General features: G+C 33.8%; 4 protein-coding genes, 2 long non-coding RNA genes and 1 pseudogene across 8 annotated transcripts in view; 3 read left to right on the forward strand and 4 right to left on the reverse strand.

Annotated features, from left to right (window-relative positions):
- The window catches only part of LOC107914311 (uncharacterized), a 4,126-nt gene extending 3,602 nt beyond the window's left edge, over nucleotides 1–524 (forward strand). For all 3 annotated transcript variants that reach the window (XR_001688780.2, XR_001688778.2, XR_005919688.1), the window contains one exon: nucleotides 184–524. This is a non-coding gene — a long non-coding RNA (uncharacterized lncRNA). The remainder of the gene's footprint in view (nucleotides 1–183) is intronic.
- An 11,699-nt stretch (nucleotides 525–12,223) lies between these two features.
- LOC107914312 (peptidyl-prolyl cis-trans isomerase CYP40) lies at nucleotides 12,224–15,512 on the forward strand. Its single transcript, XM_016843182.2, has 9 exons — nucleotides 12,224–12,756; nucleotides 13,195–13,698; nucleotides 13,811–13,898; nucleotides 14,013–14,065; nucleotides 14,327–14,431; nucleotides 14,601–14,676; nucleotides 15,008–15,045; nucleotides 15,161–15,283; nucleotides 15,369–15,512. Exons 1-8 carry the CDS (start codon nucleotides 12,586–12,588, stop codon nucleotides 15,212–15,214), a joined length of 1,089 nt encoding a protein of 362 aa, XP_016698671.1. The 5' UTR covers nucleotides 12,224–12,585; the 3' UTR covers nucleotides 15,215–15,283; nucleotides 15,369–15,512.
- An 11,288-nt stretch (nucleotides 15,513–26,800) lies between these two features.
- Nucleotides 26,801–28,814, reverse strand: LOC107915057 (patatin-like protein 1). The gene is made up of 6 exons (XM_016844165.2): nucleotides 28,576–28,814; nucleotides 28,280–28,461; nucleotides 27,999–28,194; nucleotides 27,744–27,905; nucleotides 27,331–27,633; nucleotides 26,801–27,178 (listed from the first exon to the last, which is right to left on the reverse strand). Exons 1-6 carry the CDS (start codon nucleotides 28,687–28,689, stop codon nucleotides 26,951–26,953), a joined length of 1,185 nt encoding a protein of 394 aa, XP_016699654.2. The 5' UTR covers nucleotides 28,690–28,814; the 3' UTR covers nucleotides 26,801–26,950.
- Nucleotides 28,815–48,944: 20,130 nt separating this feature from the next.
- LOC121222408 (very-long-chain 3-oxoacyl-CoA reductase) lies at nucleotides 48,945–50,822 on the reverse strand. Its single transcript, XM_041103141.1, has 5 exons — nucleotides 50,540–50,822; nucleotides 50,183–50,445; nucleotides 50,001–50,094; nucleotides 49,795–49,906; nucleotides 48,945–49,371 (listed from the first exon to the last, which is right to left on the reverse strand). Exons 1-5 carry the CDS (start codon nucleotides 50,742–50,744, stop codon nucleotides 49,185–49,187), a joined length of 861 nt encoding a protein of 286 aa, XP_040959075.1. The 5' UTR covers nucleotides 50,745–50,822; the 3' UTR covers nucleotides 48,945–49,184.
- A 1,708-nt stretch (nucleotides 50,823–52,530) lies between these two features.
- LOC107914314 (putative potassium transporter 12) lies at nucleotides 52,531–54,803 on the reverse strand (annotated as a pseudogene).
- A 5,241-nt stretch (nucleotides 54,804–60,044) lies between these two features.
- LOC121222409 (nodulation protein H) lies at nucleotides 60,045–63,255 on the reverse strand. Its single transcript, XM_041103142.1, has 6 exons — nucleotides 62,832–63,255; nucleotides 62,313–62,533; nucleotides 61,964–62,222; nucleotides 61,133–61,312; nucleotides 60,854–61,009; nucleotides 60,045–60,558 (listed from the first exon to the last, which is right to left on the reverse strand). Exons 1-6 carry the CDS (start codon nucleotides 62,859–62,861, stop codon nucleotides 60,391–60,393), a joined length of 1,014 nt encoding a protein of 337 aa, XP_040959076.1. The 5' UTR covers nucleotides 62,862–63,255; the 3' UTR covers nucleotides 60,045–60,390.
- Nucleotides 63,256–63,824: 569 nt separating this feature from the next.
- LOC121222410 (uncharacterized) lies at nucleotides 63,825–66,109 on the forward strand. The gene is made up of 4 exons (XR_005919689.1): nucleotides 63,825–64,231; nucleotides 64,358–64,441; nucleotides 65,275–65,456; nucleotides 65,570–66,109. It is a non-coding gene; the product is annotated as an uncharacterized lncRNA (long non-coding RNA).
- The last annotated feature ends 5,980 nt before the right edge of the window (nucleotides 66,110–72,089 follow it).

Here is a 72,089-nt window from a genome sequence, read left to right on the forward strand (position 1 = left end):
TTAAACTTTAGTACTCAGGGCAGTAGTTGTTGGGATGTAAAATCTATTGTCTATCTGCCTAAATATATGACAAAAGGCAGAAGTACATATTGGAGATACTCTCACATGCATATTCATTCGTTTGAAACACGATATCTAGTTATTTGTCTTTGAACTGAGTTGGATTTTTCCATGCTTATGAAGGAACACATGCCCTATGCCCTATTTTCGTTTAAGGACCGCCAAGGAAATTCTGAAACTGAAAGCTGATTGATCGGATGTATATGTCGGCTTTCATCAACTACTTTCGAAGGCCTTACTAGGAATTGAAATGGTGTGCAAAGAGATTGCTTCTTCTGATCTGATTTTTCGATATAAACACTGGACAAAGTATGAATATTTTACTGCTGTTAGTAAAATAGGATTCTCTTCTTAGGATCTTAGTTTGTTCACTTGTATTAGACTCAACAATGGCTTGCATTGCATTGGTGTTGATTTTACTTAAATTTCGAGGTTTACAATTTTTAATTTTTATTAATTATTTATGTTTTCTCACTTTTATTAATTTTTATTATTATTTAAGCTTCCTTTATTTGCCTTCTTTTATCATTTTCATAGAAAATTTAATTTAAATAATATTTTTTTATTTATCCTTAAAATTATATTTAAAGTTCAAATTTTAAAAATAAAACATAATATAATATTTATCATAAAAATAAATATTATTTGATTAAAATAATTTTTTTGCATGATATGTTTTTAGCGGCGTTTTTGCAAGAAGCGTCGCTAAAGGTTTGTTCTTTAGCGGCGTTTGTGACAAAAGCATCGCTAAAGGTCATGGTCTATAGCAGCATTTGTGGGAAAAGCGTTGCTAAAGGTCATGGTCTTTAGCGGCGTTTGTGGAAAAAGTGCCGCTAAAGGTCGTGGTCTATAGCGGCGTTTTTTGCGGCGCTTTCCCACAAACGCCGCAAATACTTTTAGCGGCGCTAAAAAGCACCGCTAAAGGCCTAGAAAAGCGCCGCTAAAAGCTTGTTTTGGTGTAGTGAAATAACTAATTTCAGATAAATAATTACTTATAAAATAAATTAGTTTAATAATCGAATCATGCGATATATAAAATAAGCAGAAGAAATTATTCATTTCTCATACAAATGCAAATTGATCAGAGAAATGAAAGTATAGATAAAAGAATAAGATATAGGAGAAAGCTCATGAATATATATTGAAGCACGATTGTAACGATTCGATAGTCAAGGGTGTCGAAAAGTTCATTCTTGGGACTCTATTCTTGTAAATCGGACTCGTAAATATTTATAATAAATATTTACGAAGTTAGTTGTATAGTTAGTTAGGTTTCGGTTAAGTGAATTTGCATGAATTAAAAGTTATTAAGTATAATGACTAAATCGCGTATAGGGTAAAAGTTGAATTATAAATTGAAATAAATTAAAGGGGTTAAAATAGAAATTAAATCATTTAATAAATGGTTGTGTATATGTGTCCGAATGTGGCTAAGTAAAAATGCATGTATATATTATATATCATATATATGTATTAACATTAATGTATATATATTTATTATAATAATAATTAAAATTAAAGTTATAATAAAAGTAAGTAATGTAAAATATAGTGTGAAAATTGAAGAATAAGTAAAATATAGTGTGAAAATTGAAATGTAATGTAAAACTGTAATGTGTAATATTAATGTGATTTAATTGTTTTATTCCGTAGCTAACGTCGTACCGGAGTCCTCGAGTAAAAAGGGGAAAGATAAAATCAACGTCAAATAGCTCGAAAATCACGATTAGTGTTTCTATAATTCGAACTAAATAGTAGTTTATTGCATATATATTTATTTGCATATGGTAAGCAATTAAGGTGAGTACTTTGGTACTTAGGAATTGAATTAAATTCATAATTGAAATGAAATGGATTGATTTTGTATATTAAAAATATATTGATTACGAATGTATGTATATTGAGAAAAATATGATGATTATCAAATTGAATTTATGCTTATATGTGATGATATATATATTCATGAAACTGAGACATTGGTTGTATTGAAAAGTGAAACGAATCCCCATTAACTGTATCAGGCTGAGTCGGATATAGATGGCATGTCATAGGATAGGAAGAGTTCAGGGATTACTTCGACCTCAATTCGATGAGGCACAGGGTGCCAATTTGGTTCAGTTTAACTGATGAGACACTGGGTGTCAATTTATATAGCGCTCGGCGCAGTTAGTACTTTGGATTTATCCGATGAGGCATTGGGTGCCAAACTAGTGTGTTGGTTAGATCCATGTAGCCGTCCGAGTTTGTGTCATGTTAATAGGGGAAAGTAAAATAATAATTTATGAGATGAGAAAATATTGAAATGGAAAATATGGGAAATGATTATGATATGAGAAATGAAATATGAAATGATGAATCCAGATGTGAAACTTGAATGAAATCAAGTATTGATCAAAGGTATGAATCATGCCATTGCATGAGATGATGTGTTCAAATGTTAAATGAAATGCCATTGATATATATACTTAAATATTTGAACATGTGAAAATCTTAGTAGATGTGAATAAGGATTGAGCAAAAATTATACTATTAAATTGAAACACATGAACATAGCTTACTTGTTGCATTTTGCATTTTAAATATTTATATCAAGTTTATGTTATTCGGATTATAGAAATACCACTGAGTTTTACTCAATGTGTGGTTTTGTTTTCCGTGCACAGGCTAGGTACTGTTCGAATTATTACCGACTCAGCATCAAATCACAAATCCCGAGCTCAAGTGTGGTGATATTTCATTTTGTAATGGCATGTACCTAGGGAGTTTTTTGTTGATATCGTTTATAAAATGTTGTTGACTTAGTTGCTAGTGAAATGATGGTTAAATGTGTATATGGTTGAGGTTGAGACTATGTTGGTATGCTAGTCTAGTTTATATTTTGGTATATGATAATTTAAGTTTGGTAGCTTAGCATAAAGTTTGGTATGTGCTTAGCTTCATATTTGGCAACTTTAGAAGTTTGGAAGTTAGTTCAAATATGGAAAGTGTGATATGAATGAAAGACTTGAATGTTTGATGTGTTGTTTGTGTATTTGAACATATAAAATGTGGTACCAATGAGGGTACATTGGTTAGGCATATTAGGTGATGAATTTGGTGTATTTTGGGTATGTTTAATCATGTTTACAATAGGTTAAATGATTAGAAATTGAGTTGTTTAGTGTCCAAGTAAATAGGAAATGGTAAACTTGTGATTTAAGGCACATTTTAGGTCCACACGGCTAGACACACGGGTGTGTGACTTGGCCATGTGAAACACACGGCTAGCACACGGGTGTGCGAGGCCATTTCAAAAAGGTACACGGTTTGGCACTCGGACGTGTGGCTTGACCGTGTGACCCAAGTCAGTGAGTTACACGGGCATGACACAGGCTGGGACACAACCATGTGTCCCTACTTCGAATGCCTACACGGCCTGGCCATACGGGCGTGTGACCCCTGCAGTTAAAATTTTTGTAATTATTTCCTAAACTTATAGAATTGTTTCAAATTAGTCCCTGCCTATTTTTGAACTATTTTTAGGGTCTCCTAGACTCGTAATAGAGGCTATAAGATTAACTTTTACTTGGAATTGGGGTGGTTTAGCAAACCTAAATTAAGTGCATTCCACTAACATCATCGAAGATAGATTAAAAAAATAATCGTAGACTGAGTATGGACTAATACCCTGATGCTAATAATTAGAATATTCTTATATGTATCCGAATTCAGACATTCTAGAAGGGATAAATAGTGATAAGACTGTAGACAGTGGAAGACCAAGTTTAGAAATGCATAGCATAATTTATTATTCAAATGTAAAAGAATCTAGCATGAAAGTATCAGATTATCGTGATCTACCCCTGCATATTATAATGTTATTAGTTAGTTTATATGTTGATTATGATTGAATTAATTGTTTGATTAGTTAGTAATGCTTGTGACCCTAATCCGACAACGGAGATGGGTTAGGGGTGTTACAGCGATGTAGGAGCAATCTCTGCTTGCGATTGTCTTCACATCGAAATAAAAAAGTTTCGACTGCACGAACCATGAAAAGAAAGTTGAAAACTGAATAGAAAAATTATTTGTCTAAAACTGCTTACAATTCTGGTGACCCTAAGGTTGCTTATATAGGCAATGACATACTTGGCGACCACTCAGTCCCGAGATACACTTAGATACTAGTGAATAAAATATTATGCTAAAATCTAGGGTCCAATTATAGGAATTTCCCAAATATATCATCCAAGGAAATCAACTCTTTTCTTCCACGTCAAGTCGCGTTGTCGAGATGTGGGAATGCTTCTCGTCCCGACATCGCCATCATGCAATGTCTTCCCATTTTTGTCGCGTCGTTGGGATGAGAGGTAGTTCCTCGTCACGACATTGGTTGTGTTCCAGGCCTTTGGCAGTGTCGTTAGCTTATTGGGCTCATTGTCTCACAACTCAATCATTATTCCTTGTATTCTTGGACTTCAAATGGTATCCTACACACATAATTAGCTCATTAGTCACTCACGAGGCCCGAGTTGGCCTTACAAGTCATTGAAATAGCTGAAACTGTGTAAAAACATCTATTTTTATTAATATTTTATTCCTAACCTATTAATACCAAAAACATAATATTTAATTATAAAAGTACTAGAAAACAGACTCGTTAAGTGCAGAAATGTCCTAAAATAACTACTACAAGTGACATTAGGTCATTTATCCTTTAGGATTTACAACAATTACCCTAGTAAAATACAATGTTTACAATTTAACCAGGATTCAAGAAGATGGGCCTTGAGTCTCTTCCAAGCAATGGGCTAGTCTTGTCGGGAAAAATGACCCCCAATGAACAAGAGGGAACACCCGTTTCTAAGACTAGGGTTTGTTGCCCCTTCCCTTAACTCAAGCTTATTTGGACCTTGTCACTTATAGAGTCAATTATACATGTTATCTTGTATTTAAACTGAATCATAAAATTTATCCCTCCCAATAAATATATTTTCTATACCCAAAATATTATTTATTCATTTAATTAATAAAATAAAATAATTAAATTATTTTCTCAACCTAATTCTAATTTCATTAAAGTCATATTGATTTTATTGTATTAGAATCTACGAGTAAATCAATTTAATTAACTTATTCTTATGAAAGTATGATAGCTTCATTAATTTAATTTCCACTTTGAACTTTAATTATTTAATTAAAAACAATTAAATAATAATTCGAAAAATTAATTTAATTATTGAGTCATCTCTTGTTCACGAGAAAACGCATTCACTGCGAATAATGATACATGTGATCTATTTATCTAGTTATTTGTTTCACATATTTCATATAATCGATTAATGCAAACCATCAAGATTATTTCGAGCTAGCGGAGGAATCAATTAGACATATATAATTCAGGCTTAAATAATATGTAATTAAGTTCAGACTCTTAGTTTATTAATTAGAACATTATTTAGTCATGGAGTCATTTCACTAAAGTACTATGATTGAGCTCTGCCCATTATATTACTATTATGAAAGCTATTGCACCAAGTGTTCATCTAATGACTTTTCCATATGTGTTACTCTTATAAGATATCCTCAATCTCTTTGAGATAAAAATTGTTATCCCAATATGATCCTATTTTATCTCATGGTAACCATTACATATCTCTTAATGAAAAACTAATTATTAACAAATAGTAATTAAATCATTTGTCTTAGGACAAATAACCTGTGGTCACGTTACTTTTCATCATCATGTAATGTCAATGAGAGAACATCATTTACCCCTTTTTGGGTTATGGATTCCACTATTGTAAGTGAAGCTATGTAATGTAAAAGTCGTATACGCAACGTACCAACTTTCCACTCTATTACTAATTGAAATTAAGACTATCAATATATCAAAGTATACGAGTCATATACACATAGTTTGTCACTAGCTCAAGATTGAGGTAAGTCACACTATGAATGCTATAAGCAAATAAATCCATAAATGGATCTAGGGTTTATTCTATTTGTGTCCTATCAGATATACTGTCAGTTCAGACAATCATATATATGTCTCTATCTTTTGGGAGTCATCCACTCCGATACCCAAGACAAAATATCTCGCTAATTGGACTTGATAGACGTCATAATAATCTTTTAATTCTGACTTGCTCAATTTTAATTAAACTATGGACTTAATTAGATTATCTATTAATATAAGTTTTTTTCTCACATTATAATCCGACCACATAATACAACTTAGTATTAGTTAAATGTCAGATAATCAATGAGCTAAAATTTGATTTGATTTTATTTTGCATGCAAAAATCATTGAGGATATTATACAAAAAATATTAATGATAGTGATGGAATTTATTAAATCGGTTTGTTCGAAAAATTATAAGTATATAAATGTAATCACTATTGTAATGCCCCAGAAATTCAAGTATTTTATTTGTTGGATTTAGTCAATATATAATTAATTAAGTCTCTGTATCTGTGGTTAGTGCCTTGATTTTACGTTTGAGGTTTTGGGTTTGAATCTGGTTTTGGGAAAATTCAATTATTTTTGTTCCTAGCCTTATCCTTAATTGTATGGCTTCAGTAATATTTTCGATCAACTCATGTCAGAATGAGCCTACTAGTTCAAGTGGTAAGGTGTTAGCTTTCCCTAAGATCTTGTATTCAAATTCACGTGTGAGCGAATGACAATAGTTTTTGCTTGTGTGTGCGTGCCATTTATGTAGTAGAGGTTTGGTGGAATTGAAATTCTGTAGTAGTTGAATGGGGATTAGTGTTTAGGATTTTGTGGGATTTGGTTGGTAGTGGGGAGTTGAGATTATTATCTTTATCTTTATTTTTATTTTTATTTTGTTCCCAAAAATTCCCTCTTCCCCACATTTTTGTTTCTCTGTAATTTCCTTCTGACATTTTTTGGTCCCTTCCCATTTTACTTCTTTCTTTAATTTTGACCTCTAATTGTTTGATTGAATCGTTGTGATTTGGATTTCCTTTTATTTCTTCTTTCGGCTTGGTAAATAGGGCTTTATTCTTCTTTAAGTTCTTGATTTTTGTATGTTCGTTTGGTTTAGGGATTTTGGAGTGGCAAAGTTGTGGGGATGGTTTTTGTAACAAGGATTAATGGTTGTGAATTTGTTGATTTAGGTGAGAATCTTGATTTTAACACTCCTCCGGCGAATTAATCCTCGTAGGAAAGTGCTGTTCGTTCAAGGGTAAGTGATTTTGTCAATTTAGTATAGTTGTGGTTGTTGAAGTTTTGACTCATTAGGAAGTCGACGGACTTTAGTTTCGTAATTAGAGTGTTCGTAAGGAATAATTTGTTAAGTTTGTGATGTTTTTAGGTACTGGTTATCTTAGGGGTGCGCTCCTATCGGAACTAGACAAGGTGTATAACAAGAAACCCAAAAATCAGCGAATGACAAAAGCTGAAAAACAACATTGTCGACGCCACACGGCCACGACCATATGACAGGCCGTGTATGAGATTGTGTGTGACACACGGTCTAGGCTATTTGGGTTGTGGGCTACACCAGTGTGTGGGCCCAAAAATTCAGAGTTTTTCTCTAGGGTCGTACACATCGTCCTAATCGACTGTGGGCCTTCCATGGGGTCGGTATGTGATTAAATATATTATAAAACATAAAATTTAGTCATTTGTTAGTATAATTTCTGCTATCTGCAAGTGTATTTGAGATGTCATATGATAAATGAATCCAAGAATAATGTTATATATGTGGTTTGTATCTGATATGTTATGCATGATTTCTGCTCTGATTATATTTGATTCTGGGATGGGATGTATATTATGTGGATGAAGTGCTTCTGTGAGAGACAACATCTCGCCCACTATACTGGCAGCACAACTGCAGATATTTTGTATGTGTCTTAACGGCACTAAGTGGTGTGTAAGGTTGGATGGGTGTTTCAAATGCATATGGTGTGTTGGGATGATCGAATATGGTGTCTATCAGTTGAGGGTAGGAAACATATATATATCTGAATCTGAATTGCTCTATTAAGATTCTGTACTGTTAAATTTGTCTATAAATAATTATCTATTTGAGTTTTTGTTACACACTGAGTTTCGAAAACTCATATTATGTTTGACTGTTATTTTCAGGTAAACCTTGAACTTAGACGGATCGATGCAAATGAGAGCTCGGTTAATAACATAATTTTTCCTAAATTTGACTTATTTAGTTTTGGTTTGAGAATTTTGTAAATTTTGGACACTTTGAACATTCGGGATTGTTTTGGGTTTTGGACTTTATTTTTCGTTTTCGTATAATATGGTTTAAACGTTTTATCGACAATGGTTATTTTCTGTAAAAACAACAGGTTTCAATTAGCAAACTTTGTTTTCAAAAGTACATCTTTCTAAGTGATGCCGCTGCAAAGTAATTGATTTTTTTAGAAAACGTAATTGAAACATGCTTTCAACTAAAAAGATAATTAAGAATAATTTCTATTAAATTGGAGTTTTCTTTAGCAACAGAAATTGTGTTGTTTTTCAACGTTTCTAGGAAGCTAAATTTTCAACCATTTTACATAATCACTCTAGATTCGGCCAAAACGTTTAGACCAGGTTTGGGGTGTTACAACTATACTAAAGACTCTAGATCTCAACATACTTATAGAGTTTTGAAGGCAAATCTTTTTTTTTTTAAATGAAGGCCGTAATTGGTTGTGGAACCATGAGAACTTTAAATAGATGACGCATGAACTTGAGTTGATGATTGGCATAACAGAGCATAGTGGTCATAATCACTATCGGAGACAATTTTTGCATTTTCCCTAGAACCATGAGAGCTTTAAATGGACGAAGCTTGAACTTGAGTTGATGATTGGCATGACAAAGCACGGTGGTCATACTCACTACCGGAGACAATTTTTGCATTTTCCCTGGAACCATGAGAACTTTAAATAGACGAAACTTGAACTTGAATTGATGATTGGCATGATAGAGCTTGGTGGTCATAATCACTACTGGAGACAATTTTTGCATTTTTTAAAAAGTACTAACCAAGAGCGGAGAAAAATATGGGTTTGAAAAGAAAATGAAATAATGAAAATTTTTGTATTTAAAGAAAGATGAAAAAAGAAGTTAATTCAATGTTTTATAAATATTTATTTTGGTCATCAAAAAATAAAATTTGTCAAAAAATAAAATTTGAAACTAGGGCATTATCATTACAAAATATTTTCATTTTAGTCACTCGTCATTAATTTAATGTTATTGTACATTTATTTTAGTTACTCAATTTTAATAAGTTTTCATTTTGGTCACTTATTTTATTTTTTAAAATTAAAATTATTTTTTTCAAAAAAGAAAATAAACTTGAGATTGTACTGGGAATTGAGTTATTGAGTTGCAGAAATAAAACTCAAGTTTTTACCGGTAAATCAATTCCCCATAAAAATTCAAAATTTTCCTTGTAAAACCTATGTAATTCACGGGAGAAACCTATGTGTTTCTCTTTTTACTAAAAAAATTAAATTAGTTTTAAAAGAGAAAAAAACAAAGAAAATTAGAAAGATAAAATGTTTTTCCTATAAAAATGTAAGATTTCTTTATAAAATCTCAAGTTTTTCCTTTTTATTGAAAAATAAAATAAAATAAATCCTAATAAAAACATAAAAAAGATTTTTCCTATAAAAAATCAAATTTTTATTATAAAACTAAGTAATTCCTTCTAAAATCCACAGGTTTTCTCCTTCTATTAGAAAAAAAATAATTTTAAAAAGGAAAAAATAAATAAAATGAGTTTTTATGTAAAAATTTAGGTTTTCCTGTAAAACTCAATTTTTTTTCTTTTTTTCTGAAAAAAAGATTAAATTCCACTATTAGCCCCTATACATTGTGAAAGTTGTGCATTTAGTCCCTGCACTTTAATTTGATCAATTTTAGTCTCTATATATTTTTTAATTTTAACATTTCTGACTCAAATAATAACAGTTAAATCCATTTGGTTTAATTTGATTACTAGCCTTGTACAATGCATACACTTCTAGAGTTAGTCTATATTCTTCAATTGGATCATTCTAAGTCCGCCTATTTTTTGAATTTTAAAATTTAAATCTTGATGCAAACGACAATAGCTAATCCATTAACTGAGTAATATGCGGAAATAACAAGTTGACATGACATTACACATGATAATATATTTGCCATATCATATTTTGAAAATAATAGAACTTAATCAAATTAATAGTTATTATTTGGCGAGTACTAAAATTTAAAATTCGAAAAGTATAAGGTCTAAAAATGACTAAATTAAAGTACACAGACTACATCTACAACATTCGTAAAGTACAAAGACTAATAGCAGAGTTTAGCCTTGATTTATAAAGCTTTTGATATAACAATATTAAAGATTAATTTTTCATGGTACTCCTTAAGTCATTTGTGTTGGAAAACAAAATATATCTTTAAAATATTTTCAAGTGATACAAATACCTAAAAACATATTTTCAATATTATTTGACTCAAACAAAATGCTTTTGATTTGATCCAAGTCATTTTAAAGAGTTCAAAAATAATTTTAAAGCGTTTTAATAGTTAAATATCGATACATGTTCTTGAGGTATCACTAAGCGATACATGTTTTAAAGGGTTAAAGTATCAATACCTAACTTAAAAATCATATTAATAATTATTTTTTTTTCATTTTTACCATTTAACCAAACAAAAAATATGCTTAAGTCTTTATATTCTTCGTATATTTGAAATTTAGTTCATTTTATTTTCACGAATGTAGTCCTTCACTTTTTGGATTTCAAATTCATGTTCAATTGTTAACATAGTTAAAAAAATTGTATGATTTTTTTTTAACAGAAGAGAATTAGCACTAATTAGCTAATAAACTAACAAAACTCAGCAGCATAATGCATTTCCTTCCTTAACAGCTCACGAATCTCATCCATAGTAAAGGATACTCCTTCAAGCCAGGTTCGATTTTCCTTGCTGCTTTGCCCAAGTAGTCTGCTAATAAATTTGATTCCCAATAAACATGCTTGATCCTGATGTAGTCTATGGTAGCCAGAAGGTTCTGTATTCGACGTGATAACGCAACCCTCCCGATTCCATTCTTCTTCTTCAACAACATATTAACCACTTGGAGACTATCACACTCAGTTACCAGCTGATTGAGTCCATACATTTTAGCTCAGCTTGAACAGCAGTGCAACATCCTATATTCCTCCCCAAGCCTAGTACCCATTGCCCATTTGCATCTCTAAAAACACCAGCAGCAAAACCATGAGCAGAACTAGGCAGCATGGCGCCATCCACATCCAACTTTATCCATCCTACAACCGGCTTCTTCCAAGGATTAGCTCTGCCATCTCTTGACTACAAATTATTCGAAACAACAAGCGTGGAAAAACAATATGAGGCCCACTTACACGCCGATTCGATGACCTGTCGGGAATTAAAGGAGTCTTCGCCAAAAACCACCAAATCCCTTGTTCTCCAAAGGAACCAACAAAGATAGCCAAAAACATAAGACCAGCTAATACTCGAAAGAGAAGCTCCTCACTTGTTCTCCAAATTTAATATAATCCATTCCCAAAGCAGCAAATTGAAGAAAGCTTCCTATGAAATTTATCATAAGTCTTTTTCAAGTCAACCTTAATTATCATCCACCCTTTCTTAGATTTTTGCAAGTACGCATCGAGTGAAGAGCTTCTTGTGCAACTAGAATGTTGTCTATGATACTCCTCCCCACTATGAAGCTAACTTGACTTGGAGCAATAATAAGCGGCATAATATCTCGGAGCCGGTTCACAATAACTTTCGTAACTACCTTGTAAAGATATATACAGAGACTGACTGGCCATACTCTGGGCTAGACATTTTCGGAATAAGGACCAACAAAGTCTTATTAAGGTTCTGTTCAACAGGATGTCCACAAAACACCAATCGAACCATCTCGGTGACAGATCATTTTTATTGGAAAAATTGGACATTCAACCCATCAATTCTTGGTCATTTGTAACTTTCTCCATCGTTACCGGCATCGAAAGAGTATCAAGTTGATGTGATATTTTCAAATTAAAAAAAGAAGTTGGATAGCGATGTAACAAAAAGAAAATGTTTAATTGACCAGAATTTAATTATTAAAATTACTTGTATTTCCTTTTTGGTCTTCTTTTACTGCCCATTCTTATCGCGAGTCCATAGGCATGCATAATCTTTGCGAATTTCAATCGTTTCTTTGCTTCTCAACTCTCAATAAATTAAATAATAATATCCGGAAAATCAGCGGACAGGCGGGGGCTCTGTTAAGGTACAACAGACACTATTGTACGGTACGAAAAGCCAACTTTGTGACGGCCCCAACATCCGTATCCTCTCCCTTAACCTACACTAAAAGGACTAAGCTTGAAAACCAATGTTACTGTCCCACCCTAAATAATCCTCAAACCCTCTAACCATAACATCAACCAACCCACAACAGCCCTCTTCTTTCTTTCATTCCTTTTTTTTTCTGAGTTCAAAAGGAGAAGCGGGTTTCGGCTTGTTTTGGGTTTTCTTTTTGGGCGAAAATGGTGAACCCCAGATGTTATTTGGACATAAGTATAGGAGGAGAAGTAGAGGGGAGGTTGATAGTGGAGTTATACAGGGATGTTGTCCCTAAAACTGCTGAAAATTTCAGGGCTTTGTGTACTGGTGAGAAAGGCATTGGACCTAATACTTCTGTTCCCCTGCATTACAAGGTTCTTTTCTTTCCCTTTCTTATAAGCACACACACACACACACACACACACACAAATATACGTGTAAATGCATGGAAGTATGCCTTGATTGGTATTTACTCTTTTAATTCTTCTTCTTCTTCTTCATGGAATGTTAAAGTGTTAACGATCTTTAGTTTGAATGTACTAAAACCCTTTTTCTTTTTGTGTTTATACAAAGAAATTTAAAGTGCCTGCAGTGTTTGATCTTAATGAATGGTTATTTGGTATAGCTTACATGTTGTTGTGTTTGCATATTGTGTATTATGTGATGTAATACTGCATATTCAAAAACAATATATGTGTAGCTGCAATGGGAATGTTAAGATGAATGTTTATACTGGGAAGGCTGTAAATTATACTGCTATTCTTTCTTTGTTTCCTAATTACTCCTAATTATAGTGCAATATTAATATACAGGGTGTCCGATTTCATCGAATTATCAGGGGTTTTATGATAGAAGGTGGGGATATATCAGCTGGTGATGGAACTGGGGGAGAATCCATTTATGGCTTGAAATTTGAAGATGAAAACTTTGACTTAAAACATGAACGAAAAGGAATGTTATCAATGTCTAATATGGGGCCTAACACCAATGGATCTCAATTCTTTATTACCACTAATAGAACCTCTCATCTCGATGGAAAACATGTGGTTTTTGGGAAGGTTATAAAAGGAATGGGTGTTGTTCGTTCCATTGAACATATTGCCGGTGAGGATGGTACTAATTACCCCACTCAAGAGGTTGTAATTGCAGATTGTGGAGAAATTCCTGAGGGGGCGGATGATGGAATATCCAACTTTTTCAAGGATGGTGATATTTATCCTGATTGGCCAGCTGATGTCGACAACAAACCGGATGAAATATCTTGGTGGATGAAGGCAGTAGACTCTATCAAAGCTCTTGGGAATGAGCAATTCAAGGTATTAAATATGATTATATGGTTATCTGTGGTATAATTCTCTTTTTTTAACCTTTTTCCTAGACTAAACATGGTACAATATTCAGTATAAGGAATGGTTTTGCCTCTTATAGAAACAGGATTATAAGATTGCTCTTAGAAAATATTGCAAGGCTTTGCGCTACTTGGATGTTTGCTGGGAGCTGAAGGGCATTGATGCAGGTGCATAATTTAGTTTCTTTGTTTGACGATCGTGATTTATATTGTGATTGCCATGAATCCTTGGGTTGTTTTTTTTAAAGAAAAATTCTTCATTTCCTATTTGTCTTTGTACAGGGAAGAGCTCGACTTTGCGGAAGACCAGGTCACAGATATTTACAAATTGTTCTGTAAGATCTCTGAAATCCTTGAAAATGTTAGCTCATAGATAATTCATAGGTCTTGGCATCTAAAATGAAAATTTTAGATCATTTCAATATTCTTTGTCATGTTTCAGATTCTCATTTGTTGAATCTGCTCTGTAATGTTGGACCGAAAGTATGTGGCAGTGTGGAGTTCCTCAAATATTGGATGACAATCATGCATATAGTTTCCACTTTATTGATGTTTGTTTTCTTTAATAAAAGCGCAGTCTGTGTTGTTTGCCTCAGGCCTGCAAGTTGAAACTCGGAGACTTAAAAGGAGCATTGTTGGATGCGGACTTTGCAATTCGTGATGGTGAAGATAATGTGAAAGCTTTTTTTCGACAAGGCCAGGTCTCAGTGCTTACTATCTGAATGACATTCAAAGCCTTGTTCATTCATTCTTTGGCATTGCATGCTATTGCAGTTACACACAATTGTCCAAACTATTGAATGGTTAAACTCCACTTTTCCTGAGATGCTTTGTCTCTCAAAATGCTTTTCAATTTTTCGTTGATGTCAGGCACATATGGCACTTAATGACATAGATGCCGCAGTTGAGAGCTTTAAAAAGGCATTGGACTTGGAGCCAAATGATGGTCAGTGCAATCTTGTTTCTTGCAATAGCAGTCTTCATTTAACACATTTGTCCAGCATAATTCACTTTTAAGCCCCTCGACTGCTAGCTCCCTTTTTACTGTTTTGAGGCTTGGAAGGAGGTAATATTTGGTTTATGTAATTGGTATCATTGCCATGGTAAAATTGCTTATGGACCATTACTCCAGTATGGATCTACAGGCTAGAGTATCTCATCCCTTAATAAATTGTTGCTATTACCCTTGGTATTAGTTTGTCAAAACCATACAATTATATACTTCTAGTAGAACTCCGCGATGATTTTCATCTCATACCGTGTTTTCCACCCTTCAGGTGGAATAAAAAAAGAGCTTGCAGCTGCAAAGAAGAAGGTAAATTATCATCACTGTTTCCTTTGTCAAGCTTGTCAAATATTTTATACTTTCATCCCTGCACGTACCTTTGATTTCATCTCATGAGGTGATTGAATTTGTAAACCTACCGCAGATTGCTGATCGAAGAGACCGAGAGAAACAAGCATACTCTAGAATGTTTCAGTAGATTCTTAGCCAAAACCATGTAAATCCTTACTAGTTCTGCTGATTACTGTTTGGTTGGGAGGAAAATCAGGTATGAATTTTTGTTCCAACTTTTCCCATGGACTGGAGCATGCTTTTAGATCCTAATGTCTTACTGGTTTTATTCCAATGGGCAGGCTTCAGCATCAGCAAAAAGTTGCAGGATATCTGTTTAGGACATACTCAAATTTGGATGAATGTTAATTGGGAATGTTACTTTCTTTCATACCTAATCAAGCGGATTGGCATTTTATTCCTAGTAGAAACTGGATTGTTCTTTACATGTTTTGAGCTGGTTTGAACTTTCTTCCTATAGGCACAGGACAACCTTATATTTGATTGACGTAAACCATACTGAACCTCACAATCGAGCAAAGCTTGAAATCGATTTTACATTTATTTGACGCATAAACTTACTAGTAAGAAAAGGCCTCTAAAGGTCCCAATTTATGAAGCAAGCCTAAGCGTTCCTTAGCCGGAACTCTCAGTGATATTAAAGTCAACCATTCCCAACAGCATCAAGCAATGGAGAATTTCCATTGTAAATGAGGCAGTTGATGGAGCCCTATTTGGAGGGCGATATCTGCATTATATTTCTCTTCAAACATGGCTCCTAGTGACAGCACTAGCATCCTCCTGCAATCCACATCTCTTTTGAAACGCTGTTTATGGCTATCAGTGGCTGCAAGTCCAGATTTTATGGTTGAAGAATTTGTCTCATATGTCATTGTAATCTCAAGGAATAAAAAAAATTCGGACTCAACTTCCCAGTCGAGCCGGTAGGCAGTCTTTCGGTGTAGTTAATCAGATTTACAGTTCTAATCTATTTACATTTTCTGTTACTAATTATTTTTATATTTTATCTATGATCTAGACCTGTTCATGGGTTGGGCCGGGTAAAAATACAGGCTTGAAAAATAGGCTTGGACAAAAAAATAAGGCCCGTTTAAAAAACAGGCCAAGCCTCGGGTAAAGTATTTTTAGTCTGAGCCTAGCCTGGCCTAGCCTGAATTCACTAAAGGATAAAAGAATTTTTTTTGTTTTTTAATATTATTTTCTTATTGTTTTTTCCTATTTTGCTATCACTTTACTATTATGTTGTTATTATTTTGTTGTTATTGTTTGAATATTATATAAAACTTATTTTATTGTTAATTTTGTTATTATTTTAAAGACATTTGTTAATTTTTGTTATTATTTTAGAGGCATTTGCTTGTTAAGTTGCATCTATCTTAGTGTTATTTATGTATACATATTTTTTAAAATTTATTTTCAATTTGTTGGGAAATATTTTTTTTGATGTCTTTAGTATTTTTGATGTATTATATATATTTTAAAATTATATAAAATAATATAAAAATTAATATGGGCAGGCCGGGTCGGGCCTGAGTTTTAACATTTTTATTCTAATTAGGCTTAGACAATATTTTAGACCTATTTTTTGGGCCGAGCTTGAGCCTAGCAAGTGGACCTAAATTTTTAGTTGAGTCCAGCCTGGCCATGCATACCTCTAACCTATTCTATGTAATATTCTATGTAATTTTAGATTTATGGCATACCAAAAAAATATATTTTTTAAAATTTTAAATAAAAATTAATTGATTTTTTAATTAGAAATGGTAAAGTTACAGTTTTAGGTTAAAACCTCATAATTAATTTTTATTGATTTAGTATATAAAAAAGTAAAAACATTCTTATAAAAATATAATTTAATTTGTATATGAGAGGATTTTTTAGTAATTTCATAATTGAATATAGATAGATAGATTGGTAAAGAACATAATAATGATACAAGCACAAATTTGGAGAAACTTTTGAACCGACTAATATAGTCTTTCCTCTTCATTATATTATTGAATTATCAGTTTAAATATTTGCTATTATTTATAAAGTTTATTATATTTATAAATAAGAAATTTAATTTTATTAAAAGAATTTAAATAATAAATAAAAAAAACTAAATTTTATATTGAATTATTTTATATTTAAATTAGTCTGTTTCCGTTAATAAAAAAAAGGTAAAAATAAAAACCTTCAATGAAAATAAGTAAGAAAAGCTTCAAAAGCCATTGATTCATCAATGAAAAAAACAATAGTACAGCACAAAAATTTAAAGGAGGTGAAAATCTAGAGATGCTAATACTAAGAAGCAGTTTGCAAAATCAACTCCAGTAAAGCTTACACAAGACAAGAAGAAAATTATTATTCATAGGTGTTGATTTGTTTTCATGTTGCTATTAGTCAAAATACGGTTTTTAAAATGAGTAAACTATAAAAATGGTCACTTTTGTTTGCCTCATATTACTTTTTAGTCACTTATGTTATTGTTTTGTTACGAAGTGGTTATTCTATTGTAAACTCTGTTACCTCCCTAACAGCGGTTCTACCTGGCAGTCCAAATGGGTTTTAAATGCCAACTGGATGTCCTACATGGTCGTCCAAATTAAATTTGTTTGATTAAAAACCTATTTTCATCCTAGCAACTGGACATCCAAGTCGGCATTTAAAACTCATTTGGATTGCCACGTAGGACTTCCGTTAGGGAGGTAATGGAGTTTAACGGTAGAGTGATCACTTCGTAACAAAACGATAACGTGACTAAAATGTAACATTTCAAACATAAGTGACTAAAATGTAATCTAAGGCAAACAAAAGTGACTACTTTGTAGTTTACCCTTTTAAAATTTATATACATATTTAATATTTTTCGGTATTTTTATCGAACTTTTTTTAGATAATTTTCTATTTTTAAAAGTATTTTGATTTTTTTAAATAAGGACTAAAGTGATAGAATGTGTAAAGTTGAGAGTCAATTTTGTTGAATTTTTTAAAATTAGGACCAAATTGATAGAATTTATAAATATTAGAGGACTAAATTTATTATTATGTCAATAAAAAGATCATGTTAATATTTCTTTTATGATTTTATGGAGGAGTGACTAATATATCAAATGTCAATACTTGATAACGTTATTAACTAAAATAGAATTTTTACACCCGGTTGACCAAAATAGAAACACACTAATAATTAAGTGACAACTAGTATAGTTTACCCATTATTATTACAAATATGTTAAAATAATAATATTTCCTAAAAAAGTGTCATAATCGACAATTACGAAATGGGTGAAAAACAAAATTATATAACAAATATATTTATAAAATTTGATATAAAAAAACAAATGAGACTTTGGTTGGAATGATAAAGTTTTTTAAAGTTTTAAGTTCAAATCATATTATGTGCGTTCTTCTATTTTTTATATGAAATGTAAAAGGACAAAATACCCTCAAAATAATATAATTTATTTTATAAAATAATTATATTTTAATCATTACCTAACTGAGTGCTTAATTGATTTGTGACAACACCTTCGCCAAAAGCTTAATGTATAGTATGAATAATAAACTAAAATAATCCCAAAGGCTCAATTGAAATTTGATTGAGTTTTAACAAAAATATTAAATTCGAAAAATAAATTTGTACAAATAAATTGAATCCGCTAAAACACAACCTCAAAATTTTAAAACTAAAATCCCATCTATTGATGAGTTTTAAATATGAGAAGGCTGCATGTATTTTTTTTTAAAAAACTAAATTTTGCATGCTTCTACTTTTATTTGTTAGGTTATACATTTATGGTTTTTTTTTTCAAAACTGTTATATAGAATATTAGGGGATTTTTACTAAAATAATACTAAAAAAATAAAAAAATATCAAAATAGTATAACTTTTTTATTTACGAAAATGGTACAAAAAAACAGTTAAAATCTGAATGGTGGGCCTGCCACAGGCGGCGCCAATAGTGCCTATGGCAGAGGCGGCACCACTTCAATTATTTAACCCGATTCAACCTAGCTGAAGGAGAAGAAGAAGAAGAGAGATGAAGGAGAAGAAGAAGAAGAAGAAGAAGGTGGTGCGGAAAAAGAGAGAGAGAAGAAAAAAATAGAAAAAATAAGGTATTTTAAAAAAAATGGATTATCTTGTTATTATGTTTTTTTGTATAATTTTTATTATTTTTTTGCTGTTAGTTTAGTTATTATTGTTAGTTATTAAGATTAATAAAAACTCAAATTGATGGTTTTAGTTAGTATTATTATTGTTAGTTTTTAGGGTTTAGTTATTAATAATTATTGTTACTTAGTATTATTATTAGTAAAAAATTAATATTATTATTATGGTTAGTTATTAGGATTAGTAAAACCCTAATTATTATTGTTAGTTAGTATTATTTTGAGTAAAAAACTATTATTATTGTTATTGTGTTAGTTATTAGGATTAGTGGTTAAACGTTGTTCATGTACAAAATGATAACTAAAATAGTATGAGCTTAAGAATGAAAAAATTGCATATTGAAACATTAATTTTTTTATTTAAGTAATTTTTTTACTGTTCGAGATTGTTTTTTGAAATTTTGTTTATTTTTTGACAGATTGAATATTGAATATGGATGATAAGTTTTTTGTATATTTGAATGTCGGCAACAAATAGCAATGCGATTTAATAGAAATGTCTCGTTGGATGATATGAAGGGAATGATTAATGCAAAAATTGTTAAACATTGTGGGAGAAGGATATCAAAAATTTTCTACAAGTTTCCAGTTTCAACAAATCCGATCAAATTCACCGAAATGGAACTTGTAGACGACGAAAAAGTGGAGACAATGGTCGCTCTTTACTGTGGGAATGTGAGTGACAAGAATGCATCGATTCACTTATTTGCTAAATTAGCCGGTATGGAGCAAAATGAAGATGTCAATGCATATGGTGAAGAACACGGAGCTCAAGAATCATGGATAGTGGCTCCAATATCATACGTTGATAGTGAATCGACTATAGGTGGGATCGTTATCGATCTGAATATTACACCTGATATTGATGTGGTTGGTGATGATAGATACGATGGTAGCGATTATTGTGGTGAAGAGGTCGATAGTGACAGTGATCCTGATGTGGACGATGTACCTGATGATATTGACGATGAAGATGTGAATAACGATGGAAACATTAACGCTTCTTCGGTCGGGAACCAGATGCAACGTATTTTGATACACAATAATCCTGGGCCACACATTTCGCTTATAGGCCTCGACGCAGCGCATGTAACTGGGTTTCCGGAGTACCCTGAAATAGTTCCTACTCACCGACTGGTCATCAATTATGATCATGAGGAGTTATTCGTAGGCCAAAAATTCAAAAGTAAAGAAGAGTGCGTACTTGCTATTAAACGGTATAACATGAACATATCAGTGGATTATAAAGTCGCAGTGTCTAAATCGACAATATATATTGGGGAGTGTTGGAAGGCAGCGGAAGGCTGCAATTGGCGAGTACGAGCTACATTCATTCAAAGTTCGCAGATGTGGGAGATATGAAAATTTGTTGGGCCTCATATATGCACATAAACACGTATGACAGAAGATCATCGAAAACTTGATTCGAAAACTATCTGTACGTGTATCATGCCAATGGTGAAGGACATGTCGACCATTAAAGTTTCGGTACTGATTACCGAAATGCAAGCACGATTCCACTATCGAGTATCATATCGAAAGGCGTGGATAGCTAAACAGATGGCAATGGAGCAATTGTATGGGGATTATGATTCGTCGTATCACGAGCTACAAGGATGGATAGCTGCTATACGGAAGTACGTACCGGGGACTGTGATTGAGTTACAGACAAGACCTTATTACGGCCCAGACGACTAGTTACAGCCGAGAAAAAAATTTTCCATCGGCTGTTCTAAACGTTTGATTCATGTGTGCGGGCATTTCCCTACTGCAAGCCATTTGTGCAGATGGATGAGACCTGGCTATATGGAAAATATACACAGATCCTACTTCTTGCGGTTGCTCAAGACGGCAATAGAAACATGCTCCCGATAGCATTTGCCATCGTAGATAAGGAGAACTTAGAATCTTGGGAATTCTTCCTTACCAATCTACGGAGGTATGTTATTAGCAACGATAATATTTGCATCATCTCTGATAGAGGGAAAGGTTTAACTGCAGCAATTAGGCATTCTGGTGTGCCCTGGAGATCCGTTTACTGCATCCGTCACATTGCAGCTAACTTCCATAAAGATTATAAGAATGCATACTAGAAGAGACAAGTAGTGGCAATGGGTAAATGATAACCTTATCTTTTCGATATAAGTTGTAATGTTTTATGTTATCGAGTTACTGGAACTTATCTTTTCTTAATACGTGTACAGCATACGAGTTAAAGCCACATATTTTCCGCCAAAGAATGATTCTACTTGAGAGTGACATGGAGGGTCAAACAAACGCATCTCTCTGAAAATGGTTGGGCACAATGGAGCCATGGCAATGGGTTCAAAGTTTTGACGAGAGCTTTTGTTATGGTCAAATAACCACAAACTTAGTGGAGGGGGTCAATGCTGTGTTGTTGAAAACACGAAATCTTCCGATTGCATCTGTATTCTCGGCTACATTGATGCCAAGAATGGGTCCGCAACAAGTCCACCAGATGGAGGTGGGACACGTGTTTGTCGAAGATGTTAGGGGTGCAATGGTTGCAAACCATCGGATGGTGAGGTCGATGAATGTAGAAATATATTCACGACGTTTGGAAACGTTTCAAGTTACTGAGACCATCGGCCGTCGACCCGGTATACCACCTAGGTCATATGGAGTTAATCTCTGGAACAGACAGTACGACTGCAGGAGTTTCGAAACACTTCATTATCCATGTGCGCATGTCATGGCAGCGTGTGCTAAAGTGAACCTTAATGTTGAACAATTTGTCGATGATGTGTACACGCTCGAGCACACATTGCGTGTCTGGGAAAATGAGTTCCCTGACCTGCCTGACTTGTTTATGTGGGAGGTGCCTCCGATGACTTTCGAGCTTGTCCTAGACAGAGAGCTACTCAGGAATCTAAGAGGTCGTCCGCAATCATCCAGAATCCATAATGAAATGGACATTAGGGTGAAATCCGACGGTAAGTATTGTGAAATATGCAGGTTAAGTGGTCATAATCGGAATAAATGCCCTCAGCGAAACTATCATGTTTGACAATCGTTAGGATCGGGTCGAAATTGAGCTTATGCTGTAAAATTTTATGTGTAATGTTGTAATGTTGTAATATTGCCGTAACACCCATTTGGAATAATTAAAATTATTCATTTTCTTATGCTTATGCATATGCTTAAATTGTATCCAAATTAAGTTATAAAAAGTATAATTCATTTGGAATAATTAAAACTATATCCAAAATGGACCCATTTAACATTAAATTCAGCTTTAATATAATGCAAAAAGGGAAGAAAAGTTCCGTAGTAAGCATAACTAAAATTAGAATAATTAAATTTATACAAAAATTACAAACTTTGTAATGTACAACAAAGTGCAATAAACCCCTAAAATTGATGGTTCAATGGTGTGGTCCTAGGGGTATACCTATGCGGAGGTCGACGGTCACGTTGTGGGTGTTCGCGACGACCAACATCCTCATTAGGTGCAGGTGGGGGTGTGCTAAACATAGAGGAAAAATCATGTGGCTCGATCGGAATCGACGAACTTGAACCGGAAGGAGTCCCATGATGCTATGGATACTGGCCGAGAGTGCTACACTGCAGCGGGTACGATCCAAAGATATCAAACTTGTATGCGTATTCGCCCCCTGACAAGCTCAGAAAATAGTCACTGTCTGCCAAATCTGGATGATAGCAATGTGAATCCCCATGTCAATGTGATTGCTTGGGCTTCGGCTCCGGCTCTAGTTCGGGATTATGATCTGCCGCAGGCTCCGCCTCCATGGGGGCCGCTGGGTACAATCCCCTAGGTTGCTGCATATGCGGGGGGACTACAATCGACTGCCCTCCAAGTAGATATGGCTTTCCGCAACTAGAGTACCATTGTATGTACTCTGATGATGGTTGCAAATCGGAATCCATAACCATCTGAGATATTCGACCCATCCGATTGTTCCATAGCGCAACAAATTTTAGGTGCTTAACCCCAAATCCAACTACGGTTTTCCTCTCTTATTGATGCCGTGAACCACCCCCAGATCATATGACGGAACCGGGATATATTGGACGTAACCAAACTGTCGTAACACTTGATCCCCATGGTACCACTCGACTACATTGAAATTTATAATTGGTGCGTTAGTGCACCACATTTGAGAATGAACGTAGGCAGACGAGGGTATCATAGCTGCAATTTTCGGTCTACGATATGGCATCCATATAATCTGCATGATTAATAACATGATTATAATTTAACACGGTGTGAGTAAGATATAGAAAGTAAGATATCACGAATATTAGAATACCTTACCCCTTCCCTGGCATGTTGTTCGATCATCAGTCGGTATATCGGGACAGTGTACGACCTCCCGATACCCGGATAAATACTCCACCTACAAAAACAAATATAGTATGGTTGGTAACATTAAATTATATAGTATGGCTACAATTAATGACAAGTTATATTTTATCACCTGTTAACTAGTCGATAAACATATGGTTGGTGACTAACCGATGCCAAAAATGGCATCCGATAAAGTGCCCAGGATTGCAACAATGTAAGGCATCCGCCCATGTCTACAACAGAAGGCTTTGTCGTCTGACAAAGCTCCCGATACAACACTGCCATAACGGCGGAGCCCCAGCTATACGAGCGAACATTGGTCAAATAAACTAATGGGGGGTAAGTACATGATATGAACATTGTTGTTGTTTTTTGAATCGAGCATCAGTATTCCCCCTATAATATGCATGATGTACGCTCGAGCAGCGCACATCAACTCTCCTTTAGTGGTATTAGTTGATAACTGTCCAAATTTGGCTTTCAGCCATGTAAATTTCAAGCCCATAAAATTTGACTCATCATCGTTTGACGAGTCTCCTAGTAGCTGATAACATAGTGCAGCCGGCTCAGTAAATGCAGTTACTCCCGTTACGGGACTCCCGTCGATTGGGAGCCTAAGCTGCAGTGCAACATCCTCTAAGGTTACTGTGCACTCCCCACATGGAAAATGAAATTTGTGGGTCTCCGGGTGCCACCGCTCCACTAGTGCAGATATTAAATCATACCGCAAGTCGAACGTCCAGATCAATACTACTGACCCGGATCCAGCTTGCTCCAAGTAGGGCATCAATCGTGAATCCGGGGGATATACTATACCATTCACCCGACCCCTTAATACATGGTACGAGCCCTGATAGTGTTAAATTACAAAAAATAAATATTAGGATAACATGATTTATTTCTATATATTACGTATATCTTTTTTTAATAGAACCCATGATTAACAAATAATAATATATTACCATATTATTAGCCGCATCAGATATGTGAGGATCGTCGTTAATCAATCGAGCTATTGCGATGCCTGCAACTTCAAAACAAATTTAGTAAAAACCTTTATTTCGGCCCTTTGTTCGTATTTTTTCCCCGATTTTATTACTTTAAAAAAATATTCTATTTTCTAATTTTCTAATTTTACATTATTTTAGTACATTATGTTTGAAATGTATTAATTTAGTGTGTTTTTAAAATCAATTTAAAAAAAAACTCCTTATTTCGGCCCTTTGTTCGTATTTTTTCCCGGATTTTATTACTTTCAATAAAAATATATTATATTCTAATTTTATTATTTTACATTATTTTAGTACATTATGTTTGAAATGTATTAATTTAGTGTATTTTTTAAATAAATTTCAAAAATTAACCCTTATTTCGGCCATTTGTTCGTATTTTTCTTCTCGAATTTTATTACTTTCAATAAAAATATATTATTTTCTAATTTTATTATTTTACATTATTTTAGTACATTATGTTTGAAATTTATTAATTTATTGTGTTTTTTAAATAAATTTCAAAAATTAACCCTTATTTCGGCCATTTGTTCGTATTTTTCTTCCCGAATTTTATTACTTTCAATAAAAATATATTATTTTATAATTTTATTATTTTACATTATTTTAGTACATTATGTTTGAAATGTATTAATTTAGTGTTTTTTAAAATAAATTTTAAAAATTAACCCTTATTTCGGCCCTTTGTTCGCATTTTTTTCTCAAATTTTATTACTTTCAATAAAAATATATTATTTTTGTATTTTATTATTTTACATTATTTCAGTACATTATATTTGAAATGTATTAATTTAGTGTATTTTTTAAATAAATTTTGTAAAAAAACTCTTATTTCGGCCCTTTGTTCGTATTTTTTTACCGAAGCCTCATTGTTTCAAAAAATATATTATTTTCATATTTTATCATTTTAAGCTATTTTAGTACATTATGTTTGAAATGCATTAATTTAGTAAAAAAACCCTTATTTCGGCCCTTTGTTCATATTTTTTTCCGGATTTTATTACTTTCAAAAAATATTTTATTTTCGTATTTTATTATTTTACATTCTTTTCATATTTTATGTTTTCTTAAACATATTTTTTTATTATTTTATTTTTAATGCTATTTTTCTAAAAAAACTCATTACAACATGCTAAATAAATTTCATAAAAAAGTTTTCTAATCAACATAGAATGTACATACCATGGGTTTTTTTATGCTAAATAAATTTCATAAAATATATATGCTAAATAAAATAATAAAACACATATAATGCACATAACATAGATTTTTTACATAAATATTACAAAAAAATTAAAATAATACAAAAAAATTATCTTTACTTATTTTTTTTCTTTCTTTTTCCTTCTCTTCCTCTTCTTCTTCTCCTTTCCTTTTCTTTCTTTTCCTTTCTTCTCCTTTCCTTCCCTTTTCTTTCTTTTTCTTTCTTCTCCTTTCTTCTCTCTAGTCGAATGGTCCCCCCAACCCAATATAAGGGCTGGTGCCGCTTGTGGCAGTGGCACCTTAGGTGCTGCCTCTGCCACTGGCGTGTCACCTCCTTTGCAGCTTTTTTTTAACTGTTGTTTTTATATATCATTTTGGTAAATAAAAAAATTATACTATTTTAGAATTTTTTTTATTTTTTTGAATTATTTTGGTAAAAAACTCAGAATATTAGTCAAGAATGACCCAAGAAATTGTAAACGGTATGTATTTTTCAATATATGTATTTTATTTTTATTATTTTTAATTTTCTTTAAGGTTTATTATTTTTATAATTTTTTAAATGATGAAAATTATAATTTTTTTAATTTTAATATATGACTACATAAATAATTGAATAAAAAATTAGTGTTAAATTGTTTGAATTTGACAACTACTCCTACATTGGACTTGAACTATTTGTTTGGCTCAAGTTAACCCATGAGCTTGGCAATTGTCCCTATATTTGGGGCTCATAAATTTGAAAATTGTTTTTACATTGGGGTATGAACTCTTTTTTTTTATCTAAGTTAATTCATTATATTTCTTTGAAACCCCTAAAATTTAAGCTTCAATGTGGAAATGGTTGCCTCGTGCATGCCCTAATATGAAAATAATTACCAAGTTTAGGAACTAATAACTTAAACAAAAAAAAAATTCAAGTCCAATATGAGAATAATTGCTTAGTTCAAACTCCAATATAGAAATAATTATAAAGTTAAGACTTAACTTAGAAAAAAAAAAAGTTTAAAACCCAATGTAGAATTTATTACCAAATTCAAACCCAAATAATAATTTAACCCAAAAAATTACAATAAAAATAAATAAAAACCGTGCATCCCATTAAAAGGAAAATGGTTTGAATAGCTTTATAAGAGGAAACATTACATTAAAAAAAGTTTGAAATTTATGAAGCAAGCCTAAGCTTTCGTTCTTGGGAAAGCTTCTTAGCAAAATCAACAAGAGCTTCTTCATTGGTGGAAGACTCTCCTTCAACAGCTTCATACTTGCCGGTCACCCAATTCACTCTTGAGACTGGTTTCTTTAACAGCTTTGCCCCAATTTGCACAAGATTTTTCAGATTTTTCTCAGTTGCAATGTCTACCGACGATGCATCCCCCGTCAATGTGTCGTCCTGTTTTGCCACCAAAATGAGTAGAAATATTATATAACCACTTGTGGTACTCCCTCAAGTCTGTTCAATATTTGAGATGGAGGGCTTCCATAAAGATATTAGGTTTGAAAAATAACGTTTAAAGAAGCTACTTGGCCAATGAACCCTGGTACCTGTATACGAAGATAATTACACTCGGATTGAAAAGAGTGGAAGAGAGTAGCGGTATGGAAATCAACCATGTCGGAGCTTGCGTCGAAAAACACATCAATAATCGGAGTTTTGCCACCGTTGTACAGCCAGTCGATCCTACCCCATTTGGATGCCGCTGCTGCATTGTATTTCTCTTCATGCTTGGCTGCACCAGCGCCCAGTGACAACACTAGCATCCTCCTGCAATCTATCGCCTCATTTCCCACAATCTCACTCTTTTCCTTCCACATGTCTTTGGTAATCTGGGTTATAGCTAGCAATGTCTGCAAATATATTAATTACTTTTTGTTTAAATTTCATCTCTTTGAGAAGGTGTCACTCATGCATGTGTCCAACATAAACCAACAAGCCGAAATGAAGAAATCGTACGGACAGGATTATTTGCAGCAACTCCGCCGTCAATGAGATCAAATGTGCGGGTTTTACCGTCAGCATCTTTAGTTTCAAAGTAGTGTGCCGGAAGATAAGTGGGAGCAGCGGAGGTGCTCATGCACACATCAGCTAACCTTGCATTCTTCGCAACATCCGACTTTGCCTGTAATTACAACTAGAGAAGAAAAATGTAAGAATATAAGTTGGATTCTTGTTTAAATTGAAATGGGGAAGCTCCATAATAAGCTAAACCTACATCGTTGGTTGAGAAGATGACTGGCTGAAGAAGCTTGATATCAAAAGCTGGGATAAGCACATTTGTGAGTGTCTGTTTGAGTGTGGTGTCTTGTAATAATTGGTTCGTTAATGATCGTAGGTACTTTCCATCATATTTGGGACTCGAGAATGTTGCTTTGATTGAATTCCCCATTGATGCCAGGAAATTAAAGCGACTAAAGAATAAACAAATACGTTAAAATTGATTCTGCATAAAGAAATTAGTAACAAAAGAGAAGCAATATTGCCATTAGAATTCACCTATGCTGGGGGAAAATCTTGGGGCTATGCTCTAAATAGAAATTGCTGATATCTTTTGCAGCGAACGAAGGCCTGTTCTGTTGGTTTGGAGTAGTAAGCATGGTGGCTATCAACCCACCAGTGCTTGTGCCTGCAATGAGGTCGAAATAATCTGCAATTCTTGCATTTGGTCCATCCAACTCCTACCAAACATAACTCAACCACATGTAACAAAACTTTAGCTTGTGTTTTCCCGACATATGAGTATAGAAGACATGATTTCTTGTGAAAAAATTAAGTAGAGATTCATGAAGAACCTGAAGCTTGGTTTCATGGAAAGCAAGAAGAGTGGATGGGATAATGCCTCGAATGCCACCTCCATCAATACTCAGCACCGTTGTCATCTTCCTTTTCGCAAAAGGACTAGCCATTTTTTTTTAACCCCAACCCAAAGATTGAAGTTAAAATACGTGATTGAGTTATGAGAAGCATCCGAGGATCAAACACCGTATTTATAAGGAATTCTAGTGTGAAAAAGCATGAATATTGAAGACCATCATCATCCATTGTTGAACCCCATGGTAATAACCCCTCACCTTCGTTGAAGCTTATTATTATTCTTATTCTCTTATTCTTCTTATTATTATATGAAGCCTGTTGAAGGTTTTAAATTATCATTGTGTTGTAATCGTCTGTTTAATTGTAAAATAAAATAAAATTCGTTCACATGTCACACGTTTTGTGGTTAATTTATTTAGTCCACCCGTGATTTTTGGGGTTTTTTCCAGTTTTTTATTTGATTTTTCTACTTTCGTTTGGCTGTAAATCTAAATTTTTATTTGATTTTGCTAGGTGGATTATTCTCCCAATAATTCCATCCCACAACCCTTAATTAAATATGATAAATATTATTGTGAATATAATCTCCACCAGATATATATAATGTCGAAACTAGGGGTGAGCATTCGATCGAATCGAATCGAAAATTTTCTAGTTAATCGAGTTTTCGAATCTCATTTTATCATCCTAACTTTATTTGAAGTTTTCTCGAATCGAGCCGAGTGAGATGGAATTCGAATTGAATCGAATCGAATATATTTGGTCGAGTTAAATTTTAAAAAATAATATTGGGTCCTTGTAACCATTGTCACCCATCGTAATAAAATTTGTCCACCTTAATCAAATTTTTTATTAACTTTCATCACCTCATAATTTATTTATTCATTTTTTATATATTGGTTAGCTTATTTGTTTGCTTAGTTGTTTCAATTATCTTCAGATTCTTGTCACTATGTATTTTAGAATTAAAAAAAATATTAAATATAAAAATATAATTTTTTTAATAAAAGTTATTTTAAAAATAAAATGTGAAATTGATACCAATATAAAATTTTAACACGAATATTTTATGGCATAATTAAGAATTCAATTTTAATATAAATATTCAATATGACTAAACAATTCAATAATATAAATAATATAAAATGTGAAATTTAATTTAACAATATAAATAGTAGATATAAATAAAATTATTACTATTTATGTTTAGTGATTTTTTTTTGGATAATTTTGAATTTTTATTTGAGAGTAAAGGGTGAGAAGTAAAAGTTTAGGGGGAAAATAAAAAGTTTTGGGGAATAAAAGTTTGAGGGAAACTAAATAGGGGGAGTAAAATTTAGGAGGGAAAATATTAAAAAAAATGGAGGGGGGAGGGTTTGGGGTAGATGAGAGGTGGGATGGGAAGAGAATAAAAGTTTTAGGGGAAAAGTGGGAGGGAGTAAAAAAATTTGGGGGAAAATAAAAGGTTTTGAGGGTTTTAGGGAGTAAAATTTTGAGAAAAAGTAAATGGAAGAGTAAAATTTTGGTGAGAAATGGATTTTGGGTAGATTGGGGGGTTGGGAGGGGAAGGGAGTAAAAGTTTTGGAGGGAAAGTGGGAAGGAGTAAAAGTTTTGAGGGAAAAGTAAAAAAGTTTGGAAGTTTAGGGTAAAAATGTAAAATATTATAGTTTGATATTCGAATTATTCGAATTATTCGAGTTATTTGAATTATTCGAATTATTCGAGTTATTCGAATTCGAAAACTCAACTCGATTCGAACTCGAAATTCGAAAAAAAATTCGAGTTGATTCGAATAACTCGATTCGTTTAACTCAAAATTCGATTTTTTTTCAATTTTTTCGAGTCGAATTGAGTTTTGCTCACCCCTAGTCGAAACCACTTTTTTGAAACAAAAAAATAGAGTCGACTTTTATTTTAAAGATAAAGAACGGGAGTCGCCACCGATATTTTTTGAGGTGTGATCGGATCACCTTGCAATTCAATTGTTTTGATAAAATATTTTGATTTTATTAAAACAATAACTTTGGTCTACGGAATTCAAGAAAAACGGGTTCCGGAGTCAGTTACATGCGAGGAAGGATTAGCACCCTCATCATGCCTAAAATTGGTACCTAATCAATTAATTAATCTCTTAATATCGAAGAATTGAAAATTCGGAAAGAAATTTAAAAATATAATCCTTTTAAAATCACTTAAAATTTAAGGAAGGGTGCTCTTCTCGTTAATCGAGAAAAGGAATTATATCCCGTGAATTAGGACACAATATCTTAAATCCCGAAATGAGAATAAACACAAAAAAAAATATTTTTAGAAATTTTGATCATCTCGGTTTCAGAGAAGAAATCATATCCCGTAAGCTGGAACACGGTCTTTTTCTGATTCCCGAGATAATTTTTAATTAAATGTGTGTTTTTTTTAAAAAAGGTTCGTATATTTGAAATTATCAAAAAATCAAGACCTCGTAAGTTAGGGTACGATCTTTTCGAAAATCCCAAATACCGAGTGTTACACTACCTTGGAAGCTTTTGAATAAAAACGATTTCAAAACTAAAACCATATTAAACGTAACTTTTTGAGCAAATAAAGCGCGATGGAAATGATAATGTACAACGAGAAGTGATAATTCGTAAACCAAAATATACACTAGTGAACGACAAATAATCAATAAATACTATATGAAATGATAATATCAAAATGAATTTCAAAGTAAATATTGTATAAAAAATCAAAATATGTAATATACAAAATAATATATATTAATCTAAATAAATAATACATATGGAATGAAAAATTTGAAATAAATAAATATATATACGAGTTTGAAATAGATAAAAAATGAAGATAAAAATAAATACTATGTGAAATGATAATATCAAAATGAATTTTCAAAGTAAATATTGTATAAAAAAATCAAAATATGTAATATACAAAATAATATATATTAATCTAAATAAATAATACATATGGAATGAAAAATTCCAAATAGATAATATTATATATATAAAGATATATGTAAAAAGTTGAAATAAGTAAAATATAATAAAATAGGATTTTTTAAAAGAAATAAAAAATATATATATGGAAATAGGTAAAAAATAATAATATGAAATCAATAATATATTATGTATGTATATGTATGTATATAAAAATAGTTTAATGTAAATTGTATACTTATAATATTGAATTTACATAAAAATATATAAAATAATGCATGAATTTGAATAATAATACATGAAAACTTAAAATATATGAACAAAAACTTAAAATAATAATGTACGATAAATTTAAACAATATTAATAATGGATTTAAAATAATATTAAGCTTAAATATTAAAATAAGGTTAGATTTAAAAAATTAAATATATAAAAAATAATGGAATAATAAATACTTAAATAAATTAAAAATGAGCAAATTAAATCAAGCTAATAAGGATTAAAATGGATTTAAAACAAATTTAGAAAGAAAAAAACAAAAATAAAAATAAAATAAAGGACCAAAGCATGACGTGCGGATAACATGGGGGCCAAATGGGAAATATTCCCTTTCCCTCAAAACGCAACATCTTTGCACGGACCATATTGGAATGAAACATAAAATGCGTGGCTAAATTTAAATGAAATTAAAGGATCGATTTGAAAACGTTATAAAAGCATGGGGCTATTAGCGCAAATTCACCATGCGGAATAAAACACGCGGATCTGGGACCAATGGGTCGGGAAATCAAGTTAATGGCCGCTAAACGGCGTCGTTTTGACACTAGGAACCGTATCTCAAAACGGAACCGTACTGTATTATTATTTAAACAAAAATTTCTGTAAAAAAAATATTAGCAGCCTATGTTTCAAAAAAAAAGAATGGCTGCTTCTTTTTTCTCTGCCAGGGTTTTGAAACCCTCTCTCAGGCCACTGCGCCTCCGCCACAATTCCACCATGAACGATGGTCGGAGCCGCACCACAAAAGGCTTTTTGGCTCTTTTTCTAGCGGATCCGAAGGCAGGGCGTCGCGAAGCCAATAGGTAAATCTTCTTTTTTTCTATTGCTTACTGTATTGTTTTTTAAAAATGAATCGCAACAAAGAAGAAGAGAGGAAAAAACTGAATATCTACCTTGAATCTCTTTTTTTTTTAATTTTCTCTGCTTGTTAATACGAACTGCTTCTTTTTTTGATTTCTCCATCCCTTTTACAGATTTGCAATCGACATTATATAGTCGAAATAAAGACATAAATAATAAAAAAAAGAATACAAAATAATCCTATTTTCTGTTATTCTGTTACTTGTTCATTTACTATCATTGTAGCTTCTTTTTTTGCTGTTATTGTTTGTGCTTGTTGCAGGTTCAGCCAGCCTGGAGTGGAGGCGCACGTGTGGCTGGGACGAAAGGCTGGTGCATGCGGAGGGCAGGAGCGGCGCCTGGATTGTTCTAGGAACCCTAGGGGTTTCTGAAAACTATTTTTTTGGGCTTCAATGTAATTGGGCTGGGTATTGGGCTATTTGGGTTAATGGATATTTGGGCCGTGTAAATGGACTTTTATATGGACTGCTACTTTATTATTTTTATTGGTTTATTTTAGTTTGGTTTTAATGGGCCCGGGCAGAATTTGGGTTTTACAATTACCCCTCTTTGCTCGTTGTCGTGTAACGAGAATGGAGCAAAGACTTCAAAAAGACAAATTTTGCCCGGTCTCGCCAAGTTTTGACCTCTCTTAGTGCTTCTCTTCTTCAAGTAGCCTAATTCTAGCCCACTGTGTCTTGTTGCTTCGATCCACTCTACTGTAACTTCAGATACGACTCGTAGCTTCAATCTGCTCTGCCGCAACTTTAAAGGGAACGAGATTTGTGGTTTTAGTCTGTTCCACTGCAACTTCAGGGAAATAAGACTTATTATGGTAGATTTAATCCAACCTATTGCAACTTCAAATATATAGGATTTGTCGTTTTAATCAACTCCACTACAATTTCAGGGAGATAGGATTGGTGGCTTCAATCTGCTTTACTACAACTTTAGGAAGATAAGATCCGCCATAATTTGTAGCTGCCTTCAGCTTTAATCTGTTCCACTGCAACGCGAGGGAAATAAGATTCGCTGTCTTTAGTCTGCTCCACTGCAACTTCAGGGAGATAAGGCTGGTGGCTTCAATCTGCTCCACTGCAACTTCAGGAAGATAAGATCCGCCATAATTTGTAGCTTTAATCTGTTCTGCTGTAACGTCAGGGAAATAAGATTCGCTGCCTTCAGCTTTAATCTATTCCACTACAACGCCAGGGAAATAAGATTCGTTGCCTTCAGCTTTAATCTACTCCACTGCAACGCCAGAGAAATAAGATTCGCTGCCTTTAGCTTTAATCTGTTCCACTGCAACGCCAGAGAAATAAAATTCGCTGCCTTCAGCTTTAATCTGCTCCACTGCAACGCCAGGGAAATAAGATTCGCTACCTTCAACTTTAATCTATTCCACTACAACGCCAGGGAAATAAGATTCGCTGCCTTCAGCTTTAATCTGTTCCACTGCAACGCTAGGGAAATAAGATTCGCTGCCTTCAGTTTTAATCTGTTCCACTGCAACTCTAGGGAAATAAGATTCGCTGCCTTCAGCTTTAATATGTTCCACTGCAACGCCAGGGAAATAAGATTCGCTATAATGACTTCAATCCATCCCCTTGTAACTTCAACGATATAGGATTTGTGGTTTCACCGATCTATTCTCTAGGGAGCATGAACTGTAGAATCCATTTTATGGGCCTATTCATGCCTAGTGATTAGGATGTTATGATTGGAATGAAATCAAAATCTCCTAACTAGATGTGTATAATGAATGCAGAATGTCATGAAAATGATCTCTTAATGTTTAAGTTGTGATTGCTCGTTGTTTATTAAGGCTCCATCATTGACGTGTTCTTGTTCGGCTGGTACCTTCGACAAAAGACCCAAAGAAACACACAATCAGTTTGCCCCACTGTAACCTCAAGGTTTAACCGTACTTCTGGGTGACGAGTCTTGTGCTATTGAGACCCAGGGTATAAAATCTGACACTTTTTCCATCATCTCCTACTGCAATTCAAGAGCATAGGGTGTGAATCCTCTTCCATCACTTTGGTCATTTACACCACTATTAGGGTGTCATGATCAGATGTTTATGCACAAATGTAGAATTCCCTTCTCCAAGAATAACTTCTTTTTATGCTTGGCAATCATTGCTTGTTTGTTTATTAAAGCTTTATCACCGACACGATATCTTGTCGTTTTGTTCAATCAATATTTTTGACAACAAAATTCGAAGAGATAGTCTTAATTTAGACTTTTCATTCTCATATATTTCAAACCTTTAAACCTGATGCGTTTTAAACAATAGTTCTAATTCAGGTTCTTGTATTATTTAGAAACTTCCAGAGTAATATTTAGCACTTTCTTTGTGAAAGTATTGTTAGTCCATTAATCATTATTCCAATGCAACATGCTTGCAAAAGATCAAAACACTGGATAAAAATAAAATTGATTTGGAGCATAGCTCGGAATGAATAAATTATCAAGGATGATATAAAAAGGGAATTGATTGGGAACACGTATCTTGAAAAGAATAAAGTATTCCAAGAATAGCAAATCCATACCCCTTGGTAGTAATGTGCAGAGCTTTAGTGGATCTCATACCCCCTGGTGGTATTTCGCCATCATTGAAGAAAATGAAGTTATCAGCACTTATGTTATTAACCAGCCGATCTAGTTTATTGACCGAAATATCATTGGCCACTTATGTCTCGTTTAGCACTTTCATCAATGCACTTCGGTGTACTTCCGAACTCAAAAGTAAAGCTAATACAGATATGCGAGCTGATTGTTTATGCAACTGTTCCACAACACTATACTCGCCGTGTTTCAAAAACATTAGAAATTCCTTGGCTTCCTCCTTTTTCACTGGCTCATTAATTAACGGCTTAGGTTCGACTACTTTTCCCTTCTTTTGTTTTACCGTTAGGGATTTTCCTTTTATAGGTTCTGTTCGGGCATATAACGGATCGTAGTGTCTCCCAATAAGCGTATAAGGACCTACATCTTGATCTTTTTTAAAGCACTGGCTAAACCCACTATTCTCGGGATTGTCACATTACAATCATAATTCCAGGGAACCCTCTTGCTATCCTTATAAGCAAAAATTACAGGTTTCTGAATTATGATCTTTGGTGTCACTTATACTCTAGCTTCATTATTTTTAGGTCGCGAAATGATGAGCACAGGATAATTGACTTTTAGAACCTCGGTCGTTGATTCTGACGTGTATATACTTCCCTCTTTTTTAACTTTTTCACAGAACTCCATCTCTTTATTGTCCATCATGCCTTGTTGGATCCTAGCTAGTTGCTCTTGCATCTGTGCCTACAGTTAGTCTTACATCTCCCTTTGGAATTGTTCAAGTCTTTCCAATCTTTGGTACATGTCTTTTGTTTTTGCTCGGGTACCGTAACAGTATTTTGTTGGTAGGTTATTGTTGGTTTCCAGATTAACTGAAATAATTTTAATCAATTAGGCTATTTTGGTAGACTTTAATGCATATGATGTAATGTAATGCAAATGCATGAAATGAATGCAAAAAGGTGTTGATTCCGATTCAATTCCATTTAGAAAAATTTACTAGAAAACAAATTTCTTTACATAAAACGGATACATGCACGGCCTCGCCCTCATACTCTAGGAGAAAACATCGATCATTTTCTTCATATCTATATGGTAAGATAAAATATCATGAACTCTTCCAAGGGATGCCTCCTTTTTACTTGATCTGAGTTACCACTCATCGTTCACCCATCTTTGTGATGCTTGTTAGCTTCTTTAAGAAAGTTGGAATGTTGGCGGCTCTTGAATAATCTTTATCAGCTTGACTCCTCGAGCAACAAAGTAGAGTCGTGCACTCATTCATAAGATTATCATCATTCCTTTGTTACATTTTCTCAGACCATATTCGGACGACCGCATTATCTTCTATTTTATCAAGAAATTCATTCTCTATGACAAGCTCTCTATTTAGTAATCGAATGCGAATTAACACCTTTTTTATGCATATGATGAGCATGTCAAGCAAACACAATAAAAAACAAAGCAAGTTAGTACATTTATGACCAAAATCAAGAAATCACAAATAAGGTATCTACTCGGTCGACCACTAAAGGTGCAAAGTGGTTCTACCTAGTGTAGGCTCTTAAGGCTTACTACATGCGGTTCGGCTCTAAAGAAAGAGTACCTGAACCAGCAGATTCCTCGATCCTCACCCATTATAGGTTCATACAGACTGAGTTCAATTCAGGGGAATACATTTCCTTATGACTATACGGAGATGAAAATTTCACGAAGGCATAGGTACGGATGTATCCCGAAAGTAATCCACTATCCTATACGGAGGTGAACACCTTACGAAGGACTAGTTTCTCAGTCCCACTTAAGAGGGTGTAACCGAACGGTTATGTAGTGCAATATGAAGTGATTACAAACTCGAACCAATAAAGCAAACAGACCACAATAATGCAAACCATAGAAATGCAATGAAAGGATCGTAAATTTAAATCTAATTTTCAACTTTCGACAAAAAGACAGAAAATAATCAATTTGTGGCTCGACTCTTAAAATCAATCCCCAACGGAGTTGCCAAGCTGTCGAAACCACTTTTTTGAAACAAAAAAATAGAGTCGATTTTTTTTTAAAGATAAAAAACGGGAGTCACCACCAACATTTTTGAGGTGTGATCAAATCACCTTGCAATTCAATTGTTTTGATAAAACATTTTGATTTTATTAAATCAATAACTTTGGTCTACGGAATTCAAGAAAAACGGGTTCCGGAGTCAGTTATATGGGAGGAAGGATTAGCACCCTCGTCATGCCAAAAATTGGTACCTAATCAATTAATTAATCTCTTAATGTCGAAAAATTGAAAATTCAAAAAGAAATTTAAAAATATAATCCTTTTAAAATTACTTAAAAATTTAAGGAATGGTGCTCTTCTCGTTAATCGAGAAAAAGAATTATATCACGTGAGTTATGACACAATATCTTAAATCCTGAAACGAGAATAAATACCAAAAAATTTATTTTTAGAAATTTTGATCATCTCAGTTTCAGAGAAGAAATCATATCCCGTAAGTTGGAACACGGTCTTTTTCTGATTCCCGAGATAATTTTTCAGTAAATGTGTGTTTTTTTAAAAAAAAGGTTCGTATATTTGAAATTATCGAAAAATTGAGACCCCGTAAGTTAGGGTACGATCTTTTCGAAAATCCCAAATACCGAGTGTTACACTACCTTGGAAGCTTTTGAATAAAAACGATTTCAAAACTAAAACCGTATTAAACGTAACTTCTTGAGCAAATAAAGCGCAACGGAAATGATAATGTATAACGAGAAGTGATAATTCGTAAACCAAAATGTACACTAGTAAACGACAAATAATCAATAAATACATATACGAGTTTGAAATAGATAAAAAATGAAGATAAAAATAAATACTATGTGAAATGATAATATCAAAATGAATTTCAAAGTAAATATTGTATACAAAAATCAAAATATGTAATATACAAAATAATATATATTAATCTGAATAAATAATACACATGGAATGAAAAATTCCAAATAGATAATATTATATATATATATAAAGATATATGTAAAAAGTTGAAATAAGTAAAATATAATAAAATAGGATTTTTTAAAAGAAATAAAAAATATATATATGGAAATAGGTAAAAAATAATAATATGAAATCAATAATATATTATGTATGTATATGTATATAATAAAAATAGTTTAATATAAATTGTATACTTATAATATTGAATTTACATAAAAATATATAAAATAATGCATGATGAATTTGAATAATAATGCATGAAAACTTAAAATATATGAACAAAAACGGGCAAAACACTAAAAAAAGCCCTTTTTTTTAAATTTTCCGAAATAGGCCAGTTTTTTAATTATTTACCAGAATGGGTCATTTTCCCCGAAATCGCGGCCACATAAGCGCGATGTCAGGGTACGTGACAGGTCAGCGCGTCCACGTCAGCGCTGACTCGCGCGCGTGAACAGTGTCCAACGGTCAAATTTTTGACCGTTGCTCCCCCAACGGTCAGATTTTTTTTACTATAAAACCCCCACCCCTTTTTTTTTCACAAACAAATCCCATCTCAATTTCATTCAAAAATTCTCTTAAATTCCTTCAAAAATTCTCTCAATTTCCTTCCAAAATTCTCTTAAACTCTCAAATTCCTTCCAAAATCCTCACAATTTCCTTCAAAAAATCTCTCAACTCCATATTAAATTTCTTTTTCCATTCAATTTCATTTTTTAAGAAAATTTTAAATATTTTTATTTTTTTAAAATAATTTTAAAATTTTTAATATTTTCAACAATGGCCGAATCATTGATTCGTCTTGATAGGAATCACATATCGGTGGAGCAAATGAAAATGGTAAGTATTAAATTTAAATTTTAAATTTTATTTAAGATATTTTTATTTATGTATTTTTAGATAAATATTAATTTATTTTTGTTATAAAAGTCTAAAGATCGGGTATTGGAATGCAATATTCGGAATATGCATGGTCCTCCATCACCGTTAGTAGAGAACTACCTGCGGGAAATGGGATTTTGGCACGTGGCGACGGTAGGCCGGGGATGCAAGTTGGAGCCGAAACTGATCAGTGCGCTCATCGAGAGGTGGAGACCCGAGATGCACACATTTCATCTTCCATGTGGAGAGTGCACTATCACTCTAGAAGATGTCCATCTGCATTTGGGATTGCCTGTGGACGGGCACCTAGTCACCGGGTCTGCCCAATCTAACAATTGGGAGGCGGTGTGCTACGAGCTTTTAGGCGCTGTTCCGGATAAAATGGATGGAGGTAAGGTGGAGATGGGCTGGTTACGTGCCACCTTCCCCAATCTGAATGCAAATTCAACCGAAATTGAAAGAATTCGATATGCCCGATCATACATTCTTCAACTAATTGGAGGCTATCTGATGGCCGACAAGTCACGGAGCCGTGTACATCTAAGGTGGCTGCTAAAACTCGTTGATTTTAGAGCAGCCGGTGAATTTAGTTGGGGGTCTGCCGTCTTGGCAACATTATATCGGGAGATGTGCGGAGCAACCAAACCGAGGAGAGCAAAAATCGGAGGTTGCCTGTCACTACTGCAATCATGGGCACGGTTTCACTTTCCATTTCTACGTCCTCGAGTGAACCACCCATATACATTTCCACTCGTAACGAGGTAAATTTTATATTACATTGTGAAATTGTTATGTAGATTTTGTAAGAATAAAAGTATGCTAAAAATTTATTTAATTAGGTGGAACCATCCGGCAAGTTATCGTGGATTACCGTCTGAACTTGAAGATATACGACTTCTATTGGAGCAACGGTCGGAAGCAGAAGTAAGTATTATTGTAAATAGATATTTCCATACATTCGTTAGTGGATTGATATTTAGTATTTAGTATTATGTATCTATGTAATATTTCTATCATGTTCATGTAGTTTCAATGGACACCATACGAGGATCCGGCAGTCCGGGCAGTAATCCCGGAAGAGTTTTTACAAAATCCGAACACTTGGCACGTGAAAGTGGTGTTGATCAACTATGCAACCGTGGAGCCCCACCAAACAGACAGAGTCCTATGACAGTTTGGATGTAGACAACCGATCCCTGCGGACCCTGAGGTGTTTGACGAGCACCACAAAATCGACCTTCGGCTATTAGGTACGGATTGGACTAGATACTGGTCAGAGTACATAGAAATGTGGGAAAATCGGAATGAATATCTACCTACTCGGGAACAAATCATTGTTCCCGAGTTAGCGTGCGTTCCAGAATACATGCCATGGTTTAGGGTCCATGGGAAGCCGTATTTACTTATGCCGGAGGAGAGGCAGTGGAAAATACGTGTCGGAAGGGAAAGGCGCCCGCCTCTAAATCCAAGGGGACAAGATTACGAGGGCAGCCCCTCAACGAGGCCCAGACATTCACCCGGTTCATCATCAGTGGCCATGCAATCACCGTCCCCAACGAGAGCACCGACGCAGTCATCTGACGCAGCAATTCAACAGATGATACCCACGCAATCGCCTTTCCCTATGATGCCAGGTATGTTTCCTAGCTCTTATATATACCCTAACCCGTACATGTATCCTTTTCTGAATCCTATGGCAGGTTGGAGCCAAATGCCCGGATCAGCTCCATTTCCTGTAATGCCGAGCGGACCACCGATTACTAGGCCAGCGGCGCAGGAGGGGTCGCAAAGGGGGCCGTCGGGGAGCTCTCCTTTTTACCAATCGCTAGCAACGCATGGCTTTCAAACTCCGTCGCCGTTCATGATGCAAACACCTCCACATACACTATTCTTTGAAGGTGGATCATCGTCCCAAGTCCGACAACTAGATGCCGAACCGAAAGAACAACTAATACATAATGTTGGATTTCATAAAATGTTTTGACTTGTACTAACAATTAATACAATTATCAATTCATAATTGAATAAAATGTAATTGCATCACTTATTACATTCAACTATTGCGATTAGGGCATGATCGACTTGTATGGCCTGGGTTCTTACACCATTCGCACAACTTCTGTTGACTGGATGTTTCTCGGATATCCATATTGTTCCGTATTCTAGTGGAGCAAGGTCGACCATTCGACTTGCGACGCAATTCTCTATCCGGTAACAGCTTAAAAGGACAAGAGATACGGGCGGCCATTTACGTTCATCTGGGACCGGTGGGAAAACGTGTCTCCATACGTGGTACATGTTTTTTAATTTGTACACTTCGTCCACATAACTCCGCGGATCCAGACGGAGTTTCTGACAGGCTGCAATAACATGAGCGTATGGATAACGAAGTGCGTCGAACTTCCCACAGTCACAAGTCATGTTTCGCAAGTGTACACGATATTGCCCACCAACAACACCTTGGTGCGGTCTGTCAAACTCCGTCACGCGAAACCATAAATTGTCTCGATCGTGACACACTGCGTGCATGGTGTTTGCCCTCGCGTTTGCCTTGTTAATTTCTTGAACTACCTTACTGCACCATACATGCCCACCCTGCATCTGGCCTGCATAAGTTGCCGCTCGCTTTGGAAATAGCGCCGCCAAACGGAAATATGTCTCTCGCACAACTGCTGTTATCGGTAGATGGCGCGTTTCTTTAAGAACAGAATTTATGCATTCTGCCAGGTTCGACGTTATATGGCCATATCGTAGGCCTCCGTCGTATGCTTGTGCCCACTGTTCAAAATGTATGTTGTAAAGGTAGTCTGCCCCTTCTTCGTTTTGGGATCGTAAGATTGCCAACATCTCGTGAAAATGATCTTTATTCATTTCATACCCTACCAATATAAGAACATAGCGAATATTTTATACCACTTCTACCAATAAAACTAATTCAAAATGACAAACGAAATAATACAGTTATATAGTAAATACCCATGTTGGTCACTTGTCGTCGTTCGATCTTAGATGGATATTGCCTGTAGTAGTTCGAAGCAACGTGTCTCAGGCAATATCTATGGTGTGTACACTGCCACAGGCTTCCCCCTTCCTTAACGAGGCGACGATTTTCCATGAACATGTGCCGTCTTGCACCGCACACTTCGCCTCAAACTTATCAGATTTTGATTTAACGACGTGGTAATTAACGCCATTTTTTATGCTATATTGTTTCAAAGCACCAATAAAACTATCCTTATTGGTAAACTGATTACCAACTTCAAGTTCACCGAGATCTACCCCCGGACTTGTACGATCGCGCAACCGGTGTGGTAGATCTGGAAACTCTAACGCATCATCTGCTGACAGATCGACATTATGCGTGTGGCCTGGAGGTGAGTATGCTCTGAATCGTAAATTTTCTTCATCATCTGCACTCCTATCACCATCTTCACCTTCTGTTAGAATAGGCTCCGGTTCAGAAAATAATCCCACCTCTGCACCATCCAGCCCGGGCTCTCGAGGTGGATCCACATCGGACTCATCTTCTAACCCATAATCATCTGCAGCGTACGACGTCCCCTCACCGGTTGATGTCGTAGGTAGTACGTCATCCCTTCTTCTGGGCATTTGATAACGTCCCCAATTGGATGTAGATTGCCATCCACTAGAACTTGATGCAGTTCCCCATCTCGTATTTCCAGCGTCAAACGTCGAGCCACCGACGTACATGTCCCATCCACCGACAGAATGTCTTGGTGGGGATGTGCATTCGACACCGCTACCGAACATGGGTTGTTCCGTATTTTGTAACCCGCTAACCGAGTGTCGGCAAGAGGTCGTGTATACATCTCGAACACTGGACGGAAGTACATCAGTTGGCGACGTAAATTGTACATATAACTCAATATAAGTTGCTCCACTAGCAAGATGAGTCTGCACCATTGCCTCCAAGCTACGAGGACCTTTTATGTCGAACGACTCATATGTCACCGAATCAACAGATGAACAAAATCGATACGTGATTGACAGAACTTTCATTGGCGTCGTTCCGAAGATTTTACGCCTAATTCTTTTACGAAGTTCTGTCAAATCTATGTTTTGGCTAAATGACAGTCGCACCGTATTCTCCGACAAAAAAACAACACTATTCTCGGTGTAGCAAACCTCACCATTATAGTAAATAACAACACTAATACTTTCACTCATTTTGAAACTTTAACTTTCTTAGCCTCTCTAAAATGTTTCTGCTATGACTTATGCATTTTAAGAACATTTTCTACCTAATTTATAGCCTCAGCCTAAACTTGCAACTGTAGCAAAATCGCGTCCACGAGGGCACGATTTGACACTATTTACTCAGAAACGTCAACAAATAATTATTTCCTACATGACCAACTGTAGCGAAATTGCGTCCACGAGGGCGCGATTTCACAATTTCTTCTCATATAGCATCCTGGTATCAGCGATTTTATACTATTTGCTCAGAAAACGTCAAAAAAAATTATTTCTGACATGACCAACTGTGCCGAAATGGCGTCCACGAGGGTACAATTTCACAATTTCTTCTCTGATAGCATCCTGGTAGAAGCGATTTTATACTATTTGACCAGAAACGTCAACTCGAAATAATTTTTTCGGGACCCCTAAACCCTAAAAAGCCTGCACCCTAAAACCCAAAAAACCCAACGTAAAATCAGCGTCAAAATCGCGTCCCCGGAAACGCGCTACGAGAGAGGTCAACGCGTCCACGTACGTCAGCAGGTCGTGCTGACGTGGACGCGCTGACCTGTCACGTACCCTGACATCGCGCTTATGTGGTCGCGATTTCGGGGAAAATGGCCCATTCCGGTAAATAATTAAAAAATCGGCCTATTTCGGAAAATTTAAAAAAAGGGCTTTTTTTAGTGTTTTGCCCAAAAAAAACTTTAAATAATAAATTACGATAAATTTAAACAATATTAATTATGGATTTAAAATAATATTAAGCATAAATATTAAAATAAGATTAGATTTAAAAAAATTAAACATATAAAAAATAGTGGAATAATAAATACTTAAATAAATTAAAAATGAGCAAATTAAATCAATCTAATAAGGATTAAAATGGATTTAAAACAAAATTAGAAAGAAAAAATGAAAATAAAAATAAAATAAAGGACCAAAGCATGATGTGCGGATAACATGGGGGCCAAATGGGAAATATTTCCCTTTCTTCAAAACGCAGCATCTTTGCGCTGACCATATTAGAATGAAACATAAAATGTGTGGCTAAATTTAAATGAAATAAAAGGATTGATTTGAAAACGTTATAAAAGCATGGGGCTATTAGCGCAAATTCACCATGCGCAATAAAACACGTAGATCTGGGACCAACGGGTCAGGCAATCGGGTCAATGGCCGCTAAACGGCGTCGTTTTCACACTAGGAACCCTTGCTCAAAACGGCGTCGTATTGTATTATTATTTAAACAAAAATTTATTTTAAAAAAATATTGGTAGCCTATGTTTCAAAAAAAAAAGAATGGCTTCTTCTTTTTTCTCTGCCAGGGTTTTGAAACCCTCCTTTGGGCCGCCGCGCCTCCGCCACAATTCCACCGTAAACGATGGTCGGAGCCGCACCACAAAAGGCTTTTTGGCTCTCTTTCTAGATGATTTGAAGGCAGGGCGTCGCAAAGCCAACAGGTAAATCTTCTTTTTTTCTATTGCTTACTATATTATTTTTTAAAAATGAATCGCAGCAAAGAAGAAGAGAGGAAAAAAACTGAATATCTACCTTGAATCTCCTTTTTTTTATTTTCTCTGCTTGTTAATACGAAGTGCTTCTTTTTTTGATTTCTCCATCCCTTTTACAAATTTGCAATCGGCCTTATATAGCCGAAATAAAGAAATAAATAATAAAAAAAGAATACAAAATAATCCTATTTTCTGTTATTCTGTTACTTGTTCATTTGCTGTCAGTGTTGCTTCTTTTTTTGCTGTTATTGTTTGCGTTTGTTGTAGGTTCGGCCAGCCTGGAGTGGAGGCGCACGTGCGACTGGGGCGAGAGGCTGGTGCATGCGGAGGGTAGGAGCGGTGCCTGGATTGTTCCAAAAACCCTAGGGGTTTCTGAAAACTATTTTTTTGGGCTTCAATGTAATTGGGCTGAGTATTGGGCTATTTGGGTTAATGGATATTTGGGCCGTGTAAATGGACTTTTATATGGACTGCTATTTTATTATTTTTATTGGTTTATTTTAGTTTGGTTTTAATGGGCCCGAGCAGAATTTGGGTTTTACACATAGAACTTTAGTTAATACACAAAAGTGCATTTCATAATTTTTCTATCTATTAATAATTGTGTGCATGCGCTATGGATGTGAATAAATAGACCATTATCTCAAAAATAATGAGCTAAGCTAATATTTGCACTGAACCTACCTATTAAGTAGTTATGCATTATGATAGGAACTCTCAATTTTCTGGCACATACGGTCTTTTATTATTATTTCTTCATATGTATCTACAGTAACATTCAAGTAATGCCTTTTGATTTCACCACCTGTTTCAACCTGTGCTTTATAGATTACTTCGGCACAAAATAAGAAATGGCCTTTCTAGCACATAAATGGTTGGGAGTTCACATTCTTATCATCTTTGGTAAAATTAAATTTGCCACATAGACATTTATAAACTGCTCCATCGTAGTTTTTAGAGGATAACCTCAATTTAGATTTAATAGTACATCCTAATAGGGGGCGACCATACTTGTTCAATTTATCTCTTTTAACCTGGATGTCATAAGATGGGCATCAGAATGCATGATATAAAAAAGTTTGAAAACAAAAACATGATATGAAATACTAATTTATATCTATATAACTCTATATAAAAGTCTTCCTCCATGATGCTTTTTTTTCATTTAAAAATATTAAAATTTGATTTTAGTTGTTCTATTATATTTAAATTTGAGAATTAATTGTTGTAATTTCATTTTTAACGTAGTTTGAGTTTTTATATTTTTATAATGTTAGGGATCGACCCGATTAAGTAACAAGTAAAAAAATAGTAGAATAAATTGAGAAATTGAACACACAACTTTAACGTGGAAAACCCCTCCAAAGAGAATAAAAAATCACGGGTAAAGATAATTTTACTATAATGGCAAAAGAACGAAGAGTACAAAAGATGGAAATAAAAATTAAACCCCGAAAACCCAAAAATAAACAATCCTCAAAATGTAAACACAAAATTCTCTAAATGTGTTATGAGTTCTAATCTCTAATGGGTGTATTTTCTAAGGTTGTAAAAGAGTCTATTTATAGGTTAAATTCATAGGTCAAATAATAATAAAATAATCTTGACTAATCAGAGTTTGATTGAAACAAATAAACAGAGTCTAACTGAAAGATTATTTCTCAAATTTGACTGAAATAGGAGTCATACTCAACAAATCTCCACATTGACTTATATTTCCACAATGCCATCTTTGTCAAAGCCTACCACGGGCCTATCTTGAACTATGTAGGGAATTAATTAAGTCGAATTTGTGCTTAGAAACTAGAACACTTCTAGCCTTCGACTCGTACACTGCTAAATTAAAACTAACCCGAGTCTAATTTTCACGAACACATTGCCCTAACTTTTCAAAACCTGCATCCAAAAGAGAACCTCTCTTCAATGAAACAAACATACATTTTTTTCTCTTATGACCAAGTTGCCTCCGTTCCAAATGAGTTGACTTCAACTCCATAACGGACGAGGGACGTCCGATTTCACCGGTCACTATAGAACCTTCCAGAATATAAAGACTGACAGTTCTTTTATCTTTTAACAATACGAGAGTTCCACGAGATACTTTAATGTTGTTTGACTCGATGTTGATTCTGCATCCTTTCAAGTCTAAAATACTCAATGAGATGAGATTCTTTTGTAAATCAAGTACATACCTGACATTTGAGAGTGTCCTAATCGTCCCATCGTGTATCCTAATTTTAACAGTACCAATACCAATTACCTTACTAGATGAATCATTTCCCATGCACACAACTCCACCTTCAACCGAACTGTATGTGGAGAACCATTCTCTATTGAGACACATGTGGAAAGAACATACCGAATCTAGGATCCACTCGGATGTGAGCTTGAAGTTATCGCTCGTTGACACTAACAAGAAATCATCACCGCTTTCATCGGCCAAATTAGCACCAGCTACATCTTCCTCGTTACTCTTAGCTGCTCTTTTATTTTGCAGTTTATAACAATCTGCTTTGACGTGACCTAACTTTTTACAATATCAACACTTTTTACCTCTTTTTTTTGATGCTACCAAAACGGAAGCTTGCCTATCTACCTTGCTATCCAAACCAAACTTATTGTCGAGTTTGTCTCTACTTAACAAATGACCCTTCAAATCTTCGAACGAGAGTTTGTCTATGCCATAAATCAGGGTCTCCCTGAAAGACTTGTATGAATGGGGTAAAGAGCACAATAATAGCATAGCCTGATTTTCATCATCAACATGAACCTCCACGTTCTTTAAATTATTTAAAAGATTAATGAATTGACTGATGTGATCTCTAAGAAGCTCACCTTCGTTCATGCGAAACGTAAATAGACGTTGTTTCAACACTAAATGGTTAGCTAGAGACTTAGTCGCATAAAGAGTTTCTAACCCTTTCCACAATGCGGATGAGGTCTTCCCCATCAATACCTCCTACAATATCATATTCGCAAGGCACAACTGGATTTCAGACAAGGCCTTTTCATCAAGCCCTTCTCATTCTGTTTGATTTAGATTCTCAGGCTTTTTCTCGGTAACAACCTTTTTCAAGCCGGTTTGAACTAGAATTGCCATCATCCGAACTTGCCAGAGATTGAAATTTGTCTCACCATCGAACTTCTCAATTTTAAACCTTGTTGCTGTCATCTCTGAATGGGTTGATCTATGAAAATTAAACTAGCTGTGATACCACTTGTTGGGGATCGACCCGATTAAGCAACAAGTAAAAAAAAATAGTGGAATAAATTGAGAAATTGAACTCACAAATTTAACATGGAAAAATCCCTCCAAAGAGGATAAAAATCACGGTTAAAGATAATTTTACTATAATTGCAAAAGAACGAAGAGTACAAGAGATGGAGATAAAAACTAAACCCCGAAAACCCGAAAACAAAGAACCCTCAAAATGTAAACACAAAATTCTCTAAATGTGTTATGAGTTCTAATCTCAAATGGGTGTATTTTCTAATGTTGTAAAAGAGCTTATTTATAAACTAAATTCATAGGTCAAATAATAATAAAATAATCTAAACAAATTAGAGTTTGATTGAAACAAATAAACAGAGTCTAACTGAAATATTATTTCTCAAATTTGACTGAAATAGGAGTCATAATCAACATATAATATTATTAATTAATCCAAATAGTTAATATCGTTAACTTTTCCATTAAAATATTACATGGTTATATATAATTTGAACACCTTAAATGTATGGGCCGTGTGTTTAAAAGAAACTTTGGTTTTATTTATGTTCGTTTTAATCCTTGCATCATTAAAGCTTTTGCCGTCAGGGTGGTCTTGTCATGATTAAAATAGTTGGCCTTCGACAATGTAATTGTTGAGTTGGATTGTTTACTTGTTATTTTTGCTTTGCCTCACCTTTTATTTGATATTAATATGCAAACCACATGAAATGAGATGACTTTTAATGAGAATGCTTTGTCTGTGCCAGATGTCAGTATGGTTAGAAATTGCAGATGATAGGTTCGGGCGCATGAGGTGAACCTACTTAATCGGGTTTAGTTATCCGTATCCTCTATCTTCTTGCTGTTTGGATTTTGTTTTTTTTTTTCACACCAAAGGGTTACTTTTCTTTCCCAAAAAAAAAAATTAATAAGCAAGCTCTATTCACACACTCAAACTTTTAATTCATCACATATTTTGTACTTTTCTCAAACTCCTTAAAATAAAATTAAAAACAAAAGAGAGTAAATATACATAGCAAATCCTTAAACCATATGTAGTGTATAAAGAAATGAAAGCTATTGAAGATGATTATAATGAGACGAAGGAGTTTTAAATGATTTGAGGCTGCAAATATGAGAAGATACTAATATATCATATATATGATCAATGGGTGTAAAAGTATCTGGTTACGGAGGAACGGAGGTCAATCTCCTGGGTCCAACCGCTCCGGTCTTGAGCATGCAGGTGCCAGTAGGCCCGAGCTATCGCATCAGGGTCCATTGTCATCACGGTTTGGTCCCCTCCGACTCCGCTTTGCCATAGCTCCCCAGCCAACCCTTGCTGAGCCCCCCTGCATTTCCATTTCAACTTTATTGTTCATCATTCATCATTTTCTTACCGGCAATTCCATCGTCACCTCTTATATTTACTGCACACTACTTGTCATTTCAACATTTTAAAACATATATGATATCTCCTATTAATATGAAATATAAGTTTCAAAGTTCGTATCTCATTGTTACGTAAACGTTTTATGTTCAAGTCTAGAAATATGAATTTGAAAATATAGATTTAAATTTCATTTGGTATCTAAATTGTAAGAATGAAATGCATATATTATAAATAAATTAATTGAGTTTTAATATAATAAATATTTAAAAAGTATAACTTCATAAATCGTTTAAAATTTCAAATTGGCAGCTAAATAGGAAAATGGAAGTTACCAAACACTATAATTTAAGGAAATAAAATGTTGAAGTAACAATGAATTTACCTGGGAGGACCAATGACTCCATCAATGATAATATGGGCAACATGGACACCAACAGACTGGAACTCTCTTGACAGGCATTGGGATAAAGCTCTCAGGGCGAACTTTCCACAGCCTGTTTCATTGATTTACAATAAACTGTCATATACACTCATTTTCCATTTTAAGTTTTGGTAAGTTTGTAATATGTTTTAAAGGGTGAACATTACATAGTTCAGAGAAACCAGGGATGCCACTAAGTGAAACTGAGCGACCAGTAAAAAGAATGGTTCCTCTTCTCCTTTCCACCATCCCAGGAAGCACCTTCCATTGATTCGGTCCAACATTATAAAAATTTCAGAAGGTGATTGGTTATTTATATGGTTGGATAGAAAGAAAGGGGTGGGGTTACCTGTTGAGCGCAAAGGAACGCACCAAGGGAGGAAACAGCAAGAGATTTCTCAAAGGAATCAATTTTAATGTCGGAGAAGGTAGTGGGGTGCGAAGAAACCGGCTGGTAATATGCATTGTACACCAAAACTTCGACAAATCCTAAGGAAAGAACCCCTTCAAACGCTTCCCTAACGCTTCTATAATCCGAGCAGTCTATTCTGATTGCAAACAGTTGCGCTTTCTCTTCCCTTGCTATCTCATCTGCAAATCTTGACAACCTTCCTGAACAACACACACACACACACACATAATCCGGTATTGATTAATTGTGTAAAAAGAGAAAAAAGAGCGAAAGAAAGAGAGAGAAAGAGGGTACCTAAGTCCCGGGCGAGGATGGCGACTGTGTATCCTTCATGAGCAAACTTTCGGGCAATAGATAGTCCAAGTTGAGGGCCGACGCCCACAATGGCAGCAACGCCTTTGGCGGTGTTGGAGCTTGTAATTCTGCGCATCTTTAGTAAACCTTGAGTTTTCCAAAGAGAAGTTGGTTCAAAAGTAGAATTAATGGGATGGCAAATCATGGGGACTAAGGTTTAAAAGCAACACTTTCAGTTGTCTAAGTCATTGCCTCCTTATCTAGAGGCAAATTGCCTTAAACCTCTCTGACAATAGAGTCTTGAATCCTTTTTATATAACCCCACACAGTTTTTTATTTCCTTGCATGCGTTGCCCAATCAATCATCATAGATATGGAATGATGAATCTCTGCTTTTCCAGTGGTAAATTGACAAGTCTGTCTGAAAAGTTCGGTTGATTGGTAAAATGTCATTTTTCCAGGCTTTTTCGACCATGTTCCTTTTGTTCTATTAACATCAATGGCCATTGCGCTTTGCGGTGAAGAGTTTTGGTTAGCCAAGTTAAAACTTTGCCTGATCTTAGTAGTAACAGACTGACGGCTTAATAGCAAATGGCTATATATAGTATGTATATTCCTTTTCATAGGTAAATTTCCATGTTCAATTGGAACCTTTTAGCTTTTGCCCTTTTTACCTAGGTCTGACAAGTGTTTAATTTTAGGAGTTGGTATGAAGGTTGAATTTTTTTTATTTATAATTGGTCAGGATTGAATTAAGTTTTCATGCCTCGCAACATAATAATTTTGTTGTCATTAAATTAAGTTGTTGATTTTTCTTTTTTTGGTGAATAACAATAATAGGATAAAACCTGAACGACTAACGTGACTCGAACACAAGTCACATGGTGAACACCCTTGACCATAGGTTATCATGTGTCCTCATCCTTTTAATGGTTATCGTATGAGTATAATCTTGTTTGGGTTTGGGTGGTATTCAGGTAAAGCCCTCTCGACACAATAATGATTCCAAAATTCAAATTTAGTTCAAATGTCTGGAAAAGAAGTTCACTTCCACTTCTTCTAATCATTTGTCGGTAACTTATTTTTAATAATATTTAAATTTGAGAAAGCATAACTATTTTAAATTTTGATTTTTTTTCTACTCAATTTAATCTAAGTATTAGTATTTGAATCCAAATTAAATGATATTATCCCTTAAATATTAGAATCTACTAAATATCTTTAGTAAGGGTCAGTTCTTCGTTGCTTTTGAAAAGTGCTTTTGAGAAGTGAAAAAGTGCTGTAGAAAATTACTTTTGAGAAGTGCTTTTGAAAAATTTGAGTGTTTGGTATTGCTGTCAAAAAGTGCTTTTGAAGAATAAAATGTTCATTTTAGACATGATATTATAAAGTAACAAATATGTATTTAAATAATGTTCAAATTAGTTAATATTATGATATTTTAAAAAAAATATAAAAAATAATTTATCATAACTTATTGTTAATATTTTAATATATAATATTAATTTGAAATATTTCTAAGTAATTCATATTAATTATTTATTAAATTTAATTAGAATATATAAACTATATTTAAATATTTAAATATAATAATTAAATATTTGTAATTAGATATTGACACAATTGTATTATTATAAAAATTATTTTTTATTTTTAATTAATGCTTTTTAACACATTTGTATTATTTTATTTTAAAATATATTTGAATATATAACTCATATTAGATATTAACATAACATAGAAAACATAAACCTAACAAATTAAAATATTACATATATTTGGATTAAAGTTTTAAAAAGGGATAATATTTATATACCAAATATAAATACTAAAAATTTTACAACAATTTGAATATATATAATGTGCACTTGAGTTGTAAATCTAGAAAGTGTCTGTGAACAGAAAGTGTTTGTCAATGGACTTACTTGCCTGAAAAGCTAAACTTGAAGAAGCCAAGGAAAAATGAAAGTATACTACGCACAAACAACAGATTCAGTGCAAAATTTCCATTCGCGGCCAATTGTGAATGTCAAAATATTTTATTCATATGCATGGCTTAATTCTCAAACTTATTGAGCTCAAAAACAATACTTGGAATCAACAAGAAAATGGCAGCTCTGAATCAATGGCAACTCTCATCAAACCATGTATGTCATGCCCACTTGCAAGATATTCATGTGAGGTACACTCATATTTGCTGCACCAACTCGACAGTTTCTCTGCAGGAACGCATAGAAGTAGTTTATGACAAGTTTCTTGAGAAAAAGGATGTTCTTTTTCGCCCTCACATCTCCATGTGCCAAGAAATAAGTAAATCCTGAATCTATTGCTTGTCGCAGTGCTGATAGCTCATATTCCAAACCTAGGTCTTCATCCGATGACATGACACTAGACGGTAATGATGCCGGTGCTTTTTTTAATAGACAACTTTATTGCTTCTTCTGATCTTCTCTCACGTATCAATGGGATTTTAAGCTCCTTGTTACCAGGAACATCCCTGTTTCTGTGATCCTTTGAGCTCACAAAAACACTATCGATATCCATCTCGTGCAACCTGCTTTCTAATGCTAGATCTTGAGCTTCTTTCAGCAAGAAATTTTCTAGGATTTGAACAAGTTGTTCAAATGCATGGTGATCCTCCTTTCAGACATCTTTGTAACCATATCGAGCAATACACTTGAAAATATGGTAGTCTTTCGGGCCAACTCTACAGAAAAGAAACCTCTCTTCCTGGGGTACCACAGGAACAGGTACATATTTGATGCATACAAAAATGATAGTAGAATGGATGGAAGGTAAGCTAAGTAGAAACTGCCCAAAAATTGAAGGAATGCCATGGACAAGCTCGTTGTATAATAAATCGATCCCCGGAACTCTCACTGTCCCAAGCTTAGAGCCAAGTTCAATCATGAAATCCATGGATATTTTCTCTCTGACCTCACTTTGGTACTTCAACACACTGCCATAGTGCCAAATGTACATGACAGTGAGAAAGAAAGTAGCAAAAACAAGTGGAAGCCAACCTCCCTCCATGACCTTCGATAGAACAGCAGAGAAGTAGATCAGCTCTATCGACCCGATTAAGAGTGGAAAACACAAAGCCATAAGCAAATTGGTCTGCCATATCAGAAGCATTACAAGTGTCACCAAGGCAGTTGTGACCAACATAACAACAACTTCAGCTATGCTTGAAAAAACAATTAAACGAGCATTAGAATGAAGCATATGCTAGCAAAAGTAGCACTAGAATACTTTGAATAAACGAAAGGAAAACTGTGGTGAGAAAAGTTGCTAACCATAAGCATTGGCGATATCTGTTGAAAATGGAAACAAAGAAACCAAGGAACTTTTTAACGTTTGCAAAACAAGTTCGTAATCTGATGGGTTGCTTACATGAAGCATATGCCATAGACCAGCCCCCATTACCATAACATCAGGGTATTTCTTTTTAATCTTGAAATCCGTCAACAAATGGGTTAAATTCAATACATAAGGTGCCCAAACGAAATCCAATTTCATACCGATTTCATCAACTGAAATGTTGTAATTACTGTGCCTCTTAAACAAAGCAGTTTTAACAGAATCCATGCGTTGGGGTTCGAAACCTAGAAGCAAATTCAATAGAGAGAGGGTGAACAATCGAGCTTGTGAATCACATGCGATCAACACCCAGGAGCCGTTTACCAAATGGGAAGCATCGGGTTCCTTGCTAAAATGAAGTAAAATCAAATGAAAATACATTCTTCTTATCCTTAATCATAAGTTTAAGGAACTTATAATGTTTAAACATTATAATAAGCAAACAAAACAGAGAACAGAATATTTACCTCAATCAAAGATCTTTCATAAGAATCAAATGATAATATAGCTTTTTGACCCCTTTCAATTGACAGTATTCCCTATAGAAGAATGTAAAATTTCAGTAAAATTTCTGCTAAACCCTAAACAATCAGAAAACAACTAAAAATAAAGCATAATGAATAATTAAAGAGAAGAAGAAGAAAAGAAACTCACCGGCGGAAGAGGAACAAAGAACCAGAGGAAAATAAACAAAGGCAAAGAACTTGATATCTCAGGCAAGGAACCAAAGGAAAGAACGTTTTTTGGGGGATAAAAATGGAAATTATCAGCCAAAAGCACTTTTGGCCGAAGAGAAGTTAAAATTTTTAACTTCTCCATCTGCGAAAAAGGACATTTTAGATGGTGAAAATTATTCTGAAATGCAGGTCATTCTTCATTGCTTTTAAGAGAAAAGGATTTTTTATTGCAAAAGTCCATCTAAAAAGTAAAGGAGAACGGGGCCTAAGTCAAATTTATTTTACAAATTTTAACATTTTGTGAAAACTCTAATAATTTAAAGTTATTTGTCTTTCAAATTTATTTATCATTTATTTTATTAGATTTTAAAAATTAAATCTAATTTTTAGGTTAGTTTTTTTTAGACTATTGTGGCTAAATTTTTTTAAAAATGCTGATTTTAAAAAATATTTGGGGTTTTGGGTCGATGATTTCTGGGATATTTAGTAAAATAGATTAATTTTGAATATGCGTCCTACAGGGCACACTTTCTTATTTTTAATCACATTAGCTCTTTTGGTTCGATGGTTAAATATTTGTGGTTTTATTTTAAGTCCCGAGTTCGATTTTTCTTTTATTTACATTTTTATTTTTATTTCATGTTGTTTGAAGCTTTAATTTTATTTTTAATTACTATTTTTAACATATGAACTCTTTTAGTTAGATAGTTAAATAATAATGATTTTATCCTTGAGTTGATCTAGATCCAATTCCCCTTCCAAGCACATTTATATATATATATATATATATATATATATATTTTCATGTTGTTTCAAGTTTTTTTAATTAATAAATATATTGTTTTCAAGTTTTTATTTTTATTTTTAATTCATCTTTTTAATTAATAACTCTTTTATTTATAAAATCAAATAATTATTGTCAAATATCATTATTTTTAGTAAATATAATTTTTATGTGTAATTTTTATTTTTCAATCCATATCATTAGTGTAGTAAATTTTAGTATTATATATTTTTGTATGTGTATTTGAAATAATTATTTGAAATATTTTACATATAAAAATAATAATGATATTTGAAATAATTATTTGATTTTATAATACTAGAAATCACCATACTCACAATATAGGTGGAGAAAATAAATATTTTACATATAAATATTATATATAAAGAAAAATATATAAAAAAAATCAATTGATGTTTTTTAAAAATAAAATATATTTAACATAGTGATAAATATCAAAATTTTCAAAAATATATTTTATTATATAATTGGCAATAATTATTTGATTTTATAAATAAAACAATGGTTAATTAAAAAGATGAATTAAAAATTAAAAAAAAAAGCTTAAAACATAAAATGAAAAATACAAATGTGCTTAGAAAAGGAATCGAACTTGGGACTCAAGGATAAAATTATTATTAATTAACCATTTAATCAGAAGAGTTAAAATGTTAAAATAGTAATTATAAATAAAAGTAAAACTTCAAACAAATGAAATAAAAATCCAAATGTGAGTAGGAGAGGAATCGAACCCAAAATTCAAATTTAAAATCACTAATATTTAACCATCTAACCAAATAAATTGATGTGTTAAAAATTAGTAATAAGGATTATACGTGTTAATATTTAGCTATCATTTTACAACCAAATAAAGGATGTGAATTGAGACATTCGATTTTATTAACTGCAAAAGGTAAAGTAGATACAAATAACAATTTTAAATAGCCTAATTTATCATCTAAATAAGTAATCCAGGATATTCAAAAAGAAAATTATAAGAATTTTTTTTTCAATTTTTTTTGAATTAACTTTATCATACATCCCTAAATTATAGTTAAATTCTAAATTAATCCCTAATTTTTAAAATATTCTAATTGAGTCTCTAAACTATTAGTATTGCTCCAATCAAGTCCTACGGTTAACCATTCCTTTAAGTTTTCTATTAAATGTGGATTAGTGGCACTTGTTACTATTAAAATGTCGAATTGAATCGAGTCAAAAAATTTCAGGTTAGTCAAGTTGACGAATCCTATTTTAGCAACCGAACTCAATTTGAAATTTTTTTGAATGGAATGGAATGAAATCGAGCCAAAAAAATTCAAGTTGAGTTAACAAATCATATTATTTATACTCAATGTTATATTTATATGGACCGATTTTTTAACTAGTTGATGAAGTGCAAGATTATTTAACTACATAAACAATATAATAGTTTTGCCTTTTAATTTAATGGGTAAATATTTATCAAAACGATGTAATTTTACCTTTTAACTTCATTGTTTTGAATTTTAATTTTAGAAAAAGTAAACATTTATCAAAACAACGTAATTTTGCCTTTTTTCATTTGAATTTTTAGGTAACTCGAATTGTGTGATTCGTATTTGAGTTAAACCAAAAATTTTAATTTTTTATTTGAGTTGATCCGAATAACTCAAATAACTCGAATTATTTAATTCAAAATTTAAATTTTTTATCAAAATTTTCAAATCAAATTGGATTTTGTTCACCTATAGTTGTTGTTGCATGTCTCCTTGCCTTCACACTAGGATAGACCATATACTTTGATTTTTACAATTTATATCCATAATCACGCTGACATTTATTTATTGTATCTGTTCTAGAAAAATAAAAATCTGCGATATATAGAAATTTAAAGATCTGGATAAACATTGCAGCAAAACTAACTATATGATTTTACATTAGTAAGCAAAATGTTTAGATGATATGACCGGTAAGACATTGCATGTGCTCCTGATTCCTGGCCCGTAAATTCTTGCCCACTGCTCTGCTCTTCCTCAAGAATTAGCATTTATATATAGCATCATAAGTTGGTTTTATGCTTTGCCTCATCCTTTTAGAATTGAGAATATATTTCCATTTCCAAAGGGAAAATTATATAAGTAATAATAATGCTGCTTCAGACGAGGGTCCTACTGAGCTTTTTTATCCGCCACTTTGGGCACCCAATGCCAAGTATCTGTTTTCTCTCCACTCTGCCAACTCCAATCTCTCTCTGGAGTAATGGCTAGATCCTATTCTAGTTCCATCTCTTGCTCGACTTCTATTCGGAAACCTGTCTATCACAAAACATGAATCTTTTTTGTTTATTTATTAATATCTAAAATTATATGTAAAATTTAGACCTAACTATAAGTCACATTTAGATGGGTAGCTTTATCTACTCCGAAGAGCTTAATTACAGTGTTGAGAACAAAGTAATAGGGCCCTGACTGAGCTTGTCAATTTCGAAGCTGTCCTTTTCTTCTTCACCGTATCTTTAAAGCTTTCCAAATAAGGCAAAGGAAATGAGAGCCACTTGAACTTTCCGTCTCCAGTATTTTTCCACACAACACAATGCCTTTTCCAACCTCCTATCCTATTACTTCTTTATGCTACAGTTTTTGCCTTGCTATAATTATATTTCTGTAAACTTTAATACGTTGATAAATCCGATGACTAAATAATATTAACTAGCTTTAGTTTAAATTTGAAGGAAGTCATGAGAGCTGAATATATGATGAACTCTTTTATGATTGTAGGCTGAAAAATGTAGAATAATGAAGTTATAATAAGATGTATATGAATAAGATGCTTCATCTCCTAACCTTAGCTTTATGTTCCATTTTAATGGCGGGTGATGAATCCCACGAAGCAGTAGTCAATATTTGGTGTGCCCCACCACCCCAGCTAAGAATATATTCGCTCACCACTCATTTTTTTAGACTGGGGTTCCTCTAAGGTATCCAAGATGCCCCATCCTATAACATATGCTAGTTGACTCTTAGCGTTATTAGGCTTCAAAAATACCAAGTAAAATTGTAAATGGTAGTAAGATTCAACGTTAAGAGATGCCGACTTGTGTTTTATAGTGATGGGAAAACAAATATAGTCATTTTTGTGTTTTAAATATGCTAAACAGTTGAAAGATTAAACATTAAAGTGATGTGAAAAAATGGGAACTTTTCAAACAAATTTGTCCCTGTAGTGTTTTAAAAATGCTATTAGCTTTTACCTTTTGCTTCAAAGTAAATGCACAAAGGTTGAATTTCTCACTTTCATAAAGTTGACTTTCAACCTATAATACAAAAACCTATCAAAATAGCTTAACTTTGAGTAATAAATAAGACTAAAGGCCTAACGAATACGTGACTCATGAAGCCTAAAACACCAACGAAAGTCCACTAGTAACAACTTAGCTCTAGACAAGGTAGATTTTAGCTCCCTTTCAAGCTCCAACATATGTGACAGGCCAGTACTGACAAACACCAACGACAATGCCAAAGAAATTAGCCCTTACACACCCTTATTAACCCTTATTACAAAGAGATCAACCAATCCCTTTTCTCCTACAGGCTAAGGACAACCTCTAAGGTAACCTTCAACCTAGGTATCATATCCATCTTGATATTTTTATTGTTAATCTACTAAAAGCTCCTCCTTACCTTTACCATTACTTTAGAGTTCAAGTTCCGACGCCCCTCAAAGCTGACTTCTTTTTATAGGGAACCTGATAGCTCAAGTCAATGCCCTCCAAAATAGGTATTTACTAGGCTACTTTATGACCTCCTTCAGACCTAGGGGAATTTTGTTATACCAACCCACATAAGACTAAAGGCCCAAAGAATATGTGGTCCATGAAGCCCAAAACACTAACAAATGTCTATTTTTAGCAAGTCATCCCAAGGTAATGTAGCTTTCAGCTCTATTTCAACTCACAACATATGTGCCAAACGGTACTGACTGCAAGGCCAGCAAATTTGCCCTTGCCCTTGCCAATCTTGTTGGCTAAGGACAAAGGTATCAGCTAATCCCCTTTCACCAACTAGCTAAAGACAGCCCCTGAGGCAGCCTTCAAGCTAGGTATAAAAGCCAAGCATCATCTCCATTTTGTCCTTTCTTATATTTATTGTGACTCTACTAAAAACTCTTCTTTGCATTCATATTTAGTTGAACCCCCCCCCACTATTTTGTTGAAAGTTGACCCATCGGAAGATGATGACATTGGTCAATTCCATTACATTCCAATCCCATCACTATTGTGCTTTATTAGAGATATGTTACTCCTTTGAATTGAATTCTCTAATGAAGGCAAACGCAACTTCAAATACAACTTTCAATCGGATTATAATAATTCAACTTCACTGCGGCCCCTATCATTTGGAAATTATCTGTGGCTGGATTTAAAAATAAGGGTTTCAGTCTTAAATGAGCCTCAGATTTCTGGCTTGGGATGGACCTTTCCACGAGTGGACCCAACTTAGAATCTGGCCTGATTCTTGTGATTGATTTGAATATCAGTAAAATTTAATGCACAAGTCCAACCAAGAACATTGTCCATATTTATACGGAGAATTATTCATCCCTCTTTAATGATTCATTCATTTTAAAAAAGAAGCAATGCTTCTTGAAAACGTTGTCTTAAAGAACCAAGGATTATAATTATTTGGGCATCTTGAACACGATATGATTATAAAACCTCAAAACTTGTATAAATATGTAACACAATTATGACATGAATACACATATTGTGGGGAAAAAAGGCCTGATGGACATAAAGGGATAAAGCCACTGAGGATGAGGAATTGGTTCATCCGATTTTTCATTAGCTCAAATATACAAACTGTTTACCTATGATCTATAAGATACAAATCAAGAGAAATGAAATGATCGAGGGCTTCACGATAGTGATTACCTGATTGTTGCCGGCCTTCATGACAGCCAAAATTGCAAACTGGGTGAATTATGGTCAGTTTCAGTAATAAATTAAGCCAAACATGGAGACCACGCCATTCTTTTTGTTAGTGACATTCTTAATAGTCGGCATGGAGGAACCTCTCGTATTCGGTCCCGTTTAGTGTCTTGTTAACATCATCCCAGTTGCTCACAAAATCGCATAACGAACCTTTGTGTATTTTAACCTGGCGACTAGTTAATTCCATCAGTGGAAGGCCTAGAAACTCTTGAACATCTTTTAGTTTCTGGTACAAACACGAGAACCAATGACATGAGGCAGAGCCACGAGTTAGAGAAGAATGCCTAAATGAAATATAGAGCTAAGTTTCAAATGAAAACTATTACACATTGTTCAAATCCATGAAAGTTTAATGATTATGTTTAAACCTCCTCGAGTTTTAAATCACTTCAAAAAAATCTAGAAAGATAAATTTAAAAAATGGCATCGTGTAAAGGGTGCAAATCATTTAGAAGAGAAGATGCTTATTTTTCTGTTGAGAAATACAATAAATACTCATGAAAATTAGTCACCGGCCTTACCGTACGGTTGGTGACAAGATCCTCATAGTACAAAACCATGCGACGGGTGCTATTGAAGTTCTCTAAAGCCCTAGCAGTGATCATCTCTACTTCTTTCATATCACTTATTAGTGATGTAGAATTGATAATTGGCTTGTAACTCGAAAGCGCAGCAGCCTGCATTAAGTGACCACTGACCAGCAATCAGTTTAAATGTCGAGAAGAAAAAGTGGAAAAAGAAAATAGCGAGCTAAACGAGTCTGCAATATTGAGCAGAGCTAGCAGGGAAGGAAGAGAGACCTCTTGCTCCGAATGAACATGAGACTTGTGGGTTCCATTTAATAGCTTAGCTTTGCGATCATATGAATTCGCAAGTACAGAAACCATCCTTCGAAGCAAATTTCTTCGGAAGAGAAATATGGCAGAAATACCCCGATGATTAAAGTATTCTACTATTTCTCGATGGTGCTCCATCAATCCCTGCAGAAAAAAATACATCAATCAAGCAGCTCATAAGACCAAACAATTTCCATCCATCACATTGGATTGGAACCATCTCACTTTCGGAGTTCTTTACATGGTTGCTTCTAGAAACAAATGTGGTCTTGTTTGCTAAACCACAGAGATAAAACATACATGATGAATAGTAAACACAGCACTTTTCTCACTTTTAACTTCATAAAATCACCCATTGAAAGCTATAAAAAAAACAATGAATGAACACTATGAACCATCATCTGCCTGAATCAAATTCCAAAGAACTAAAATGCATGGGTTGAAGCATCAACAGGGCGAAGCCAGAACAACTTTTTAGGGGGGAGGATGAAATTTTAATTTTTTATAGCCTATATCTTTATAATTTTTAAAAGATTAAATCAAATTTTTATAATTTTAGAGGGGCCAAAGTGCAATTTTACCTTTACTAATTTAAAATTTTAAATAAATTTAAAGGGTGTAAATAATAATTTTCCATTTTAGGGGCGGGGGTGCTGGCATCAAGCATCAACAGCTAAAATGAACAAAAAAGTTCAAGCCCAAACCACATTATTACTGCCATGGTTCCAAGTTTCATCTACAATCTTATCAGCAAAATTTCGATATTATAACTGAAAATTCGACTACATTGTTTACCTGATTCAGCATCCACTTGAAGCCAACTGCGGCCGAGCACTCATTCTTGGAAGCACTAGTGAACCAATCTAAATTGTAAACTCTCTCCAAAGTCTGTATAATATTCGATACATTGTTCCTCCTATCAATTACAGAAAAGATCTCACCATTTGAGCTTACATTGATATGGCTATTTAGTAAAGTCTCAAACCATCCACTTCCAGATCTTTGCATCGATATTATAGCGAAGAACCGTACCGGATTCAAAGAGCATTCACCCCTGCCAAAGCATCAGCACCAAAACTTTAAAGCAAATTTGATTAAATCCAAAATAAAAACAAAACCATAGAATTAAACCCTTCTTGTTTACCTACTGAAACTTTCAGGCTTTGGATAATGCAACGTAGGAATTAGAGCCTCTAAAGATGGCTTCTGAATGAGTTGGATGTTCTGAAATTTGAGCATAGTGAAAGTACCGACATGTTTTAAGCAAGTTCCATAGAGATAAACACCACACAACATTGCAAACCATAAAGCTATTGTCCTTGAAAACAATGGAGATTTCTTAGGAGGCTTTATAATGAGTGTATCCTGGAAAAGGAGAAGAAAGTTAAAACAATGGAGAACCAATAGAAACAGATCAAAGATGTGAAATAAAGCATTATCCTTCAAACCCAGAAATTATAAAGCTGAAATTTTAATTTAAGAAAACAAAATAGTTTGAATAGATAGCACGAAAAATTAAACATTTTCTTCAAAAAGTTTAGAGCTTTACCACTAACCGACACATTCCAGAGCCATTAAACAAAAGTCAGAACCCCATTTCCTTTTATAAAACAAAGATTAAAAAAAAAGACAGAAAGAAAATAAATTGTAAATGAAAGGGTACCTTGCTAAATAAACAGATATACTCGGCCATTAAATATATTTTGCAGAAGCTGAAGCTGAAGCTGAAGATGAAGCAAACCCAGAAAAGGAGAAATGGAAGCTGAAGCCTGAAGCTGACCTCTGGTTAGCTTTCTTATATATATATATTTCCCTTTGCCTCGTGGAAATCAATGAAATGGAAGTGAAACAGCTGTTTTTCCAGTGTTTGCTCTGTTCTACTGACAAGTGCAGATATTTATTTAATTGTGAAAAAAGAAATAAAGAAGACTGAAAGAAAGAAACACAGTCAAACAAATGGCTGAACTGAAATGAAATCTGGTAAGGCCCCAGCAATGAGCAAAGCACGATCCTCGAATCTAACAAGTGGAAGCTTCGACTTTTCCTTCACTTAATAGTCTTGACTTTGATGTTTTATTTTTTTTTAATGTTAAATTAGAACATAAGTCTTTGCTTTTCTCTTCAAGGAATTCCCACACGCTTCACTTTGGGAAATCAATTAAAGGTTAAAATATGTTCTAACTTCTTATAATTTTCATATATTTTGATTTTGTCTTCGTAGTTTTATTTAATCATTTAAATTTTTTTTACTTTTTAAATTAAAAAATTTAGATTTAATTTTTATCATGTTAGAATTCTTCTATGAAATACGTTAATGTAATGTTTTTTAAATTAAAAAAAAATACTCAATTGGTAAGATGTAACAAAAAATGTTATTATAATGGATATGAATTTAAAAGAGAATTTTGACGGTGTTAATAATTTAAAAAGTTTATATTAATATATTAAATATAACAAAATATTTAAACTAATTAATGATATTATAAAAATTGAGGTATCAAACTATGTCAAAATCTAGTGTAAAATTAAATCTCAAGCATAGTATAAGGACTAAAACTGTAATTTGACTACTATTGTAAAATTAAAAAACCAACAGATTTTGATAGGCACAAGGAAGGCCCGTGGAGTATAAATTAACACCATGTTTGGTTGGGTGTAATGGATTAGCCATTACACCCCTATTCCGTGGGCCCACTTAATCCCTTGTTTGGTTCAATGTATTGCCCTAATACGGGCCTATTACATTACGGAGGTATTCCTTATTTTCTCTGCTTCAACGCTGATTTCTAATACCTTCCAAAAGTAAGGATTAGCTAATCAGAGTCTGTTTTACCCTCCCCAGCCGTCTTCTCATTTCTTTCTCATTTCTCATTTCTTTCTCACGTCTGAAACATCTTCTTCTTTTTTTCATTTTTCTTTCCATTTCCTTCCAACCTTCTCCCTCCTTTTCATGCTTCTATCCTGACCAACCCTTTAACAAACCCTAACAACCCTCAACAAGGCCTTCAATTACGAATCGTATGAGGTAACAGAGTAACAGAGAGTAGCAGCAATGGTTCCCAAGTACGCTTCTCCCTTCTTCTATTCCTTTGATTTCAATTAAATTTCTTTATATATACCATGAATTTAATGATCTGTTCTTGAAATATTGTTTCTTTATTTTTGTTTTTTTGTTTTCTTCAAATGCAGTGAGTAGGGAAGTCTCTTGAAATTGTCTGCCAATTATCTCCAAATGCAGTGACTTCAAATGCAGTGAATCCCAATTCAATCAAGGTAAACATTGTCTGCCCTAACATTCTTTCAACATGTTTTCCCTTTTATGTTTTTTTATGACGAAAGATTCAACATTTGTAGAAATTGAATCTCTTCTTCCTAACCTTGTCTGCCCTAACCTTCGAATCTGTATTTGATGATATGAGGTTTAATATTTGTATTTGTAAATCTCTTCTCCCTTCTAATTACATTTTCTTATGAAAAAAAAACCACCTTGATGCCCATTCGTTGATGTTACTTAAAAAAAGAGTTGTTGCAGGGGAGACCAAAGTCCATTTTCTTATTACATTTGTACATATGCTAATGCTCATTTTCTACATCCTTGTCTCGTTGAAGCAGTCCCCTAATACTGGGGTTTGATTGAAAATTAGCATATGTGGAAATCAAGTATCAAGTATCAAGTTTCAAATTTCAAGTCGAATTTAAACTCAAACTTATCAACATTGGAGCTTGGCTCAACTCAATTACACCCCTAATTTCTACTGCAGTAGTTAGTCGACTATAGATATGATATTTTAATCTAAATTATCTTTTTTATATTAGTCCACAAGCAAGTCCTGTCCCTCTCTTGAGCATTGTTTCTTGAATTTATCATTCATTTTGAATTTCCTATATAAATATCCACTACAAGGTAACTTTTAGAATGCCATATTTGTCTACCTCTTGTACTCTCTTGCACTTGAGTGTGGTTAGATACATATATACCCTAAACCCAATTAAACTAGCTTTCCTTTATAAGCTAATTTTTTATGAAATGATCTTTTTCAAAGTTCAACTTCGTTGAGCAAGCTAAGATGGCAAATAATTGGATTTATCCAACCTTTTTGATGCAGGTGAATGTAGGAGAATGTCATTACCAGCAATGTTAGTAGGGGAAACAGTGGGTGAAATGCTTCAAGCAAATCAATTTGCAAGACAGATCCTAGCTGTTGTTGATAACAAAACCAAGAATACTTCTGCGGATCCTAAAACTCCATTGACTGAACACAGGAAGCAAAGATGTCAATTTTTAAAGGTAATTGCATGAACCAATTGAGTTAAAACTCAAATTTTTTCGTTGTTTTTTTTCTGGTGTTGCCATGATATGTTCCATGTTCTGCTAAAATATACTGTTCCTGGTGCTTCTAGTCTCTGATGGAAAAGGATGATTCGAAATGCGGGCAGAATGCGGTGGTGGAGAGGAAAACCATATTAGTCCCGAAAAGTGAGACCATAGTTCATGCAATTGTTAGGAATGTTAAAACATTTGACTACCAATTAAGCAATGGTGATATGAAGCCAATAAAAAAAGGTTTGAATGGTTTGAAAACAACTCGGAAGCAGCGATCCAAAGGAAGCAAGTGAAAAACGAGACTGTAGAGACTTGAGAGACAAAAGTGTTTGTATATGAGGTAAAATTGGATTAGATGGAGTGTGTTATATATATGTATATGGGACTGAGTGAATTTTGATAGGTATTAGCACTCGGATCTCTAAAAGCCAGCATGGTTAGTGTAACATCATCACCCAGTTTTATAGGGACAAGATTTTGGATATTATCTCAAACGTTTTAAGGCCTATTAACATATGGCATAAATTTTAAGCACAATCCCTATATTATTGTATAACCATAGATACAACCCTCAATCTTTACCATTTTGGTTAATTTAGTCTGTAACATTTCGTTTTTATTTCTTCTTCAATTCTATTTAGATTCTACCAGAAAGCAATTTCACATTTTTTCTTTTTTTAATATTACTAGGTTAATATTTTACTATACCTCTGTAGAACACTTGTCAATCTTTTGACTCTATTTGTGGAGTCTAAAAGTGTATCATTTAATTGTTTAAAGCACCATTTTCCAAATCTAATAAAATTCATCAAATTTATTTATTATATTTTCTTCATAATAAAATTGAAGAAAAAAATGTGAGATTCCTCCTCAGAATTGAAAAGAAAAAGGACGAAAATTAAACCTATAATTTGCCCCAGATGAAACAAAGAGTTTGACGAATTCGTGGTGAAATCAGGTTTAGTAAGAGGGAATGGTTTAAATGCCAAAAAAATTGATTATATTTAATAATAATTATGTTATATTATATTTTATACTATTATATATTATAATTTTAGTAAATTCATATAAGAATATTTAATATTAAGAATTTTATTAAATCATATATTTTAATTAAAATATATTTAATAATTATTATGTTAAATTATATTTTATAGTATCATATATTATGATTTGAGTAAATTCATATAAGAATATTGATTATTAAGAATTTTATTAAATTATATATTTTAATTAAAATATATTTAATAATAATTATGTTTAAATATGATTAAATTTTTATTATTGATAATAATAATCTTATTAAAATTTAAATAACAATAACAATAATCATTTACCAAAACAAATTTATGCTAAGGGTATTCTAGTCATTTTAGTCTTTTCCATTATGCTATTACACCTCTATTCCATTCAACCAAACACAAGATTACTATTACGCCTCTATTCCATTACATTCAACCAAACAGTGGATTAGCTATTACACCTCTAATCCAATACACCTCTAATCCAATACACCTTTAATCCCAATACACCTCTAATCTAATACACCTCTAATCCAATACAGCGAACCAAACGCACCCTAAGTATTTTATTTATTTCTTTAATTATAATTAATTATATTAACAATTTTATTTAAAATCAATCACTATATCAATAATTTTAATAGGAATCAATCACTAAAAATTAAAATAATTTTAAAGAGATTAAATTCCTACTAATGGTCCCTATACTTATCAATTTATTCAAATTTAATTTCTCTACTTTTATTTGCTCAAAATTAGCCACTTTACTTTTTGATTTGTTCCCAGTCATTTCATTAACTTTTTTTTTCGTTTACACTGTTAAAAAATTAAGTACTATCACAAAATTAGCCCCTCAACCTTTATATTTTTTTATCAATTTGGCCCTACAGTTTTTTTGCTTTAATTATAAAAAAAATTAAAGATAGAAAAAACAAAAAATTACTATTAATGATTACTGTTAGAGATTTAAACCCGCAATTCTCATTCAGAGATAACAAGTACCAAGTATATTTATGATAAAAAAAATTAGCATCAATGAATGTCAATGTTAGTGAATGATGCTGTGACCAACCCCTATTTTCAATCTAAATTATCTTAATGTATTTTAGAGAGAATACATTTGCAAACTACAAACTAGCTAACCACTTTTGAAGAAATAAAAATAGAAGAACTATATCCACATAAAGTAATAAATAGAAGGACTATCCTTAGAATTTAACCTTTCCGTAACAAGTCGACACATAATTTATAATAGATTAATGAGAGTCAACCTAAACATGGTTCATCACTGTCAAAGCTTATTATTACAAGCATCATTTTTTTAAAGCAAATGATTGAAATAATCAAACTTGAGTGATAGTTACGGGCAAAATACTAAAAAAAGCTAATTTTTTTTTAAATTTATTGAAATAGGCCCGGTATTTTATTATTTACCGGAATGGGCTCTTTTTCCCTAAATCGCGTTCACGTAAGCGCGAAGTCAAGGGATATGCCAGCAAATCGCGTCCATGTCAGCGCGCTATGCTGACGTGGCAACAAAGCGCGTCCTTGAAAGCACGATTTGTGTCCACGTTATCAATGCGCACTGACGTGGACGCGATTTGCTGCCACGTCGCACGCCCTTGGGGACACGATTTCGCCGTGTTTCCCACATTAGGATTTTTAGGGTTTTTTGGATTTTTAAGGTTTTGGAGAGAAATTAATTAATTAATTAAAATTAAATTACATTTTGTAATTAAAATTTATTAAATTTTAGGGTTTAGGGTTTCGTAATTAAATTAATTAAAATTTATTCAAAATTGGATTACGTTTCGTGTTTATGGGTTTTTAAGATAAAATCAAAGCTGGATGATTTATCAGAAGGATTTTTGCAGTCGCGCCCACGTGTACGCGCTTTTGTTATAGTAGGTCCTGGAAAAATAATGTCAATTTGACGTTTCTGAGCAAATAGTATAAAAAACGCTTCAAGCAGGATGCTATATGCGAAGAATTTGTGAAATCGCGCCCTCCTAGACGCGCTTTTGCTACAGTTTGTCCTGGAAGAAATAATTTCGAGTTAACGTTTCTGAGCAAATAGTATAAAATCGCTTCTACCAAGATACTTTATGAGAAGAATTTGTGAAATCGCACCCACGTAGACGCGCTTTTGCTACAGTAGGTCCTGAAAAAATTATTTCGAGCTGACGTTTCTGAGCAAATAGTATAAAAAACGCTTCAAGCAGGATGCTATTTGAGAAGAATTTCTGAAATCGCGCCCTCGTGGACGCGCTTTTGCTACAGTTGGTCTTGGAAGAAATAATTTCGAGTTGACGTTTCTGAGCAAATAGTATAAAATCGCTTATACCAGGATGCTTTATGAGAAGAATTTGTGAAATCGCGCCCACGTGGATGCGCTTTTGCTACAGTAGCATGTTTGTGCTGATGCTATAAATGAGGCAAAAAATGTTCTCAGAATGCATAAGTCACAGCAGAAATAATTTAGAGAGGCTAAGAAGGTTAGAGTCTCAAATATGAGTGAACGTATTAATGCTGTTATTTACAACGATGGTGAGGTTTGCCATACCGAGAATGGTGTTTTTTTGTCGAAGAATACGGTGCGACTAGTTTTTAACCAGAATATAGATTTGACAGAACTTCGTAAAAGAATTAGGCGTAAAATTTTTGGAACGACGCCAATGAAAGTTTTGTCTATCACATATCAATTTTGTTCTTCTGTTGATCCGGTGACATATGACTCGTTCGACATAAAAAGTGCTCGTAGCTTGGAGGCAATGGTGCAGACTCATCTTGCTAGTGGAGCACCTTATATTGAGTTATATGTACAATTTACATCGCCAAATGATGTACTTGCAACCGATGTTCGAGATGTATACACGACCCCTGGCCGACACTCGGTTAGCGTGTTACAAAATATAGAACAACTCATGTTTGGTAGCGGTGTCGAATGCACATCCCCTACAAGACACTCTGTCGGTGGATGGGACATGTATGTCGGTGGCTCGATGTTTGATGTTGGAAATACGTACTGGGGAACAGCATCAAGTTCTAGTGGGTGGCAATCTACATCCAATTAGGGACGTTATGAAATGCCCAGAAGAAGAAATGTTGTACTCCCTACGACGTCGACCAGTGAGGAGACCTCGTACGCTGTAGATGATTGTGGGTTAGAAGATGACTCCGATGTGGATCTACCTCGAGAGCCCGGGCCCGATGGTACAGAAGTTGGCTTATTTTTTAAACCGAAGCCTATTCCAACAGAACCTGAAGATGCTGAAAGGAGTACAGATGAAGAAGAAAACCCATGATTCAGAGCATACTCACCTCTAGCCCACATGCATAATGTTGATCTGTCTATAGATGATGCGTTAGACTTTCCAGATCTACCACACTGGTTGCATGATCGTACAAGTTCAAGGGTAGATTCAGGTGAATTTGAAGTTGGTAATCAGGTTACCAACAAGGATAGTTTTATTGGTGTTTTGAAACAACATAGCATCAAAAACGATGTTAACTACCACGTCATTAAATCTAAATCTGATAAGTTTGAAGCAAAGTGTGCGGTGCAAGACGGCACATGTTCATGGAAAATCTACACCTCGTTAAGGAAAAGGACAGGGTTGTGGGAGTCCACATACATGTGCTGCCGGTACAATATTGACGGTTTCTGAATAATACTTTTATTATGTAATGTTGCATTATTTAATGTATTCCGTTTATAGGTGTTTCACAATATCATCCCAAGATGGATTCAGATATGTTAACTAGCTTGATACTGCCCACGGTAAAAGCAGATCCCAAGACTTCAGTGCCGGTGTTAATTGCCAATATTCGTAGCCAAATAGGGTACACGCCCTCTTACCGTAAGGCTTGGATAGCTAAGTAAAAGGCGTTGGAGAAGATGCATAGTAGGTGGAACGCCTCATATAATGAAATATGGCAGTGGTGTTAGGTACTAGAGAGATACGTCCCAAGTGCCATCACAAACCTTGAAACGGAACATACGTACTACAACGATCGATTGCTATGTGGATGCCAAGTGTTCAAACGCCTGTTTTGGACCTTTAAGCAATGCCGAGACGCATTTCCATACTGCAAGCCATTGATACAAATTGACGGTACCTTTATGTTCGGTAGGTATACTCATCGGCTATTGCTTGCAGTGGCACAGGATGGCGGTTAGAGAATTCTTCCAATTGCATTTACAATAACACCGGGGGAGTCGTCTGATGATTGGATTTCTTTCTCTCTAGGTTAAGGAGGCATGTGTGCCCCCAACCTGATATCTGTGTTATTTCAGATCGGGGCGCAGGTATACTAGTTTCATTTGATCGACAGGGAAGCTTATGGCAGCACACACACCATAGATATTGCCTAAGACACGTTGCTTCGAACTACTTCAGGCTATATCCATCTAAGAGCGAACGACGACAAGTGACCAACATGGGTATTTAGTCTATATTTGTGTTATTTCGTTTGTCAATTTGAATTAGTTTTATTGGTAGAAGTGGTATGTAATATTCACTATGAACTTATATTGACAGTGTATGAAATAAATAAAGACCTTTTTCACGAGATGTTAGCAATTTTACGTTCAATTAACGGAGAAGGGGCAGACTACCTTTGTAACATACATTTCGAACAGTGGGCACAAGCATACAACGGCAGCCTATGATATGGCCATATGGCGTCGAACCTGGCAGAATGCATAAATTTTGTTCTTAAAGGAACGCGCCATCTACCGATAACATCGGTTGTGTGAGAGACATATTTTCGTTTGGTGGCGCTATTTCCAAAGCGAGCAGCAAGTTATGCAGGTCAAATGTAGGGAGGCCATGTATGGTGCAGTAAGGTAGTTCAAGAAATTAACAAGGCCAATGCGAGGGCAAACACCATACACACAGTGTGCCACGATCGAGACAATTTATGGTTTCACGTGATAAAGTTTGACAGACTGCATCAAGGTGTTGTTGGCGGGCAATATCGTGTACACTTGCGAAATAGGAGTTGTGACTGTGGGATGTTTGATGCACTTCGTTATCCATGCGCTCATGTTATTACAGCTTGTCAGAATCTCCATCTAGATCCGATGAGCTATATGGACGAAGTATACAAATTAGAAAGCATGTACAGCGTCTAGAAACACGTTTTCCCACCGGTCCCAGATGAACGTAAGTGGCCGCCCGTATCTCTTGCTCCTTTTAAGCTGTTACCGGATAGAGAATTACATCGTAAACCAAAGGGTTGACCTTGCTCGATTAGAATACATAACAATATGAATATCCGAGAAACAACCAGTCAACAGAAGTTGTGCGGATGGTGTAGGAATCCAGGCCATACAAGTCGATCATACCCTAATCGGAATAGTTGAATGTAATTGTAAATAAATTATATTTTTTTCAATTATTTATTGATAATTGTATTAATTGTTAGTAAAATTATCAAATTATATCAAATTATTAATTGTTAGTACCAGTCAAAATATTTTTTCAAATCTAACATTATGTGAATGTAAAAATATTAACTGATAACTGTATTAATGGTTAGTAGAATTATCAAATTATATTTAACTTAAGGG

Source organism: Gossypium hirsutum, chromosome D10, assembly GCF_007990345.1.
Source record: "Gossypium hirsutum isolate 1008001.06 chromosome D10, Gossypium_hirsutum_v2.1, whole genome shotgun sequence".
Classification (NCBI taxonomy): Eukaryota; Viridiplantae; Streptophyta; class Magnoliopsida; order Malvales; family Malvaceae; genus Gossypium; species Gossypium hirsutum.

Bases quoted from the DNA above. Each gene is read 5' to 3' on its own strand.
- LOC107914312 (XM_016843182.2), top strand. From the start codon at position 12,586: ATGGTGAACCCCAGATGTTATTTGGACATAAGTATAGGAGGAGAAGTA. The intron at 14,432-14,600 runs GTCTCAGTGCTT...CGTTGATGTCAG, and splicing joins CTTTTTTTCGACAAGGCCAG to GCACATATGGCACTTAATGA. The intron at 15,046-15,160 runs GTAAATTATCAT...AACCTACCGCAG, and splicing joins TTGCAGCTGCAAAGAAGAAG to ATTGCTGATCGAAGAGACCG.
- LOC107915057 (XM_016844165.2), bottom strand. From the start codon at position 28,689: ATGGCTAGTCCTTTTGCGAAAAGGAAGATGACAACGGTGCTGAGTATT. The intron at 28,462-28,575 runs GTTCTTCATGAA...TATGTTTGGTAG, and splicing joins TCCATGAAACCAAGCTTCAG to GAGTTGGATGGACCAAATGC. The intron at 27,906-27,998 runs GTAGGTTTAGCT...TTGTAATTACAG, and splicing joins TCATCTTCTCAACCAACGAT to GCAAAGTCGGATGTTGCGAA.
- LOC121222408 (XM_041103141.1), bottom strand. From the start codon at position 50,744: ATGATTTGCCATCCCATTAATTCTACTTTTGAACCAACTTCTCTTTGG. The intron at 50,095-50,182 runs GTAACCCCACCC...AATCAATGGAAG, and splicing joins CGTTCCTTTGCGCTCAACAG to GTGCTTCCTGGGATGGTGGA. The intron at 49,907-50,000 runs GTAATGTTCACC...TCAATGAAACAG, and splicing joins CCCTGGTTTCTCTGAACTAT to GCTGTGGAAAGTTCGCCCTG.
- LOC121222409 (XM_041103142.1), bottom strand. From the start codon at position 62,861: ATGGCCGAGTATATCTGTTTATTTAGCAAG. The intron at 62,534-62,831 runs GTACCCTTTCAT...CTCCTTTTCCAG, and splicing joins ATATCTGTTTATTTAGCAAG to GATACACTCATTATAAAGCC. The intron at 61,313-61,963 runs GTAAACAATGTA...TTTTTTCTGCAG, and splicing joins TCAAGTGGATGCTGAATCAG to GGATTGATGGAGCACCATCG.